This window comes from Athene noctua, chromosome 32 (genome assembly GCF_965140245.1).
Source record: "Athene noctua chromosome 32, bAthNoc1.hap1.1, whole genome shotgun sequence".
NCBI classification, from domain to species: Eukaryota; Metazoa; Chordata; class Aves; order Strigiformes; family Strigidae; genus Athene; species Athene noctua.
Window position 1 is genome coordinate 460893 of NC_134068.1, and position 70405 is coordinate 531297.

Consider the following 70405-nt stretch of genomic DNA (forward strand, 5'->3'; position numbering starts at 1 on the left):
AAGAGGAGTCAGAGGCATAATCAAGTTCTTAGGCCTTCAGCTACGCCACCTCAGGGGGCTGTTTGCACGCTCCTAGCCCACGTCAAACACTACATGGAAACAGTTCAAACTAACTTTTCTGTTCATTAAAGCGTAGCAGAGCTGCAGAGCTGACACTCTAAAACAGCCTTGCAGCTCCTGGGTCCGATTTCTGCCCAATAACAGTTTAATCTGTAACAAAATCTATCACAAACAACTGCACGTTAGACCCTTTTTGAGGGCCGTAAGCCAGTACTAAAGACTGGTGTGAAACTGGCTGAGACCCGCCACAGACAGTCAGCCCCCAAAACCAGACTGGACCCAGATCAGGATGTTAATTTTAAAATGAGGCTTTAGAGAGGATCGAGATTACCTTGTGGCTAAAGTGACTAATGCCTGAATTTCTTCTAACAGCCCTTTGGTGGTAGAGTAGAACAAAGGCTGAACAGCTGATTTTTCTTTCATTCCCCACCACCTCTCCTCTACGTCTTTTTCTTCCCCATCTCAGCAGATGCCCCAGAGTTTGCTCACTATAAAATAAAGATTAGCAGATAAAAAGAAGCCATTTGTGGTGTCAGCTCTTAACAGCTGACAAACTAATTTCTCTATATTCCTTTTACTTTGATTTAATGATGTAACAAAAACCATCAAAACCACACACGCTCAGTAGCTTCTGAAGATCATTCCCTGATGAAAATAAATGCTGTACAAACCAAACAGACGCCAAAATATTATTTAAGGATAGAATCAAGAGACCTCATTAAAATCAGCAGCAGTTTTGCCACTGGCTTACAGGGCCAACATTTCCCACAGAGCCTATAGCTGCCACGTTCAAAAAAGAAATAGCTTCAAAACGGTAACAAATGATGATGCTTGAGTCTCCTACCCGCAGCACAATCGCTGCACTAACTATGTGATAGGTGGTAAACCGTCTGTTCATCAAATTCAGCGAACTGCAATATGAACTATTGCACATTGTGTAATACTAACAGCAAATGCTTAATTGAACTAACAAAAAAAAAAAAGGTGAAAGGAAGGGGGGGGGAACAAGAGAGGAAGCATCTGTACGTCAGAAGATGTGGAGAATTGCAGGCGCATAATTGAATAAAACAGGAGGATGTTCACGACCATGAATCTCATTATGCAAAGAGATTACTGGGCCTAGACTGATAAGAACTCCGCAAACTCAGTGGATCATCACATTCCAAGCCAAAGGTGAAACGTACACTGTGAGGAGGACCTACGGCCTTCCTCCCAGAAGACCACCCCCCACGATTTGAAGACCCCTGACCCTAGTTTTAACAACTTCTGCCCATGCGTAAAGGACTGATAAGCTAATTACCATACGAAGCGGGAGTAGGCGGGTTCAAGTAATGAATATGTATAGGTGTATAATGACTATGTAATACTTTGTAGTATAAGATTGACACAGAGTGCCCTGGGGGGGGCGGGCCGTTGTTGGAGTACGAGACTCCCCGGCCGCCCAGCGCTGTTTTGCTTGTTGCCGCTTGCTAAATAACAAATTGGAAACTCTGACTCAGCCAAATTTAAGAAGTCAGTTTATAACAAATTGGTGCCGTGACTCGGATCGTGGTTTCCCGGCAGGAGTCTCATACGGGGGAGGCGCCCCGCTGAATTTCAGCGGCCCCCGCCTGCGGACTGGTCTGTCGGAGCCCCGCCCGACGAACCCTAAAATTCGGCAGCAAGTAAAAGAACACCGGTTAACCCCATAATCTTTGTGCACGAAGTCCCGGATGAAGACGCACAGGGTTGCGTGAGTACAGGCCGGTTTCCCGTTCGGTTGGGGTTGGGTTGCCTGGAGCGTGGTGTGTGAGACGCCCAGCAGGGCGAAGCGAGTGCGGACCCCTCAGTAGTGCGGTTCCCATATCCCGCGAGGGACTGGGCCACGAGAAGGGGGAATAGAGTGTGTGAGTGTGTGCAGACGCTCCAGAAGATGGGACAGAAGAACAGCAAGCCTTCTGATCCCATGGGTGGTGTGGGAACTCAAGTGAGGTACCCTCAGATACCACCAGATAGCCCTTTAGGATTGACGTGAAATAACTGGGAAAATTACCCCTTCTAGGCGGGGTAAGGACAAAGTAAAAATGATTTATTATTGCATGGAGGTTTGAGAAGGTAAACAAATTAGGAGCGACCATCTCTATTGGGCTGAGTTGGGGTCCTCTGAAGAGTGGGTCTGCCAAACTTTAAACATTTATCTACACCAGAGGGGGCTAAACCCTCTAAAACGAGGGTTTAACCTTGCTGATCAAGAGGCAAAAAGAACAGCTCTCAGATGCCTTAGACCGAAAACCAAATTTAATAAAAAAAATTTAAAAAAATCATCTCACGGTCTGAAAAAGGGATGAATGAAAAAAGAAACCTGCAACCGGACAGATCTTGGCTCTGTTCCGAAGAGTGAACAGGAATTTACAAGTCTGGCAAAATCAGCAGCCTGCCCCGATGCTATTAATTGATAATCCCAATCAAATGACTCCCCTGATTCAGGGCTTGCCGGACTCTTTGAAATCACATGCAGTACAATTACAAGATCATTTGTGGAATGCATTAGCCTCACAAGGGGGGAGACGGGCAGGGGGGAGAGCCCATGACTTGGTAAGAGATAGCTCAGGACTTAATAAATTATGGCCGGAGAATGGGCCTTACCAGGGGAACAGGTAAACCTAAGCCATCCATATGCAAAATGGAAAAGCAGGAAAATCTGTCCCCTTCCACTCCACAAGTTTTAAGAGCAAAGAGAAACCTCTTGTGGACTGAGGGAACGAGACAGGGGATTCCCCGAGAGTTAATGGATGGTCTGCCTACTACAGTTTTAGAAAAGCTCATTCGAGCCTGGAAAGGCAGAAGGAAGCTGCCCCCACCCCAACCGATCAGACCTTTCGGACGAAGGGAGGGACAGAACTGAAAACTAACGAGATGGTGGTAATTGCTTCACAAACACCAACTGCCCCTGAAGAGGACTTGATTGATTTAGGGTCAGGAAACTGGACGTGCCATCCCCAGTAAGTGAGCCGGGGGATGGCGGGTGGGTCCATTTAAGGAGGCTCACAGAAAATACTAAGGGAGACTTGTTGATTACTTTTCCGCTTGGCTCCCTTAAAACTCCAGTTATTTTTCTGGTAGATACGGGTGCTCAGGTCTCAGCACTCCAAACTGATATTACCAAGCGGAACGGCATCATTGCTGGCAAAAAGCAGATTTGGGTTACAGATGTTTTCGGGGACTCTAAGCCACAGCTAACTGCTCGGGTGAAATGCTGGTTACCTGGGAATGAAACTGCAACAGAAACTATTATAATTCTAAACAAAAAATAAAAAAAAAAAAAAATTCCACAAATATCCTGAGACTTGACCTATTGACGGGACAAGCCTGGGTAGATTCAAAAGGAAGAAAATGGAAATCTTGGTCCCCAACTGCCTCTATAAGACTTTTACAGCAAGCGCCGGCACTTCCTCCTTCTAAAATTGTTCATGTGAAACCTTACGCCTTACCGTTGTGTGCCACGGAGGAGATTGCTCTGGTAACAGCAGAGCTGCGGGAACAAGAGATAATCATTCCAAGTCACTCACCCTATAATTCCCCAGTGCGGCCAGCCCATAAAGCTGAAGGGAAGTGGCAACTGACAGTTGCCTATCAGCGATTATGTGTCCATACAGGTCCTCTAACAGCTGCAGTCCCTAACATAGCTAAACTGACTGCAATACAGGAGGCAGACAGAGATGGCTTTGCCTTTATATGGGAAGGTGTGCAATTTATTTTTACATACCTCCCCCAGGGATACTGCCATCCACTGACCATCGTTCATTATGCACTGGTGTAGGAGCTTGCTCAAATCCCTCCTAGGGAAAGGGTCAAGATATATCAATATATTGACGATGTTCTGACTGGTGGCTCTGATCCTGCTGCAGTGGGACAGACCCAGTCAGGAAATCACCCTGCCCACCTCGGGAGCCTTCACCTCCCCCAACTGCACCAGAATACCCAGGAGATTCAGACTCCCCACCAAATTCCCCGAGGGAGCAAAGAGTAACCGGGAGTCAGACTAGAGCAGGACAAGGCAACAGCAACTTGTACCCCCTAAGGGAGGTTGCAATGGGAGGACCCCCTAGGCGTGGCGGAGAGGGTGGATCAATTTTTAGGACCGAATATTTATGCCTGGGATGAAATGCAAGCCATAATAGCTATATTATTCACTGCCGAAAAAAGGAGACATGATCAGGAGGGCAGGAATGAGAATCTGGGACCAACAACATCAGCAGAGCCCGGCAACAGATATGAAGCGGTCTCTAATTCGACCCAACTGGAATAATCAGAATGAAATTGATAGAGGCCATATGCAAGACCTGAAGACGATTGTAGTCCAAGGTATAAAAGAATCAGTCCCTGAGGGCAGAATATTAATAGAGCTTCTAGTGAACAACAGAAGAAATATGAAACACCTACTGAACGGCTTGAAAGATTGAGAAAAAGCTTACAGTTATACTCAGGAGTAGATCCTGCCAGCCCTGTGGGGCAGGCTTTGTTAAAACTCAGTTTGTGGCTAAGTCCTGGGTAGATACTAGGAAGAAGCTGAAAGAGATCTAGGATTGGCAAGAGAGAGGAATGGATGAATTACTGAGAGAAGCTCAGAAAGTTTATGTTAGAAGAGAAGAGGAAAACCAGAGAAAACAAATACGAGAGCAAACGAGGGTATTGGCAATGGCCGTGAGAGAGGGACAGAGAGGAGCTTTAGCAGCGATGGGAAGGCCTGTCGGAGAACAAAAGGATAGACGCTCCTGGAAAGGAGGCAGTCATCCCTCCGACTTGGAGCGTAAAAATATAAGGGAAGTGGAATGTTTTTATTGCAAAAGGAAAGGGCATGTGAAGAAGGTTTGCCGAAAGAGAATCCAAGATGAGAAAATATTCTTTGAAGATTAGTGGGGTCAGCGGCTCTATGTGCTGGGGACCCCAAAGAACAAAGAGCCCTTAATAAAACTTAAAGTGGGTCCTCAGCAACAAGAAGTAGAGTTCCTTGTGGACTCAGGAGCCAAAAGATCTACCATTCAGGCTTTACTTCCAGGTTGTAAGGTATCATCAGAAAAAGTTAATGTAATAGGGGCTAAAGGTGAACCGTTTGAAGTCCCCGTTCTTCATAATATAATTATTGAATCAATATGTAAATATGTGATTGGAACATTTTTATTAATACCAGAAGCAGATTATAATTTGCTTGGACGGGATCTGATTATAGAATTAGGAGTCAATTTGGAAGTGGAAGAAAAAGAACTCAAAGTCAGATTATGCCCCCTTACAGCTGCGGATGAAGAAGAGATTAACCCAGAAGTATGGTATACCCCAGAGACAGTGGGTAGACTGGATATTACCTCCTTTTGAAGCAACCATTAGGAACCCAGAGATCCCGACCAGAATCAAACAGTACCCTTTGCCGCAAGGAGGCAAGAAAGGCTTAAAGCCTGAAATAGAAAGACTCCTTAATAAGGGACTATTGGAACATTGTATGTCGCCTTTTAATACTCCAATATTGCCCGTTAAGAAAGCAGATGGGAGTTACAGATTAGTGCATGATTTAAGGGAAATAAACAAAAGAACTGTTACTAGGTTCCAGTAGTAGCAAACCCTCACAAGCTATTAAGCCAATTGAACCCTGAACATCGATGGTATAGTGTCATCGACCTAAACGATGCATTTTGGGCCTGCCCTCTTAAAGAGGAATGTAGAGATTATTTTGCCTTTGAATGGGAGAACCCTGACACTCACAGGAAATTAAGATGTCCTAGGTTAAGTGTTTACCTCTGGCCCTACTAAATGTCAGAACCCAGCCTAAAACAGATACCGGAATATCTCCCTTTACAATGTTATATGGAATGCCTTATGATTTGGAAATGCCCCCTGATCACCCTCAAATTAAAGACGCAAGAATAATATCCTACATAATACAACTAATGGCAAGGAGAAAAAAACTACAAGCCCGGGGAATGGTGGTACAAAGGCCTCCTTTGGACATAGCAATGCATCGAATTCAACCAGGAGATAAAGTATTGATTAAATCGTGGAAAAAATCTTCCTTAACCCCCCGTTGGGAAGGACCCTATGTTGTTCTTATCACTACAGAAACTGCTATTCGAACTGCTGAGAAGGGGTGGATGCATGCCAGTCGTGTAAAAGGACCTATACGAGATTCGTCCTGGCAAGTGACCAGCTCTCCTGGGGATCTACGAGTTACCCTTCTAAAGACCTAAATGAACCCTGTGAAAATCAAGGTACAAGACACCACAAAAGGACTCAATAAGTGAGACATTAATATTTTGTCCAATTGAAACCTGTATTTGTTTCCCTTTTGTGTGTATAGAGTATAACATATGTAAAGAAGGCTGGTGGATTCATAATACATTTAAGGTGAACCTCCGATCTAGCTGTAACCAGTGTTACTGACTGGAACGGAGACTAACTAACTGGGTCTTAAAATTGGAATAACAACGAGGAAAACAATTGGGAAAAAAAAAAAAAAAAAAAAAAAAGAGTACACTCACCCTAACCAGCCTACAAAATACCAGCTTCAAATTCCCTGTCAAGGGCCTGAAGTTAAAGCTAAAAACTGGGAGGCCTATGTATCCTGGAGTAGAGGTAAAAACGTACCCCTGAAGAATACGACTGCTGCCGAGAAGATGAAACGACTGCTGCTCTACGCAACAGAGTAGGCAGAGGAGGCAGAGACGTACACCGGTGGGGAAAAACTTCAAACCCTACTCTGAGGGAAAAAAGGCTCCCAAGAAGTAAAGGCCAGAAAGGGGTGCAAAGCACCTTGACTCTACAGGAGCAATGCCCTCCTTCTACAGAAGTTGTAAAAAATTTCAGAATCCTACCAACCTTCTACTGGATTTATTGGACTATATGCATAACAAAGAAATGGAGTTTCCACCCTTCTCAATACATTCTGAGCATACTACTGATAACACACATGCCACAAGCACGGGCTGGACTGAACCACCAGCCCCATCAACCTTTTGAATGGACCCTAACTGCTGAAAGGGGTAATCAACAACAAATACAGACAGTAATAACATCAGGGGCACCATCATTTGTAAGTTCCTTGTGTACGCTGGTGCCTGTAACACCTTGCACCCAGGATTCAGGATTTTATATTTGCCCCAGTTCCAACCCAGGAAAAAGCTACTGCAATTATCCTGACCAATTTTATTGTAAGTATTGGGGATGTGAAACTATAGCCTCAGATTGGGCACCAGGAGCAGGGCCAGACAGATATTTAAGGGTACAATGGGGACCTGACAAATGCATCATTCCTCCTAAGGACTCTCTGAGGCCAGGGTTCACAGCAACTCGTGAGGGTCCCAAGAACTGGTGTCAGTATCTCATGTTAAATGTAACCAAACCCCAAGATTCTAGTTGGCTTGTAGGAAAAAGCTGGGGAATCCGGATTTATGAGTCAGGAAGGGATAGGGGCAATTTTATTCAAATAAAAAAAAAAAAAACGGTCCCAAATATTCAATACGGGTAGGGCCCAATCTGATATTGACTGATGAACTGGTTGGAGAAACCGAAGAAAGCATAACAACAATTCCAAGAATCAATAGCAATCAAACCACCCAATATCTGATGAAACCATTGGGGATAGTCCCCTTTGGAAAATGATACAAGTCAGTTACCAATTACTAAACAAAACCAATCCAAACCTCACTGAACATTGTTGGCTGTGTTATGGAACCAAACCACCTTTCTATGAAGCTGTAGGAGTAAATAAGAGACCCAAACGGGTAAATGGCACTAACCCTGCACAGTGTATATGGGGCACAGAGAAACAAGGAATTACATTGACCCAAACAGCAGGAAGAGGTTTGTGTGTAGGCGAAGTCCCAGAGCACAAGAAACAATCGTGTGCCAAGAATAATAGAAAGGGGCCGCAGAAACCAGAAAGACCTGCAAAGTGGTTAATACCTGCTAAGAACACTAAGTGGGTTTGCTCCAATATAGGAGTGACACTCTGCCTGTCATTGCAACATTTCAATGAATCCTCAGACTATTGTATTCAGGTGGCAATTATCCCTAAAATCTTTTACCACTCTGAAGAATTTATTTTTAATTCACAAGTTACCCAGGAACACCACTTGTCTAAGCGAGAACCTTTCACAGCATTAACGATAGCCACCCGAATGGTTTTAGGAGGGACAGGAGTAGGTACAGGAGTGGCTTCATTGGTACAACAAAGCAAAGAATTTAAAACATTAAGAATGGCCGTAGATGAGGACCTTATAAGAATTGAGCAATCAATTACTGCTTTAGAAAAATCTGTCAGGTCTTTATCAGAAGGAGTACTACAAAACCGAAGGGGGTTAGACTTAATGTTTTCACAACAAGGAGGATTGTGCGCAGCACTGCGAGAGGAATGTTGTGTCTACGCAGATCATACCGGAGTAGTAAGAGATACCATGACCAAACTACGGGAAGGACTAGAAAAAAGAAAAAAGGAACGAGAAGAGCAACAAAGTTGGTACCAATCTTGGTTTAATCACTCCTCATGGCTAAGTACCCTACTATCAACTTTAGCAGGACCGTTCATATTAATAATTTCAATCTTAACTTTTGGTCCTTGTATATTCAATAAGATAGTAGCGATCATTAAGAATAAGTTAGAAACAGCTCATTTAATGATCATGGGAACGAAGTGTGAACCTCTGAGAGGAACAGCAAAAATGGAGGAAACTTTCATCCTGAGCCAGCAAGCACTCGGAAGATTTGATGAACAAAATGGTGAAAAGAAAAACGGGGGATTGTGATAGGTGGTAAACCGTCTGTTCATCAAATTCAGCGAACTGCAATATGAACTATTGCATATTGTGTAATACTAACAGCAAATGCTTAATTGAACTAACATGATAGTGAAAAAAAAAAAAGTGACAGGAAGGGGGGGGAACAAGAGAGGAAGCATCTGTAGGACAGAAGATGTGGAGAATTGCAGGCACATAATTGAATAAAACAGGAGGACGTTCACGACCATAAATCTCATTATGCAAAGAGATTACTGGGCCTAGACTGATAAGAACTCCGCAAACTCAGAGGATCATCACATTCCAAGCCAAAGGTGAAACGTACACTGTGAGGAGGACCTACGGCCTTCCTCCCAGAAGACCACCCCCCACGATTTGAAGACCCCTGACCGTAGTTTTAACAACTTCTGCCCAAGCGTAAAGGACTGATAAGCTAATTACCATACGAAGCGGGAGTAGGCGGGTTCAAGTAATGAATATGTATAGGTGTATAATGACTATGTAATACTTTGTAGTATAAGATTGACACGGAGTGCCCTGGGGGGGGCGGGCCGTTGTTGGAGTACGAGACTCCCCGGCCGCCCAGCGCTGTTTTGCTTGTTGCCGCTTGCTAAATAAAGAAATTGGAAACTCTGACTCAGCCAAATTTAAGAAGTCAGTTTATAACAACTATAGCTACAAACCCCTGGAGAAGTCCCACAAAACCACCCCACGTTATGTCGGCGCTTACGCCGAGGCAGAACCCTGCGGCCCCTTCGCACCCCACATCCCTCCCCCACATCTCCTGCTGGGCTGGAAACTGCGAAACCCAGAGCACGGGAGGTACCTGCAGCTCATTCACCTCCGACAGAGAGAGGAACATCAGGGGAGCAACCGCAGCCCCTTCAGAGGCTGCCTCTGGCAGACACACGCCTCTGCCCGCACATACCCCGTTTTTTCCCCAAATATCCGAGCAGCCACCAGCCAGTGATTCCAGCACAGCGTCTGCACTTCCACGGGCACGCTGCGGCTACCGGGGGCGTTACAGGGCAGCAATTTGTAAATGCCGTTTGCTATAGATCCTCTGGGTCCCAACCACACTTAAGTATCGAGAAATATTAAAATTTAATGTGCACTGATATTTATCAGCCATAGCTACTGGGTCGTTTGATGCCCAGCCGATACCTTGCACTCCCAGCCGAAGGCACGATCTGCTCTCAAGGGGTCTGAGAGGTCTGCAAACCTGACAGAACCTACAGCCCCTTGCAGCATCGCTTTAAATTCATGTGTAGAAAGCCACGTCATTTTCCCTACTGCCATTTTCTGCTGGCCACCAATATCGAGAGAAAAAACGTTAATATATCACTGGAAGAATCTGCTTACCAAGGGAGTTTGTTAATATTTCTGAACACTGCAAATTAAATGAGCTTGTTAGCGCTTTCATCCTTTCAATATATAGATTCTTATTTAAAATCCCTGTGTTGACAGCAGAATAAATATCATTTTTCATGCACAGATTGAAGTAGTTAAAGAAAATGAAAGGCAATCTTATTTTTGGCAGCACCGTGGTTATTCCCTTTCCATTGTACGTGTGCCACAACACGTTCAGCTGGGCATCGAGAATCCAGCCTGCGTATTTTAAAGTTATAAATCTGTTCCAACAGTCACCAAGGCTCCTATTCAAATCAGGAGCAGTTCTGTCACAGGCTTAAATGTCCAAAACCTCCCCAAGAATTCAGAGTAAAACTTTGTTCTTCTCCTCCCTACTCATCAGTCACACGGTAAAAAATGAATGCAAAACATGTCAAATGAATAAATAAAAGAGCCAGGGTAGTTCAGCACCGCACTAAATATAGTGAGGAGACACTGCAGAATTTGCAACTCTTACCCAGTACACAGACAAAATTCGAAGCCCCACATGCGGGTTTAGGCTGCTGGCAGAGGGGCAGAAGCTGCTGTTACCCCCCCGGCACAGCACATTACCCCCCCAAGCCCCCTCCTGCCTGTGCCAGGTGCCTTCGCCTTTCCGGGGTCCAGGTGCTGCTGGCACGGCTCACGATGGCAGGGGAACATCATCTGCACAGTGTCATTGCTGCAGGGGTTCTGCTTCGAGTCACCACGTCCCAGGCAGCACAGAGACCAGGGGCCTGCCGGATACTTCTGCACTTCCACCCAAATCTAAACCCCACTGCACCATACACCATCAGCTGCCAGGCAAGAGGGTTCTCTCGTAACAGGCAAAGACAACCGGCTACTTCTTGCACAGGCTCAGTGCAGAGGTTTATGTCTTCTGAGACAAAAGCTTTTACTAAAAAAGAGATCTGAATTAATGATTTTTTCAGAAGGAACACAAGGCAGAGAGATGCCATTGGGATGGGGCAACCCAGAAATCACAGAAAGTGAGTTTCTCCTGAACATCTCACCTCTTTGCCGCTCTTCATCTTTCCATGGCTTCCAAGATGTGTGAAACTAATTTAATCAACTTTAAACAACGTCCTTATCAAACAGAACATGCCAAGAGGAAGAATTTAACCCGCGCATGGTGTGAGAGTACAGACAGTTGTCCTGTTCGTGTCTAATGCCTTTTGTTTCTGAGAAGAATATTTGACACGTGAAGTATATTCAGCAACTTGGCTCTCCCGTTTGCCTTCCTGACTTGCTTCTGGTGCCTCACGCTAAGGGTTATGCATCAGTCAGCGTATTTCATATCCTCCTCCTGGCCTTGAAAAAAGGCAACCAGCCACGAAGCTGTCTAAATGCTGCAAAATTACCAGGTGAGCCTCACTGTTCAAAGACAAACTCATCAATTACTTTACAGTGAGAACAAAGCTAACAAAGAATCAAGAAGGTATTTTTAGCACTAACCAAGCCCAATATATTCCAACATGCTTAAGTACCTACACAGCCATATTTTATCGAATATGCTCAGTTTCCTGAACAGAGACTCAAAAATCAACGCCCTTGCTTTTTTCACCCTTTCATCAGGGTCTGCTGATTCTATAGTAGGACTGTAAGTTGACTAGAAAGGCATGTCCTGGGCTTCCCTCTCCTTCCCAGCACTGACTGCAGATCCCTCCTCTCCCAAATCCTCCTGTGCACGAGGGGTGAGCTGCATTTGCCACTAACCATTCACAAGGGACAGCTGGCATGTGATCTGTCTATCTCTAAATAAAACTTGTGAGGACACAGGAGTGAGGAGATGGGCCAGCTCCATGTGAGGTGAGTTCCTCCGCTCTGTTTTTTCACCCAGAGACCAACGCTGTAACAAACTCTGATTTTGTTCCTCTCTGAAGACTGGGCAGCATCCCCATACCACCCTCATGAATTAGAGAAAGAACGGAGAAGTATTTAAGTAGCAGGTAGAACCACAACTCTGCCTAAGAAAAGACACTTTCCAGTGGCTCAGCCTTGCTTGCTGAGCTGATCTGCCAGGCTGCACCGTCTGCCAGAGCAGGCAGCGGGACTTCTAACAATGAGATCCAGTCACGCAGTGAAGAGATGAATTCACATCAGTTACAATACCTATGGAACAGCTCATTAAATCAGCCAGGCTGTGCCATCCAGCACCCCTGATGGTCTTAATCTAACCTCTCACCCTGGCCCTGGGGTCATCAGTGGGCAGCTGTGACCATAAGTGATGGAAAAGACATTTTCCCAGGAGAGTGTCTGTTTCCTGAACTCAGGCATCACTGATTATTTTCCTGTGTTGCCCATTCCAATCTTGCCTTTCCAATCTTCTTATCCCCTAGAGGGGCTATGCAGCTTTTTAGTGACTTGAAATCAAGGTATGAAATCAGCAATATTCTGATTACAGGCAAGTTCTGGAGGTAACACCTGTGGGCTTATAACGACACCGCATTAGCACCGTATCGATCTACCATCTGCTGCTGTCTCTGCACAGGTAGGAGCCAATTCATCTAAGAGGTCACATTTTGTTTCCTTATTCCTGCAAAGCCTTGAAGTGTGTTACACTGGGAAGACATAAGGACTTTCAGGAATGCCAAAGCATTTGTACGCGTTTTTCAGAAATTATAACTTCTTTAAACATGAGTCTTTTCAAAGAAAATTGACCCAGCAGGTACACAAATCTCAGCTAACAGAAAGCACATGACATCCACCACATTTTAAGGTTCCCATTTGGCTAGTGGGGTCACTTCTGTTAAGAAGCACCTTGGAGCATGGTCACACCCTGACCTGCAAAGGACCCGTCACTTTACTCCCTGGGATGAGCAGTCTTTCCAGGCAGAGCACGCCACGTGTGCCTCTCCCATCTCTGTTCTTAGCACTCAGCCAAGGGTGCCCACAGGGCCCCAACCCGCAGGACAAATTAGAGGAGGGTTGGTTTTTTTTTTCTTTCCTCTGGTTTCCCTTCAGCCTCGAGGACTAGACTTGTACCACCACCTCATTTTGATGTGAGCTGCAGGCAGCTGTCAGATGGCAACACTGCTCACTAATACACGAGTGGGAATTGAGTCAGCAACTTGGCAAGTAAAGGTTTAGCTTCTGTAACTGCTCCTTTAAACCGCCCAGTCCCTAGAACCTAGGGAGCTATTTTACCTCTAAAAATAACCATGTTCTGGGAAAGAAGAACACACACATCATCCCCTCCAGCAAGGCAAACCTGTCTGATGCCAGCGCTTCAACCATTCCAAACACTGTGCTTCAAACAGCAAAAGTCACTTACCAACATACTCCGAGAGGAGCACAACAAAGAATGGAGTCACCAGGTCACTGATTCCCAGCCACCGGCTGCGTGTCGAATGGCTCAGATAAACAGGATTCTGTCAAAGATCTAGGGAAGAATGAGGGAGAGCAGGTACCTGCATTAGCCCTGCACAAAGGAAAGGCAGAAAAGCGTAACTGCTAAGCTCAGGGAGCAGAGATCATGCGCTGACAGGCTCTTCTGCAGCAATATGGGTGAGAAGCAGCATGCAAGTCCTCGGAGAGGCTCTGGTATGATCCACAGATCCCCCACACAGGCCAGCCCACATTTCACCAAACAAAGCAGCCCAGGCTCCTCAGAGCCTCTGTTTGAAGAAGTGCAGACCAGGCTTTGCAAGATCCAGGTGGCTTAAGACCCTTCCACCCCTAGGGCAGAGCAGCACACCCTGCTGAGCGTCAGGTGGAAAGCCAAGCCTGTTCCCAGCACAGTTCTCCCGGCAAAACATCACGGGTCAGGATGGTTCCCAGTACAGCAGCCTCCCCCCAACAACCGGCGTGTTATTTCCAGACTGCCCCAGCCCCAGGACACCGTGCTCTGACATAGGCACACACGCTGAGCTTGTTTCTGAGGAGGGCAGATGCTCCTCACACCTCCCGGCCACCTCGCAAACCCCTCCCTGCCCGTGTTTCTCACATCCTGCTTCACACAAAAGAGGTTTCTTAGACACACAACTCATCTCCTCTGGTTCAAACACCTTGAATTGGTCTCAAAAGAAGAGCTTCAGGTCTTTCACCAGTTTTTGGCTACATCTCGCCACAAAAGAGCCGATCTCATCACTCCTGAGCTCCAGGTCTGATTTCAGAAACATGGGACAAACTTTCAGCAGGTATTCGCATCAGGAGCTGTCAGCCAGGGAAGTTTCCCTGCAAAACCAACTCCCTCGTGGCAGTGCTGGTCTAACCCCACACACCCCCCACGGCAAACGTGGGGCAGGAGCTTCGCTGCCCCTCTTACCTCCCGGATGAGCAGCTGCTGGAAGAGGGGGATGAGTGCGCTGGTCCTTGGAATGTCCATGTGGCTCTGGAAGAGCGGGTGGGTCACACACACCAGCTGTGCTTTCCGGGGGCACAGTAACTCCTCGGGGGCTAACAGAGGGGAATCCACCCCGCAGTGTCCCCCCAGGCAGGAGCTGCACTTGCTGACAAGCGCAGTGAGGGCTGCAGATGACGGCTGCACTGAGAAAATCAGAAAAACAGCTTAATCTCCAGTCTCCTCTGCTCAGGCACGGGCAGGTACCCTGAGCTGGGAAAGAGCTGGGGTCTGAATTCTAGTTATGAGGTCGATTTAGGGAAGGCTTCTGGAGCCCTGTCCCCTGTGCGCCCGCCTGCAGCTCCGCACAGCAGCGGGGCTCTTCTCAACCCCGGGCTCTGCCCAGGGACACGAGAAATCACAGCGCTGCCAGCTCACAGCAAAGGCTCCAGGCTCTCGCCTCTGAAGCAAAACCCTTCCAATCTGCACTTACGCATTTCATACAAAATCCACCAGCAATCCAAACAGCTCCGTCCACCAGAAAAACAACCCCTGGCTGCTATGGGGACGTGAGCAGCCGGGCACGTGTTATCAAGAGCAGAAACCCAGGATCTGGAGCATCGCTTCACCGCGGGTGTCTCCCAGACACACACGACCCCAGAGATCCTGGCACCGCTGCCCGGGGTTCCTCCTGCACCAGAAAGAATTCCGACACTTCTACACGTTTCCTTCCGATTTACACCGGCAGCAGCCGGGGCATTCATTCTGGTTTCTCGAGCCGTTACACTCTTCCCTTGATTAACAGCCATCCCCGGCCAGACTCCAAACCAGATCTCCGGGAACCTCGGCAGATGGGTCTGCAGGGGAACGCCCGGTACCGCCGGGGGTCCGACAGCTGCGTTCCCTCGAGACAGCTCACCTCCAGCTTTCCAAAACCCCCGAAAACACCCACAGCCCCGGTGCCACTGAGAAGCAGCGGGAAAACGGATCCTTCGCTCAACCTCGCTCTTGCCCAAAGTGCAATTTCCACGCGGCCCTGGCGCCCAGAAGCCCCCATTTTACTCGCACGGTTTAACTCTCCTCCGCGCTCTCGATCCGCCCCTCGCGCAGTTTCTCTCTCCCACGAACACGCGCAGGCCCTCCGCAGATCCCCCCCGCGTGTTCCCGGCCGCCCGCCCCGGGTCCCCGCGCAGAGCCCGCGGGAATCCCCCGCCCGGAGGAACCGGCGTCCCGGCCCCGAGCGGCCGCCCCCGGCCCCGCCGGCCCCTCCGGCAGCGCCGCCCCGCCGGCCCCGCGCCTCGCTCCGCGCCCCCCCGCGCACGGCCCGGCCGCCCCCCCGAGCGCAGCCCGACCGCGGGAGCGGAGCCGCGGGGCGATCCGCGCCGTCCCCGTCTGCCGCCGGCTCGGGCGGGGCGGCCGCCGCTCCCCCGCCGCGGGGCCGCGCGGGACCGCGCCTGCGCGGGGGGGCCGCGCCCCGTGCCCGCGGGTGCGCCTGCGCGGGAGCGTCCCGCGCGCCCGCGGCCGTCTCCGCGCGGGGCTCCGCGCCCGCCCGGCCCCGGTGCCCGGCGCCTCCGCCCCTGCGCGACGGGGCCGCTGCGCCCGCGGCGGGGGGGGCGGCCGCGTCTCCCGGGGCCGGTCGCGCGGGGCCGCGGCCGCGTCTCGGCTCCGGGCGGGGCCGGCGCTCCGCGGGCGGGGCCGCGTCCGCGCACGGTCCCCGCGCCGCCGCCGCCGGGCGCTCTCCGGGGCTGGAGCGGCGCCGCCCGGCCCTGCCCGCGCTGCCCGCGCTGCCCGCCCCCCCGCAGCGCCGGCCGGGCCGCGGGCGGGGCTCGGTGCGAACGGGCCATGCACAAGGCGACCGCTCGCCCCGCACCGGCCAACAGCCCGCTCCCGGCCGGTGACCCCGACAGAGCGGAGATCCCGCCGCCGCCAGACACGGCCCCGGGGCTGTGCTCCCTCCCGGCCGGAGAAAATTAACTCTCTCCCAGCCAAAACCGGGAAACTCTTGCCGAGGTGAAAGCTACTCGGGCCGCGGGGGAGAGACTGGGCACGGGCGAGCGAACGCCGCGGGTGACCGCCAGGGAGAGACGGGGCAGGCTGGAGGGTTTCTGTCGGATCGCAGCGGAAGGTCCGGGCTCCGTGCCGGGGTGTGAGAACCTCTGGGACCAGCCGGGGGGCAGGAAGGTGCTGAGGGGACACGATGGGGGCCAGGGGGTCCCCGCCCCGCCCAGCGGAACCCTGCCCCACCCGGCCTGGGTGACGCGTCACAATGTGACCCCTTTGTGACATCGCTCCGTGTCACCCCCGGCACCGTATCTGAGCAGCGCAGCCCCGCAGTGCCTGACAAGACGGGGAAGGGACAGGGCGGGAGCGCAGCGAGGAGACTCCTGAGCACAGCCCGCGTCTTTTCCCGTCGCTCCCTAAAGCTGAACCCCCACCGTCCCTCAGCCGTTTCTGAGGATGGCAGAGAGACCCCCCAGCAGCCCCAGGGTGGTTTGGGAGGAGGTGGGGGCTCCCCAGGAGAGCAGCTCTCTGCCGGAGCCCTGCGAGGTGTCCCTGGTCCAGGCCCTGCGGATCGGTGAGCGAGGGGGCCGATGCCAGGACCCCGTTTCCCCCGTTTCAAGCTCTTTTCACCCCTTGGGAGGCTGGTTGGCCGAGATGGCCGTTGTCTCACCGACTCCTCCGTGTTTCCGTGTAGACGAGACGCTGCCAGAGGAGATTCCAGAGGAAGCGGGATGGGATTCTGAGGGCGCCTGGTTGCTTTCTTTACTTGACTGCAGCGACATGGGAACGGTAACGAGCTCCCCCCTCGCCGGGACCCTTGTCCGTGTCATCGGCTTGTGCGAGCAAAGGGACCCAGAGGTGGTCGAGCTGCTCAGCCAAGCTCAGCGTGACACGCCTTCCCCCGTCCTTCCTCCCGTAGGTGTTTGGCGAATACTTCCGGCCTTCGCAGAAGACGGACGTTCTCCTCGTGGGCATCGAGGCCTTGACGGCAGACGATGCGCACGACAGGCAGATGGGCGGTGACATCGTGGACATGGCCATGACAGACCCCGTGTCCTGGCTGACGGATGTAAGTGCCCCGTGGCTGGACTGTCCTTCTGTGTCAAGACGTGTCAAATCTTCCCTCCTGCCCTAACCCGGCTCTCTCGGGCACCCAAAGCCAGGTCAAGGCAGCAGGGAGGGGTGGGAAGGGCAGCACCATCCTCACCCGTGTCCCCTCCAGGTGCCAGAAATCCTGAGACACATCCACAGAAATGTGGAGCACATCCACACGGAGCCAGCCCGGCGCAGCCTGCACTCGCTGCTGCTGCTGCTGACGGAGTGGAGCCCCAGGGAGGTGGTCAGGAGCCTGTTGGGCATCTCTCCAATGAGTGACAGGTACCGGCCCCGACAGCCTTGAGGGCTCGTTCCCCACGGGGAGAGTGGCCCAGAGGCCGTCTGGCTGCCAGACCCACAGAAAACTGCGGGCTATCCCCGAGGGGCAGGGCTCTCCATCCCACCACGCTTCCCCCTGCAGCCAGAGCCGGCCCAAGCGGAGCCCGTGCCCCGTGGGAACAGAACCTCACCCCCTCTGCCTCCCCGGGCACCCCGAAATGAGAGGGTGGGCAGGGCCGGGGTCTGGAGGCGCCGAGGCAGCTCTGCTGAGCGAGTTGGCTCTGGCTCCGCAGGGCGGCCGTGGCCATGTGGGAGGTGCTGGTCTCCATGCCCTGGGCTCTGCGGAGAGTCATGTCGGAGCTGCTCGGCGTGCTGCAGGACTGGCGGCTGAGCAGGGTGTTCAGCTCTGCCACGGAGGACGCCTGCATCTACCCCTTGGCTGTGAGTGACCCACGCCCAGCCCCACCGCTCTGCCTTCCTCCTCCTCCTCCTCCTCCTTCCCCTGCTCAGCACCAGCCAGACCCCCGTGCCACAGGCTCAGGGCCACCCCGTGCTGGTTTGGCCCCACCAAGCCCGTCCCGGCACAGGCAGCGCTCTGCCCTCCCCCCTGCCGGCATCCCCCTGCCCAGCTCCGCAGCCTGGAGACCCCGGGAAGGGGCAGAAACCAGCGTCGAGGCGGTTGCTGGTCCTGGGTCAGAGACGTGGGGACTCGGAGGTGGCTTCAAGGGGAGAGGAGACCCTTGCCATGGAGCGTGCTGGTGCGGGGAGGGAGCCCTGCAGCTCTGCTGGTCTCTCACCGCTGTCTCCATTGTAGCTCCTGGCCTGCGCTAACATTGACACGGAGGAGTTTGCTGCCCTCTACAAGGCCCAGAGGTACCTGAGGCGTCCCAGCCCGGTGTTCCTTTCGATGGTGCTCACGGGCCTCAACACGCTGTCGAAAACACCTGAAATGGTGAGTGGGGGGTTGGCAAGGGGAGCCACATCGGCAGGTGGGGGCTGGGGCGGTGGGGGGGTCTTTCACCGCTTCACAAAAAGGCAACGGTGTGTTTCGTACAGGCCAGAAAACTCGCGGTGCTGCTCCCCGACATCCTGGAGACCCTGACAGATGCCAATGCCAATGTCAAGACGAAGGCCCTGGTGTTGTTCATCAGCGTGATGGGTCACATGGAGAGGGAAGAGGCCAACCTCATCTCCCTGAGCCTGGCGGAGAAGCTCCTGCCCCTCTTCGATGATGTAAGGCTGCCGTGGGCGCCTGAGCCGAGGCGATGGCTGCAAGGTGGCTGCCCTTGAGTGTGGCCATGCGGGAAGCGTTTGGGCAGGGGTCCCCCCCTTGCTCCTCTTGTGTAGCCTTTGGGGGCTCTTCCCCTCCCCGCTCCTCTTCCGCGGCCTTTCAGGGCTCCGGGGCCGTTGAGCCGCAGCTGCAGGTCTGGCCGACGGCTCCTGCGTTCAGGATCCGGCCCCAGAGCAGCTCCTCTCCCCCGGCCACGCTAACGCCCCTGCTCCCTGTGGGCGAGGAGCGGCTGGTGCTGAGCTCCCTCTGTCCTCCTCCCTGCCAGGAGTGCAGCCGCGTGCGGGAGCTCTCCATCCGCCTCTTCCAAGACATGATGAAGACCGTGGTGGGGAGAAACAAGAAAAAAATGTTGAAGACAGTGCAGAGTGTGCTGCTCCCACTGTTACTGCACACCAACGAGGAGATCGAGAGCGTGGCCAAGGTGCAGTGACAGCGATTGGTGTCACGGGGAAGGGTGTGCTGACACCACGGGGGTGGCCTGGGCCTGAGGGACAATGGGAAGGTGTCACCGCAGGGTCCCGCTGCACTGGTCCCCGTGCTGCAGAGCTGGAGGGGGAGGTGGGGACCCCCTGCCCCACAGGAAGGGTCCCTGCAGCCCCAGCACGAGCAGGGCCAGAGAACCTGGCACAGGCAGTTCCCTGCTCAGCCGGGGCCGGCTCCCAGAGCGCGGGATGGCCCCAGCAATGAAGGGGAGCCGGTCCCGGGATCACCCCGTGCCCCCAGCTCAAAGCCAGGCCCAGAGCAGGAGGATGCCAGGTCTCCTTCCCTGGGCTCTGGGGCCATCTCCCAGCCTCTGCTTCTCCGCAGGCTTCCCGGGACACCCTCCACGCTTCTGCCAAGTTCCTGGGCCTGAGGAGGCTCAGCTCTGTGGCCAAGACAGGGCAGACACCCCTGATCGGAGAGTGCTTGGTGAGGACAACCCCCAAACCCCCGGGGCGGGCTGGACGGGGGCTGCAGCCGTGCCCGGGGGGGCTGTGCCGCTCTGCATCGCCGCCCTGCCCCGGCCCCGCTGCTCCAGCTGCAGCCTCCTTCCCTGCCCTCCAGCACGCAGCCCCCAGGGGCTCTTCTCCAGGAGAGCCCGGCCCAGCTGGGCCCTGGCAGCGGGACGGAGGGGTCTCGGCACCCCCAGCCCCCTCTGCCCGCGGCTCTCTCTGGCCCCCAGCCCCACGGGGCTCCTGGCTGGGAGACGGGAGTCACTGGGAGGGAGCTGGGGTGCTGGCGGGAGGGACTGGTCCGGACTGCTGTGGAGGGTCCGCACCAGCCCCGTGCCCTTGTGCTCCCTCAGATAACGCACAGGAGGAGCAGGGTGGAGGAGTATCTGCTCCAGAGCCTGCCCTACCTGAAGGACCCTCAGGCCACCGTGCGGGAGGAGGCCGTCAGGTTCATCGGTGAGTCGCCAGGGACCCATTTCTGGCCGCCCAGACCCAGTCGCCACTGGTGGGGCTCGCTGGGGGTCTTGATGGGTCCCAGAGCCCTCGGGAGCTGTCCTTGCCGGGGGACAGCCCTGCCCAGGGGGAGCAGAGCTCTGACATTAGCTCTGTGCCCCAGGTCTTGCTGCGCGGCGCCAGAGCATCCTCAGCCAGGAGAGGCTGTGGCACATCTGCGATGGTGAGTAGGGGACAGAACCCGGGCAGGTGCTGCCGTGCCCAGCCCCGCCCCAGGAAAACGCTCCGGGGGCAGAGGAGTAGTTTCAGAATGTTTTTTCAAGAGCAGTTTCACAAAGTTGTGTGTGTCTTTGACACACAGGTTAGCATATCTCTTTAGTAAGGTCTTGAAATGGGAGGAATTTTGTTTTCTCCCCAGACAGGAAGGGAATTTGTGGGGGAAGGACAGCCGTCTCTGTCCTGCCCCTTGCCAGGAGGCTGATGATGTCCAGACTCCACACTGATGCTCAGATCAATACACGGGCTCGTTGAGGCCACACACAACTCTAGACCAGCTCGTATGGCAAACAGAAAAATGACTCTGTGGTCTGGCCCAGTCCTGAGCTCCTTTGTGTGTCGGGGGCACACGGGTCATTCCTGAGCAGCAGCTTCAGCCGCTCTGGTTCTCTCACCGGCTCCTCCTGGCCAGGGAAGAAGATGGATGGGGCTGGCATGGGCTGGGGGGGGTCCTGGGGGACTCTGCAGGCACTGGGGGCTCACGTCTGCTCTGCTCCCTTCTCTCGCAGCGCTCCTGCCCTTGGGGAAAGACACTGAACTCTCCATCAGGTCCCTGGCAGCCAAGACCATCTCGGTCCTGACCATAGAGCAGAGTCCGACATCGAGATGGAGCCTGCGGTCGCTGTGCTGCTGGCTCTGATGAGCCTTCAGGAGACCAAACGCTCTGGAAACAGGCTGTCCTTGAATAATTATTTTTTTTTAAATAAAGCTGGAGCCACAAGCCGCTGGGACTCCGTAGCGTCCTTCCCACGGGGACCCCCCTGAGTGTGCTGAGCAGGGTCCCCCCGGGCCTCTGCCGCTGCCCCCAGGACCGCACACCCGCACCCAGCCCGGAGAGGAGGAGGAGGAGGGAAGCTTGGGCCCATCCTGCCCCTCCTGAGACACCTCAGGGCACAAAAAAGCTCCCGTGCGCCGAGCTGGCACGTCGCCATTTGTCCCAGCACCAAATCCTCTCTTGTACTGGGGAGCTGGGCTGGATTTCACTGGGCACTGGTTAGTTGTTAGAACATTCTATGGCCAAACTGGGGCATTCTGGGGTCCAAAGAGAATTTTGGGGCAAAGTTTGGGGGCTTTTGGGGGTGCTGGTGCAGCGCTGCCCGCCCCTGCCCGCGCTGCCTGCGCTGCCCGCACCCCCAGCAGCGATGGCCGGGCCGCAGGCGGGGGGCGCTGGGCGGGGGTTCGGTTTCTCCCGGCACTGTCTGGGCTCGTCCTGCCCAGCGCGGCCGCGCTGAGGCTCCTCCAACCCCGGGGTGCTGAGCGGGGCAGTGCCAGGGGCCCAGCGCCGCCCCCCGCTGTCTGCTCGGCCCCGGGGTGCAGAGGGGGTTCAGGTTTCTCCCGCCGTGGCTGGCAGCTCCCGGCAGCAGAGGAGTCCCTGAGCCACGGCCTGGCTGCGGCGGGCGCGGGAGCAGGGCACGGGGCTGGGGGTGGGTGTCATTCTGGGGTCTCTCGTTGCCAGGCGCCCCCAGACGGCGTCGAACCGGGGAAGCTCCGCTCGATGCGTTCACCGGCCCGTGACGCCCTTGCTGGAGCTCCCTTCAGAACACACAAGTTGTTCTGTGTCTGGGCGCTGCCGTCCCCGCCCCTGCAGCCCCACCAAACCCACCACGACATTTGGGTGCCCTGCCAGTCTGCCGAGAGCCCGGGCAGAAAGAGCCGTTCTGCCCCGCGGGGATGTCCCAGGGGACGTCAGCACGAAGCGCAGGACAGCTGTATCCTGCCACCCCTCTGGAAACGACACCCCCCTTGGAGAGAGCTGAGAGGTCACACCCAAGCCGGCGCTGAGGGCCCTTTCTCCGTGCCCCGTCTGCTGGCAGAGCACGGAACCAGAAACGAGACTGCGGCCAGGCAGATCAGCCCTGCGGAACAGGAACAGAGGGGCCAGGAATGAGAACGACAGCAGCTAAGGCGTCAAAATCACGCCAGAAACCTGGGACGTGGCCCCTGAACTGCGGTTCTGTACCATCAGTGACAGGGGAAGGCTGAGCCACAGCCGTGCGCCCTCCCGTCTCACCAGCTGGCAGCAGCGCATCTCCAGAAGGGCCGGGACACTTCCACGCAGCCAAGAGTGGGTGCCAGTCCCACACCGACACCGGCACTCTGGGGATTTAACCCTTTGCAGAGGCAAGAGGGCAGCCGTCAGCTGCCACGGCAGAACAACTCTTTGGCAGCTCCCCGAGGAAAAGGCAGCAGATCAAACACTGCAGCCCCCAGCTCCAGACCAGCCTCTGTGCTCAGACAGGAGCTGCCCTTGGATCCGAGGGGCGACTTCGCCCAGAGCCACGCGAGCCTGATCCACCCAGAGATACTTGTACTGCTGCAGTACCTCGTGCGTGCAGCACACAGGCCTCTCGCTGCCCGAGCAGAGCAGGGAGAGAGGAGAGAGTCGTCTGAATGATGCCTCAGCCAAAGTCACAGGCAGCAGTGGACTGTCGCTGCCTGCGTACAAACCCACGCCACGCTGACTCAGCCGTGCTCACCACCAGAACAGCATAAAGTATTTGATGGCTGTGCTCACTCCTTATTCATCAGCTGGACTACGATACGTGGTTTGCCTGGTTTGCAATACTCTGTGATCAGAGCGTTGCCATATTTTATCAGTCGGCGAAAACTAATTTCTCGCAAAACTGCTGGAGGACTCCACCTCCCCTCCCCGGTCTAAATCCCCTCCCAGTGGCTGCAGGAAACGCAGATCCCTGTTTGTCGGTGACCTCCAGTGGTGTCCTGACCCGATATCGGGGAGGGTTCTTAAACAATCTGACTTGCGGAAAAACTAACTCCACAACTGTTAAGTTGTAAAGTAGGTACGTTTATTCAGCGCCGGGCGCATGGGGGATCGCTCCTCCACAAGCATGCGCACCCCTTGCAGCTCTCGTCCTGCTTATATATTACAAAATAATGCATATTCATAGAATGCTTATACATAAACATAATATTTCCCCGCCTCCCCTCGCTTCTCATGGTAATTAGGTCTCCTCCTCTTGCGTCTGCGCGTTCAGCTCCTTTGGTGGTCGCAAGTTCCTGGGCGAGGGTCATACAGATGAAGTAGCTCCTCTTCCTCGCTGAATGAACTTTTTACCTTATTCTTCTGCGCAGCCTCAGTTGTTCCCTGGCTCCTAGCTAAACCGCAAGGCCAATTAGTGTTAGGATTTGAGGTGATCTATTGCTGATTTGTACTACTTCAAGGACAATAGGAAGCTTCTGTTTGAGCCAGAAGATAATATCTTCGCAACAGTGTCAGCCCCTGCTATGTCTTCACGTATAGCCCCCTCATCTTGGCGCAAGCTCTGCGCCATCTAATTAAAATTGTTTAAATTCCCTATCTCATAACCTGACAGATCAACCCCGCAGACACCACAGACCCCTACAGACAGCAAAACCCACCGAGTTCAAGGGAAAAGGACAAGCACAGCCCCACATCAGAACGTCTGAAGAGCCCAAAAGGTGACAACAAAGCTTTTTTTTGAGGAAAAATCAGAACCATGACAAAGTTGGGGGTTTTAGACGAAAGCTTTCCCCTTCCCCAGCGATCCCGCCCCCCCTGCAGGGAAATCGGGCCCAGCCCCTGCGCTCAGCCCTGGTGGGCCGGAGCCACCACCACGAGGGCTGGGGCTGCTGGGGCTGGGGCTGCTGCCGCCTTTGCAGGAGAAACATTCCGTCAGCCCTCCAGAACAACGCCAGTGTTTCCAGAGGAGGAATTCCCACTGGCCGGGCGAACCAAATCTCTGCAGGAACATCCCTCAGGGGAGGCCCTGGAGAGCTGGAGGCCTCCTGCCCGGGCCGCCTCCCTGGAGCCCACGGAGCCCTGGCAGAGTGTCGCAGGCAGTAGGCCCTGTGGGGCCAGGGGACCCCGGGGGGCTCCAGCACGTTGTGTCCCCCCAGCACCTGCCCACACTCCTGCCTGTGCCGTGAGGGGGCACTGGGGACCGGGGGGTTATTGGGGGGGTGTTACTGGGGTTCTGTGGGAGGTGTGGGGGATATTGGGGTCCTGGGGGGTATTTGGGTCCTAGGGGGAGTGCAATGGAGTCGTGGGTGGGTGAGGTTGGAGAGGGGTTTGGGGGGGCCGAGGCTGTTTTGGAGATACCTGGAGGTGGCAAAAGCAGTTTCGGTGGGTTGCAGGGGGGATTTGGGGTTCCCGGGGTACCTGTGCCCCCCCCCCCCCCCCCCCGGCGGGAGCTGCTGCCCCAGGGGTACCCCGAGAGCATCAGCCCCGACCCCCTCCAGTACCAGTGCTGGGACGCCGTGGGGTGGGGGACGGCGCCTCCACTGTCACCAGGGCCACCCTCACCTGGGCGCTGCAGGGTGAGTTCCCCCTGATCCCCAACCCCCCTTTTCACCCCGAAATGGCCCTTGGTCCCCAGATCCGTGTTTGGCCCCCAAACCCCGTGTTTTATCCCCAAATTTCCCCATTTGACATCCAAAATCATTTTTGACCCCCAAATCTCCCACTTTGAACCCAAGTGTTCCCGCTTTGACCCCCAAATCAGCCTCAGCACCCTCAAAACTCTCATGTTTCATTCTCAGAATCTATCTTGAAAGTCAAACCCCCCCAGTTTTGCTCCAAAATCTGTTCTAGCAACCGCAAAAGCCTTCCAGTTTCACCCCCAAATCTTCCTTGGACCCAGAATCCCCCTGTTTTCACCCAGAATGTTCTAGTTTGACTGCCACATCTCCCACACTCACCCCAAAATCTCTTTTGGAACCACAGAATCCCCCCGTTTGTCCCCAGAATTTACTCCAGCACCCCCAAAACCACCCAGTTCCATCCCCAAATCCCCCCATAGTTTGACCCCAAAACATCCCTGTAGGCAAAATCCCTTTTTCCCCCCTGTACCCCAAATTCCCTCATTTCACCCCAAATCCCCCCATACCTGCAATTGCCCCTTTCCACCCCAAACTCCACCATGGCTCAAATCCCTCAGTTTCATCCCAAACTCCATGTTCCCAAAATCTCTCAATTTCACCCCCAAATTCCTGTCATACCTCAAATCCTCCAGTTTTATACCCCCCCCCCCCCAAAATCCACCCGGTTCACCCCAAACCTCTCTTGTCTGTGGGCACTCAGGGAGCTGTGGGGGCAGGATCTGTAGCACGCTTGGGGTGTCTCTTGAGATTTTGGGGGTCCGGGTGGTTTTGGGAATATAGAGGAAGTTTGGGGTGGTTTAGTAGGTTTGGGGTGATATGGGGGATAAGGGGGGATATGGGGAAGTTTTGGGGATGATTTAGGGGATATGGGGGAGTTGGGGGTTATTTGGGGGGATACGTGTGGTTTTGGGGTAATATGGATGATATGGGGTGATACGGGTGTGTTTTGGGATGATTGGGGGGATTGTGGAGTTTTGGGGTGATATGTATGGGGGTATATAGATGTTTTGGGGGATATGGGGTGATTTGGGTTGATTTGAGAGGGCATGGGGATATGGGGTGATTTGGAGGGATATAGGGGCTTTGGGGTAATATGGGGGTATAACGGGTGTTTTGAAATGATCTGGGGAGGATTTGGGGTGATTTGGGGGATATATTTGGTGATGTGAGGAGGGTTTGGGTGTATAGTGTGTTTGGGGGTGATATGGGGGTGTTTGATGGGATATGGAGGGTTTTTAGGTTGATTTAGGTGTTTGTGGAGGATTTGGGGTGATTTGGGGCGATATGGGGAAGTTTTGGAGTGGTTTGGGGGGGATATGGTGGGTTGGGGGATATGGGGGTGTGATTTGGTGGGATATCGGGGTGTTTGGGGGAGATATGTTGGGGTGATTTAGGGGCATAAGGGGTGGTTGGGGTGATTTGGGGGGATATGTGGGCTTGGGGGATATTGGGGGTGATTTGGGGTGATATGGGTGGTTTTGGGGGTGATTTGGTGGCATATGAGTGGTTTGGGGGCATATGAAGACGTTTTAGTGGTGATTTAAGGTATATGGTCGGTTTTGGGGTGGTTTGGGGGTATTATGTGGGATATGGGGGTATATGGGGAAGTTTTGGATTGATTTGGGGGACCTGGATCGATTTTGGGATGATTTGGGTGGATATGGTGGGGTTGATGGAATATGGGGAAGTGATTAGGAGGAGTATGGGGCAGTTGAGTTGATTTGGGGGAAGATGAGGGAGTGGGGGATATTGGGGGTGATTTTGGGCAATATGGGTGTTTTTGGGGGTGATTTGTACGGCTATGGCTTGTGTTTGGGGGAGATGTTAGTGTGATCTTGGGGCACAAGGGGTGTTGGGGTGATTTGTGGAATATGGGTTGTTTTGGGGGTGATTTGGTGGGATATGGGGTTTGGGTGGGTATGGGGCATGATTTGGGGAGATATGGGGGGATTTGGGCTGATATGGAGGATATAAGCGTTTTTTGAAGGGATATGGGTGTTTTGCGGTAATACAGGGAGGTTTTGAGGGGATTTGGGGTATTTGGGGAGATACATGCAGTTTGGGGAGGATTTAGGGTTCATCACTACTGGTTAGTTTTGGGCACCTGTGTCGAGGACTCACCCAAAAGGGTTCTGTCCCTGTGCTCCAGCTCCACGACAAAGGGAAGCTCCTGCGGGATGGGGCATCCAGCTCTCCGTCCTGATCAACACCCCAGGTGAGAGCTGGAAACACAGACTGGCCCCTCTCACCCACAGAAGTTGGTGGCCTCATTCCCCCAGGAGAGGGGCCCGCTGGTAGTTTTGCTCAAACCAGCAAGTTTAAGTGTAGAAGCACAAACAGATTCTTCAGACTAAGAAAATAAATAAACCAGGGCGTGTGAAACAGAACAGAGCGCTAGCTGGCGTGAGTGACACCACGCTCTGGCAGGCAGTGGAGTGCCCTGCCGGCAAGCTCTCCGAACTTTTGGTTCTCTTTTTTATTTTGTGTGAGTGAGTGTGTGTGTGGAATAATTTCAAGGAGAGCGAGGGCCAGGACGTGGGGATCTCAGCTCCTTGTTCCTTGCTGTGATCATTAGACACGTTCTTCTAGAGGTGAAGTGCTGTGCTGGGATCAGTTCTGCACGGGGGATACTTGAAGAACGATGAAGAAGTATTTGGTCTGAGGTGTATCAAGCTGAGTGTTTTCTGCTCTCTTGGGTTTAGTTTGAAATCACACCAAAACCTGTGGCTGTGTCTTGAGTTGCCTCCGGTGAGTGCTGCTCCGCGACTCCTGAGCCCCTGGCTGGGCTGCGGCGCCGTCGGAGGGTCCTGCCTCCCGCTTGGCCTCTGATCTCCTGCAGAAGTGGAACGATCAGCACCTGCCGGGTCTAAAGCTGCCGCAGTGCAGCTCGCTTTGATGTCAGCCTTAACCCTTATTTTAGCCTGATGTGCATTTTATGGGTGTGTGGATGTTATGGCACAGAGGAAAAGCAGCTGGCCAGGAGTGAAGCCAGCGAGGAGTCAGGACGGGGCTCCCTGTCCCCCCACTCTCCTCTCCGCGGCCCCGGGCGGCACCTTCCACCCTCCAGACTGGCAGCAGATACGGCAGGGACAGAGTAGCTGCGGCTTCATCACTGGCGTTAGCCAGCCCGTGCCTCAGCTTCCTCCTGCGTGAGCTGGCACCAGGGCAGCTGGTGCCTGCATCTGGGGAGCTTTACACCAGGACGAATAACACTGAAAAGTTGCACGGCAGTCACCAGGCTGGTTTTGCTCCGAGCAGCCGTCAACGGGGTGTAGGTACAGGGCCCGGTGTCCTCTGGGCTGTGGTTCAGCCAAGGCTGAGGGCAGCCACGGAGCGAGGGGCCGGCGTGCCCAGAAGCCCACTGCCTGCGGCGCGGCTCACAGCCGGTCCCAGGTTACGGGCTGTCGTTAGGGGTGATGTCATAACGGGGCAGAAACAAACCACCCGACGACGGGGTGTCAGAGCGTCAGTGCTGCAGCCGCGCCGCCACCGGTCGCTGCCGCCATGCTGCGCTCTGTCCCGGGGCTGCCGGCGGCCTCTGAGCCTGCCCAGCTGCCCCCCATCACCTACCAGCTGCCCCAGGGCAGCGTCTGGCAGGGGGGGCCAGGGCCCATGGGGACCCCGGGGCAGCTGGTGCAGCTGAAGCCGGTGGACCTGCTCGAGCAGGAGCCAGATGCCTTCGCGGAGGCCTCTCCTGAGCAGGCAGAGGACACCACCGCCAGCCATTTCCTCGCCTGGCTCAACACCGCGGAGAGCAAGGACGCCACCCGCCATGTCCCCGACAGCCCTGGTGTGACTGCTTTCCTCCAAGAGCTCCCCGACCTCTCTGCCTACATGGGAGAGGGCAGCAGCCCCAAGGAGCAGGCGGCGGTGGCAAGGCTGGGGGACGGCGAGGACACCGTCCCTGATGTCCCAGACCGGACAGCCGTCATCAGCGAGCTCCCCGACCTCTCTGAGTACGTGGAAGCAGGTGCTGGTGGCGGTGGGGAACAGTAAGGACACTGTCCCTGATGTCCTTGATCTCCCCAACAGCCTCACCAACACCGCCTGCCTTGATGAGCTCCCCGACCTCTCCGTGTATGCGCTGGAGGGTGACGGCCCTCAGGACCAAGCAGCAGTGGCACGTCTAGGGGACAGTGGGGACACCATCTCGACCTCCAGTGTCCCCAGCTTGCCTGCTGACGTCCTCGAGGAGCTCCCTGACCTCTGCAGGTACGTGGCGGGGGGCGGCTGCCCCAAGGAGCGAGCCGTGGCGGGGGGGCTGGGGGATGGCGAGGACACCGTCCCCAGGGTCCCCGATGTCTCCAGCCTGACCGCCTCCCTTGAGGGGAGCTCCCCCACCTCTCGGAGGACAGGGCAGAGGCTGGCTGCCATAACGAGCAGGCAGCGGCGGTGATGCTGGTGGAAGGTGAAATGATCTTCCCCGATGTCCTCGACAGCCTCGCCAGCACCGCCCCCTCCAGCGAAGCCCCCGACTTCTTCGGGCACGGGGCGCAGGGCGACTGGCCCAAGGACCGCTTGGCAGCCGCGATGCTGGGGCACGCCGACCCCTTCTGGGGGGTGCCGGCCTCCCCCTCGCAGGACCCCACGGCGCAGCAGGGCGGGATGGCGGCAGAACTGCCCACCTGGCTGCCACCGAGGCCCTCGGAGACTGTCGAGGAGAGCTCTGCGGAGAGTCCTCCGAGGAAGGCAGAGGAGAGCTCAGAGGAGAGCCCAAGGAAGGATCCCCTGCAGCGACTCCTGGACAGCGTCCTGCTGCGGGTCCCGCTGCTGAGTCCCCTGTCCAGCCCCCCGCGTCCCTCCTGCTGTCACCCGCCCCGCACGGCACAGCTGGCGGAGGAGGTGCCGCGGAGGCAGCCCCGGGTGGGTTTGACCCACGTGCCGCTGCCCTTGGGCGCCATCACCTACCGGGGGCTGCCTGCATTGTGCCGGCGGGGCGGCAAGCAGGCCAAGCGCCGCGCGCCGGCCAGGGGCCCCAGGGCACAAGAGACCTCCCTGCGGGACAACATCCCACCCAAGAGGAGGAAGTTGGTGGAGCAACGGGTGGGAACACACTCAAAAACCCCGCGGGAGGCGAAGCCAGACGGGGACGGCGTGGCGGCAGGCAGCAGCAGGCAGCAGGCGGGCAGCAGCAAGCGGAGAGCACCCGATGGCAACAACGTGCCCGCCAAGCGAGCCAGAACCCTGAGGGACGCCACGGGGCAGAGTGCCGCCCGCCCCCCGGCCCCTTCCGACAGGCGGGCAGAGAAGACGTGGAGCCGGATCCCCGCCACAGGCAGCCTGCGCCCGCCCGCTCCAGCCCCAGCCCCAGCTCTCTCCCGGCGCTCTCCGGCTTAGTTCATTAAAGGTTCGATGTTTGTTTCACAGCGCCTCTGCCTGGGCTCATCCCTGCAGCGGGAGGCGGGGGGCCAATGCAGCCCCTGACCCATGTGTCGATCTGACCCTCCACAGCTTCACCCACTGTAGGAGGAACCCCCCACGATTCTGGGTGGAGATGTTTAATCAGAACTTTAGTTCCCAGACTCGTGTTCAACGAACTAGCAAGAGCTCTCAAAAATCTATCTGCTCCCATGGAAGCAGGAAAATTCTTCTTTAGCTTTGACCTGCTGTCAAAGCTGTCTGGGGCTCGACACGCTCACGCTGCATCAAGGAGGGGTCTGTGCAGGGATCCAACCCCCCTGTTGCGCCAGTGTTACAAATCTCAACAAACCGAACACGATGTCCCGTGCCATTTCCAAACATTTAAAAACGTGACATCAACTCGCCATAGCTCCTGGAGGATTTTCACTTTCTGGCCTATTTAGGTGGATACCATCCTTAAATTTGGCCCTGATTTGAGCCCAGAGGGCAACTCTGCACCACGCAGCCGCTCACTCACCCCTTCCCCCCCGTGCTGGGAAGGAGAAATGAAGCAAAAAGCTCAGGAATGGAGATAGTGACAGTGACGGGTGGCTCACCCATTACAGTCAGGGGCAAAAGACAGACTTCTTAGGGGAAGGAAACAAGACTATCACTTGAATTCAAACACTAACAACAAAAACAACACTTAACAGAGGCAGTGGGACAGGGAAAAGTGTTACGTTACCACACCTTAAAAATCCCTCGCCCCACACCTCCCTTCTTTCTGGGGTCCGTACCCTGGATAACGTCCTCGGCTCCATGGGGTTGCCCTTCTGCTCACCCTGTCCTGGGTGGGAGAAGCCAGCTCTGCTACAATACCAAGCACCCAGACCGTCCTGGGGGATGCATTTCACATGGGGGACCCTCTGAAACCCTCGGACATATGAAGTTTTACTCCCCAGGAAAGGGCTCTGGCACCAAATTCTGTAATGATGCGACACCAAAGGTAAGGAGCTTTCCCCAGGTCTCACTAAGCAGGCACTCCCGGTTTCCAATTTCCTTCCACTGAACTATACAAAAACTCTACAACAACAAATTGCATGTGCCTGGGACCATCCCCTGGAATGGAGGCCAACTGGCACGATTACCCTTCTCCATTTTGTTATACAAAATTTGGTTGCAGAATGCCCAAAAATGCCCGCTGGGAAATCCCCTGGCCCATCCCCGCTCGTGAGCGCTGCCAAGGAACGGCTTGAGCTTTTCCGCTGACATGGGCCAAACCTGTACCCGTAAACATCCGACAGTTTAGCGCTACAGATGGCCGAGCACCGCTTCAGCGCAACACTCACTGCTGCTCTTTAATTCAGTAGCACAGGTACTGCCAAAAATTCCCCCTCAGACAGCATCTCGTGCTAACACACACAGGGTAAATTGCTTCAACACTCTCTTAGAACAGCAGGAAAGAGACGCAGAGGAAAGCCATGTGAAGAGACCAAGCTCATCCGCTACGTCAAGGACAGAAGAGTGGCTCATTGCCTTAAGAATGCAGCCTAAAGAGCAGCTGGCTTAACCCCAGTGCTCAGCTGGAACGCATATTTTCCGTTACTGTGATGGACAGTCAGAAGGTGGGGGGGGGTTGGCTGTTCTTCTGAAACTTCTGACTTTTAAAGAAAAAAGGGAACAGAAGCTGTTGAGCGTCTACAGACAAGGCACTGTCGGAAGCGTGGGATCTAGTAACAAGAAGCGACTGAAGAAATGGAGACAGAAAATGGGAAGGGTCAGCCAGTTCCTAAACACAATTCACAAGTGAAACGATCCTGCCAGCACAGCACTTTTTGCCATCAAAATACTTGATCAGCAACAGTTTACTCCTTCGAGCAAGAGGACATCAGAGCAATTAAAAAGTGAAGAGGGAACAGGTGTCTTGAAAGACAGTGCCTGCAGAGGCAGTGAATTTGAAGGACAAAGAGGCTGGAAGAGATCGCCAGGCCCATCACGAACTTACTCAACTCCGCAGTAAGCCATTTTCTGAAAGGGTAACAAAAGCAGCTTCGGCAAGATCAGAGTCAGACCACAAAATCTGCTTCCTTCAGAGAGCAGGCCCTGCTGTCTCTGAGCAGCTCAGATCCCCCAACAGCCGCTGGGCCGGGCCTGCAGGAGCTGAACAGCTCGAGTCTGAGCAGGGACGAGGCAAAGCCTGGGGAAGAAGGCCAGCTGTGAAACAGTTTGAGAGAGAAAATGTGGGGCAATAGAGCTCCCAAAGGAGATTAAAAGAATCGGGGCTTCACGAACCCAGTCCATGAGCTCGAGGGCTTGTATCTGCACAGATGTTCCTGTACTCGGAACGGCAGAACACTCAAATCCACTGCCCAGGGAGAACAGAGAAGCTTTGGAGATGAGCACAGAGCCCAGCGCTGCCACCTCCTGAACAGCCAGCAGAGCACACCTCCTCCCGGGGGGCAGCTCTCACTGCCACACTGCTGCCCGGGGAGCACAGGGGAGCAGAGTCAGGACAGCTGCAAAAGGTTCAGGGGACTTCTCAAAGGGGAAAAAAAGGAAAGGGAAAATAACCAACATCTTTTTACCAGGCTGTCTGTGGCAAGAGCCATCAAAACAGGAGAGTGGGTGATGGACAGCTGGGGAGAACAGTCAGGATTCCACAAAACAGTTCAGGCAGCAGGAAATCAGAGAGAAAATTAACATTCGTCAAAAACATCTCTTAGTATTTTGCTTTGCCCGAGAGGCACCTCTGTGTCACAGGGTAAATAGCCCAGTGCACTGCCCAGATGCAGAATTATGCCGGTCACCAAGGGCTTGTCTACACAACAACCTCTGCAGCCCGGGGCACTGCAGCCCTGCATTCGAGTACGTGCACACCCAGGGTGTGCAGGCTGGCAGCTGGAACCTTTGCATACTTGTCTCTCCATGGCTGCTGGAACATTCTGGCTCCCCAACCCTACGCCCTGGTTCTGCAGTAACTCCCCATACGGGCAAACTACAGTTTCAGGCACATCCCACTGCCTGCCCAGGATGGAATCCCCAAAGTGCCACTGTTCCCTATTCCGTTTTCCCGCAGGAAACAATGGGATAGCGAGGAATGTGTGCAGGCCCTTCGGCAATGCACGCAGCCGAGCCACACAGGAGCAGCTGCTGTGACGTGGGAGATGCTGAGACACAAGCGAGACCTCTGGGGCTGTCAGCTGCCAATTCAACACCTGGCAACGACAGAAGTACTAGAGGAGATTCTAACTGCTTTCAATATACCAAGAAATAACTGCTACTTACCTGAACTTTGGACTGGAATATCTCTTTATAACACAGAGTTAAACTTCAGGATGTCCTGGTGACCCTGTGTGACCCCTCTTCAAACAGATCACCATTCTGAAACCTCTCAGCTGCTTCTCCTGGGACACTGAACCCCTGACAAATCTCTCACTGCCACTGGTCCTGCTGCCTCTCCTGATCCATCACATTTTCATCACCACTTTCAGATGCCTGCTGCTCACCAGGGCCAGTGAAGGATGAGGGAAAACAGGACCATGACAACAGTAACCAGAGCAGGCTATTAAATACCTGACTGCAGAGCTCCGAAACAGAAGGCCCAGACACCAAGGCGCTGCTGTGCACAAGCTTTCACAGTGCAGACGCAGGATAGACAGGGGAAGGATCTGCTCCCCAGCTCCGGCAAAAACAATCTCCTCAGCAGCAGCACTACTGACACCTGCAAGCTCCCTTCCCTAAGTTCTAAGGACAGAGGAGCATCCCCTGGATCCAGATGCAACCCCCTCTGAGATGTGCTGCCATGGTGAGCTGTTGCATTCTTCGTGATGATCAGCAATAACTTATAAGACAAGATTTCAGTTAACTGTCCTAAAACCTAAATCCCCAACAGGAATTGCCTCCAAAGGTCCATCAGAGATGAGCCGCCTCCACCTGCTGCATCGCCTCCCCTGACACCACACACAGAGCTCAAGCCCTCCCCGGCCTGTCCCAGCCAGCGCCCAGGAAGGTGCTGTCAGACCTCTCCGCTCCCTGACACCCCCGGCCAGCTCCCCGGCACAGGGCACACGCCGGCTGCAGGCCGCCAGCCAGCCTCGGCACAGGGAGTCACTTCAGGAAAACTCACGTCTTCCCCAAAGACCAGGTTCTGCTCCGAGCCCGAGCTACTGCCACGAGCCCACAGCACCCGGCCTCTGCGCAGCACCCGAGGGTGCGAACCCGACCCGGAGCAGACACCAGCCCCGTCCCACCTGCTCCACACGGCATCCCTGCAGCCACAGGCACCTCCTGAAAGGGGGAACCTGCCAGAGCAGTTCTTAAATGTGTTTCCACAAAGACCAGGCAATTACAGCAAACAGATTTCACAGGGAGAAAACCAGGGAAAAGGAGCAGGAGGAAGTCAGTCTGCCTGGCCACATGAAATGGGGATGAGAACAAGCGGAGATGCAGGGCAAAGCAGAGCTGAACAGGAGCTTGAAGGTGATGGGAAGAAACAAACAGGCAAGATGAACTACACAGGTGTTCTGGACAGGAGCCTGGTTTTGTTTAAATCTTGATTCTTCCTCAGCAGTTATCCTGATGATTAATTCTATTTTCACATGGGCATTTTGTCAGCATTTAACAAGATGCACAGGAGACCCCAGGAGAAGCAGCAACACTCACCTAGGAACGAGGTGACGATCTGCAGGCTGACAGCACCTCAGGCAGGACAAGCTTGCAGAGAAACACGATGGCAACCAGGTACATCCCGTTTGCAGCAATCCACAGCCACGTGCAGTGAGAAGTGACGATTTTATGCAGAGCTGCTGCAGGGGGGAGAGGTGGAGGTGAAGGAGCAGCTGACGGGGGAGAATGAAGCAGGGCCCCCCACGGCAGAGCGGCTGTTTGCAGCCTCAGCGCAAGGGCTGCTGCCGGATTTCCCAGGCAGAAGCACTCCCGGTTTCCCAGCACACAGACACTTGGCCTTTAATTACTTTTCAGTTACTTCTTGTACCTTCACTGTGTGAGATTTCTGCTCTGCCGGCAGATGTCAAGAGATTCTTTTCTGAAAGCAGAGCAGGTCGTTCTTACTTGAAAAAGGCAGAATTTGTTTTTTTGGGAAAGGTGCAAATTAGAAGCTCAGCACAGAAGCTGAACTTGCACCAGAAAGCCAGAGAAGCAGCAGGGATCTGCAGGGGGGCTGGGCTCCAGCACCCCCCTGCTCACCCCCCCACATCTCTCCCAGCACCTCCCAGCTGGGAAACACTGTCCCACAGCCAGAAGGCAAGAGCCCCCTGGGTCAGCTCTCGCCCTGGGACTTAATGCCGGTTTCTGAGCAGCACCTCTTGGCCCTGGTGACCGGCACCCTCTGAAGCACCGCTCCGAGGTGTTTCATCAGACTGAACCCACCCAAATCAAATCAGACAGAGAGAGCAGAAGATATTCAATGCATCACTTCTTTCCCACTTGAAGTAAAAATAACGGGCTAAAATTCACTTTCCCTGGGGTAACCTGACAGATCAACCCCGCAGACACCACAGACCCCTACAGACAGCAAAACCCACCGAGTTCAAGGGAAAAGGACAAGCACAGCCCCACATCAGAACGTCTGAAGAGCCCAAAAGGTGACAACAAAGCTTTTTTTTGAGGAAAAATCAGAACCATGACAAAGTTGGGGGTTTTAGACGAAAGCTTTCCCCTTCCCCAGCGATCCCGCCCCCCCTGCAGGGAAATCGGGCCCAGCCCCTGCGCTCAGCCCTGCTGGGCCGGAGCCACCACCACGAGGGCTGGGGCTGCTGGGGCTGGGGCTGCTGCCGCCTTTGCAGGAGAAACATTCCGTCAGCCCTCCAGAACAACGCCAGTGTTTCCAGAGGAGGAATTCCCACTGGCCGGGCGAACCAAATCTCTGCAGGAACATCCCTCAGGGGAGGCCCTGGAGAGCTGGAGGCCTCCTGCCCGGGCCGCCTCCCTGGAGCCCACGGAGCCCTGGCAGAGTGTCGCAGGCAGTAGGCCCTGTGGGGCCAGGGGACCCCGGGGGGCTCCAGCACGTTGTGTCCCCCCAGCACCTGCCCACACTCCTGCCTGTGCCGTGAGGGGGCACTGGGGACCGGGGGGTTATTGGGGGGGTGTTACTGGGGTTCTGTGGGAGGTGTGGGGGATATTGGGGTCCTGGGGGGTATTTGGGTCCTAGGGGGAGTGCAATGGAGTCGTGGGTGGGTGAGGTTGGAGAGGGGTTTGGGGGGGGCCGAGGCTGTTTTGGAGATACCTGGAGGTGGCAAAAGCAGTTTGGGTGGGTTGCAGGGGGGATTTGGGGTTCCTGGGGTTCCCGGGGTACCTGTGCCCCCCCCCCCCCCCCCCCCGGCGGGAGCTGCTGCCCCGGGGGTACCCCGAGAGCATCAGCCCCGACCCCCTCCAGTACCAGTGCTGGGACGCCGTGGGGTGGGGGACGGCGCCTCCACTGTCACCAGGGCCACCCTCACCTGGGCGCTGCAGGGTGAGTTCCCCCTGATCCCCAACCCCCCTTTTCACCCCGAAATGGCCCTTGGTCCCCAGATCCGTGTTTGGCCCCCAAACCCCGTGTTTTATCCCCAAATTTCCCCATTTGACATCCAAAATCATTTTTGACCCCCAAATCTCCCACTTTGAACCCAAGTGTTCCCGCTTTGACCCCCAAATCAGCCTCAGCACCCTCAAAACTCTCATGTTTCATTCTCAGAATCTATCTTGAAAGTCAAACCCCCCCAGTTTTGCTCCAAAATCTGTTCTAGCAACCGCAAAAGCCTTCCAGTTTCACCCCCAAATCTTCCTTGGACCCAGAATCCCCCTGTTTTCACCCAGAATGTTCTAGTTTGACTGCCACATCTCCCACACTCACCCCAAAATCTCTTTTGGAACCACAGAATCCCCCCGTTTGTCCCCAGAATTTACTCCAGCACCCCCAAAACCACCCAGTTCCATCCCCAAATCCCCCCATAGTTTGACCCCAAAACATCCCTGTAGGCAAAATCCCTTTTTCCCCCCTGTACCCCAAATTCCCTCATTTCACCCCAAATCCCCCCATACCTGCAATTGCCCCTTTCCACCCCAAACTCCACCATGGCCCAAATCCCTCAGTTTCATCCCAAACTCCATGTTCCCAAAATCTCTCAATTTCACCCCCAAATTCCTGTCATACCTCAAATCCTCCAGTTTTATACCCCCCCCCCCCCCAAAATCCACCCGGTTCACCCCAAACCTCTCTTGTCTGTGGGCACTCAGGGAGCTGTGGGGGCAGGATCTGTAGCACACTTGGGGTGTCTCTTGAGATTTTGGGGGTCTGGGTGGTTTTGGGAATATAGAGGAAGTTTGGGGTGGTTTAGTAGGTTTGGGGTGATATGGGGGATAAGAGGGGATATGGGGAAGTTTTGGGGATGATTTAGGGGATATGGGGGAGTTGGGAGTTATTTGGGGGGATACGTGTGGTTTTGGGGTAATATGGATGATATGGGGTGATACGGGTGTGTTTTGGGATGATTGGGGGGATTGTGGAGTTTTGGGGTGATATGTATGGGGGTATATAGATGTTTTGGGGGATATGGGGTGTTTTGGGTTGATTTGAGAGGGCATGGGGATATGGGGTGATTTGGAGGGATATAGGGGCTTTGGGGTAATATGGGGGTATAACGGGTGTTTTGAAATGATCTGGGGAGGATTTGGGGTGATTTGGGGGGATATGGGGAAGTTTTGGAGTGGTTTGGGGGGATATGGTGGGTTGGGGGATATGGGGGTGTTATTTGGTGGGATATCAGGGTGTTTGGGGGAGATATGTTGGGGTGATTTAGGGGCATAAGGGGGGGTTGGTGTGATTTGGGGGGATATGTGGGCTTGGGGGATATTGGGGGTGATTTGGGGTGATATGGGTGGTTTTGGGGGTGATTTGGTGGCATATGAGTGGTTTGGGGGCATATGAAGACGTTTTAGTGGTGATTTAAAGTATATGGTCGGTTTTGGGGTGGTTTGGGGGTATTATGTGGGATATGGGGGTATATGGGGAAGTTTTGGATTGATTTGGGGGATCTGGATCGATTTTGGGATGATTTGGGTGGATATGGTGGGGTTGATGGAATATGGGGAAGTGATTAGGAGGAGTATGGGGCAGTTGAGTTGATTTGGGGGAAGATGAGGGAGTGGGGGATATTGGGGGTGATTTTGGGCAATATGGGTGTTTTTGGGGGTGATTTGTATGGCTATGGCTTGTGTTTGGGGGAGATGTTAGTGTGATCTTGGGGCACAAGGGGTGTTGGGGTGATTTGTGGAATATGGGTTGTTTTGGGGGTGATTTGGTGGGATATGGGGTTTGGGTGGGTATGGGGCATGATTTGGGGAGATATGGGGGGATTTGGGCTGATATGGAGGATATAAGCGTTTTTTGAAGGGATATGGGTGTTTTGCGGTAATACAGGGAGGTTTGGAGGGGATTTGGGGTATTTGGGGAGATACATGCAGTTTGGGGAGGATTTAGGGTTCATCACTACTGGTTAGTTTTGGGCACCTGTGTCGAGGACTCACCCAAAAGGGTTCTGTCCCTGTGCTCCAGCTCCACGACAAAGGGAAGCTCCTGCGGGATGGGGCATCCAGCTCTCCGTCCTGATCAACACCCCAGGTGAGAGCTGGAAACACAGACTGGCCCCTCTCACCCACAGAAGTTGGTGGCCTCATTCCCCCAGGAGAGGGGCCCGCTGGTAGTTTTGCTCAAACCAGCAAGTTTAAGTGTAGAAGCACAAACAGATTCTTCAGACTAAGAAAATAAATAAACCAGGGCGTGTGAAACAGAACAGAGCGCTAGCTGGCGTGAGTGACACCACGCTCTGGCAGGCAGTGGAGTGCCCTGCCGGCAAGCTCTCCGAACTTTTGGTTCTCTTTTTTATTTTGTGTGAGTGAGTGTGTGTGTGGAATAATTTCAAGGAGAGCGAGGGCCAGGACGTGGGGATCTCAGCTCCTTGTTCCTTGCTGTGATCATTAGACACGTTCTTCTAGAGGTGAAGTGCTGTGCTGGGATCAGTTCTGCACGGGGGATACTTGAAGAACGATGAAGAAGTATTTGGTCTGAGGTGTATCAAGCTGAGTGTTTTCTGCTCTCTTGGGTTTAGTTTGAAATCACACCAAAACCTGTGGCTGTGTCTTGAGTTGCCTCCGGTGAGTGCTGCTCCGCGACTCCTGAGCCCCTGGCTGGGCTGCGGCGCCGTCGGAGGGTCCTGCCTCCCGCTTGGCCTCTGATCTCCTGCAGAAGTGGAACGATCAGCACCTGCCGGGTCTAAAGCTGCCGCAGTGCAGCTCGCTTTGATGTCAGCCTTAACCCTTATTTTAGCCTGATGTGCATTTTATGGGTGTGTGGATGTTATGGCACAGAGGAAAAGCAGCTGGCCAGGAGTGAAGCCAGCGAGGAGTCAGGACGGGGCTCCCTGTCCCCCCACTCTCCTCTCCGCGGCCCCGGGCGGCACCTTCCACCCTCCAGACTGGCAGCAGATACGGCAGGGACAGAGTAGCTGCGGCTTCATCACTGGCGTTAGCCAGCCCGTGCCTCAGCTTCCTCCTGCGTGAGCTGGCACCAGGGCAGCTGGTGCCTGCATCTGGGGAGCTTTACACCAGGACGAATAACACTGAAAAGTTGCACGGCAGTCACCAGGCTGGTTTTGCTCCGAGCAGCCGTCAACGGGGTGTAGGTACAGGGCCCGGTGTCCTCTGGGCTGTGGTTCAGCCAAGGCTGAGGGCAGCCACGGAGCGAGGGGCCGGCGTGCCCAGAAGCCCACTGCCTGCGGCGCGGCTCACAGCCGGTCCCAGGTTACGGGCTGTCGTTAGGGGTGATGTCATAACGGGGCAGAAACAAACCACCCGACGACGGGGTGTCAGAGCGTCAGTGCTGCAGCCGCGCCGCCACCGGTCGCTGCCGCCATGCTGCGCTCTGTCCCGGGGCTGCCGGCGGCCTCTGAGCCTGCCCAGCTGCCCCCCATCACCTACCAGCTGCCCCAGGGCAGCGTCTGGCAGGGGGGGCCAGGGCCCATGGGGACCCCGGGGCAGCTGGTGCAGCTGAAGCCGGTGGACCTGCTCGAGCAGGAGCCAGATGCCTTCGCGGAGGCCTCTCCTGAGCAGGCAGAGGACACCACCGCCAGCCATTTCCTCGCCTGGCTCAACACCGCGGAGAGCAAGGACGCCACCCGCCATGTCCCCGACAGCCCTGGTGTGACTGCTTTCCTCCAAGAGCTCCCCGACCTCTCTGCCTACATGGGAGAGGGCAGCAGCCCCAAGGAGCAGGCGGCGGTGGCAAGGCTGGGGGACGGCGAGGACACCGTCCCTGATGTCCCAGACCGGACAGCCGTCATCAGCGAGCTCCCCGACCTCTCTGAGTACGTGGAAGCAGGTGCTGGTGGCGGTGGGGAACAGTAAGGACACTGTCCCTGATGTCCTTGATCTCCCCAACAGCCTCACCAACACCGCCTGCCTTGATGAGCTCCCCGACCTCTCCGTGTATGCGCTGGAGGGTGACGGCCCTCAGGACCAAGCAGCAGTGGCACGTCTAGGGGACAGTGGGGACACCATCTCGACCTCCAGTGTCCCCAGCTTGCCTGCTGACGTCCTCGAGGAGCTCCCTGACCTCTGCAGGTACGTGGCGGGGGGCGGCTGCCCCAAGGAGCGAGCCGTGGCGGGGGGGCTGGGGGATGGCGAGGACACCGTCCCCAGAGTCCCCGATGTCTCCAGCCTGACCGCCTCCCTTGAGGGGAGCTCCCCCACCTCTCGGAGGACAGGGCAGAGGCTGGCTGCCATAACGAGCAGGCAGCGGCGGTGATGCTGGTGGAAGGTGAAATGATCTTCCCCGATGTCCTCGACAGCCTCGCCAGCACCGCCCCCTCCAGCGAAGCCCCCGACTTCTTCGGGCACGGGGCGCAGGGCGACTGGCCCAAGGACCGCTTGGCAGCCGCGATGCTGGGGCACGCCGACCCCTTCTGGGGGGTGCCGGCCTCCCCCTCGCAGGACCCCACGGCGCAGCAGGGCGGGATGGCGGCAGAACTGCCCACCTGGCTGCCACCGAGGCCCTCGGAGACTGTCGAGGAGAGCTCTGCGGAGAGTCCTCCGAGGAAGGCAGAGGAGAGCTCAGAGGAGAGCCCAAGGAAGGATCCCCTGCAGCGACTCCTGGACAGCGTCCTGCTGCGGGTCCCGCTGCTGAGTCCCCTGTCCAGCCCCCCGCGTCCCTCCCGCTGTCACCCGCCCCGCACGGCACAGCTGGCGGAGGAGGTGCCGCGGAGGCAGCCCCGGGTGGGTTTGACCCACGTGCCGCTGCCCTTGGGCGCCATCACCTACCGGGGGCTGCCTGCATTGTGCCGGCGGGGCGGCAAGCAGGCCAAGCGCCGCGCGCCGGCCAGGGGCCCCAGGGCACAAGAGACCTCCCTGCGGGACAACATCCCACCCAAGAGGAGGAAGATGGTGGAGCAACGGGTGGGAACACACTCAAAAACCCCGCGGGAGGCGAAGCCAGACGGGGACGGCGTGGCGGCAGGCAGCAGCAGGCAGCAGGCGGGCAGCAGCAAGCGGAGAGCACCCGATGGCAACAACGTGCCCGCCAAGCGAGCCAGAACCCTGAGGGACGCCACGGGGCAGAGTGCCGCCCGCCCCCCGGCCCCTTCCGACAGGCGGGCAGAGAAGACGTGGAGCCGGATCCCCGCCACAGGCAGCCTGCGCCCGCCCGCTCCAGCCCCAGCCCCAGCTCTCTCCCGGCGCTCTCCGGCTTAGTTCATTAAAGGTTCGATGTTTGTTTCACAGCGCCTCTGCCTGGGCTCATCCCTGCAGCGGGAGGCGGGGGGCCAGTGCAGCCCCTGACCCATGTGTCGATCTGACCCTCCACAGCTTCACCCACTGTAGGAGGAAACCCCCACGATTCTGGGTGGAGATGTTTAATCAGAACTTTAGTTCCCAGACTCGTGTTCAACGAACTAGCAAGAGCTCTCAAAAATCTATCTGCTCCCATGGAAGCAGGAAAATTCTTCTTCAGCTTTGACCTGCTGTCAAAGCTGTCTGGGGCTCGACACGCTCACGCTGCATCAAGGAGGGGTCTGTGCAGGGATCCAACCCCCCTGTTGCGCCAGTGTTACAAATCTCAACAAACCGAACACGATGTCCCGTGCCATTTCCAAACATTTAAAAACGTGACATCAACTCGCCATAGCTCCTGGTGGATTTTCACTTTCTGGCCTGTTTAGGTGGATACCATCCTTAAATTTGGCCCTGATTTGAGCCCAGAGGGCAACTCTGCACCACGCAGCCGCTCACTCACCCCTTCCCCCCCGTGCTGGGAAGGAGAAATGAAGCAAAAAGCTCAGGAATGGAGATAGTGACAGTGACGGGTGGCTCACCCATTACAGTCAGGGGCAAAAGACAGACTTCTTAGGGGAAGGAAACAAGACTATCACTTGAATTCAAACACTAACAACAAAAACAACACTTAACAGAGGCAGTGGGACAGGGAAAAGTGTTACGTTACCACACCTTAAAAACCCCTCGCCCCACACCTCCCTTCTTTCTGGGGTCAGTTCCCTGGATAACGTCCTCGGCTCCATGGGGTTGCCCTTCTGCTCACCCTGTCCTGGGTGGGAGAAGCCAGCTCTGCTACAATACCAAGCACCCAGACCGTCCTGGGGGATGCATTTCACATGGGGGACCCTCTGAAACCCTCGGACATATGAAGTTTTACTCCCCAGGAAAGGGCTCTGGCACCAAATTCTGTAATGATGCGACACCAAAGGTAAGGAGCTTTCCCCAGGTCTCACTAAGCAGGCACTCCCGGTTTCCAATTTCCTTCCACTGAACTATACAAAAACTCTACAACAACAAATTGCATGTGCCTGGGACCATCCCCTGGAATGGAGGCCAACTGGCACGATTACCCTTCTCCATTTTGTTATACAAAATTTGGTTGCAGAATGCCCAAAAATGCCCGCTGGGAAATCCCCTGGCCCATCCCCGCTCGTGAGCGCTGCCAAGGAACGGCTTGAGCTTTTCCGCTGACATGGGCCAAACCTGTACCCGTAAACATCCGACAGTTTAGCGCTACAGATGGCCGAGCACCGCTTCAGCGCAACACTCACTGCTGCTCTTTAATTCAGTAGCACAGGTACTGCCAAAAATTCCCCCTCAGACAGCATCTCGTGCTAACACACACAGGGTAAATTGCTTCAACACTCTCTTAGAACAGCAGGAAAGAGACGCAGAGGAAAGCCATGTGAAGAGACCAAGCTCATCCGCTACGTCAAGGACAGAAGAGTGGCTCATTGCCTTAAGAATGCAGCCTAAAGAGCAGCTGGCTTAACCCCAGTGCTCAGCTGGAACGCATATTTTCCGTTACTGTGATGGACAGTCAGAAGGTGGGGGGGGGTTGGCTGTTCTTCTGAAACTTCTGACTTTTAAAGAAAAAAGGGAACAGAAGCTGTTGAGCGTCTACAGACAAGGCACTGTCGGAAGCGTGGGATCTAGTAACAAGAAGCGACTGAAGAAATGGAGACAGAAAATGGGAAGGGTCAGCCAGTTCCTAAACACAATTCACAAGTGAAACGATCCTGCCAGCACAGCACTTTTTGCCATCAAAATACTTGATCAGCAACAGTTTACTCCTTCGAGCAAGAGGACATCAGAGCAATTAAAAAGTGAAGAGGGAACAGGTGTCTTGAAAGACAGTGCCTGCAGAGGCAGTGAATTTGAAGGACAAAGAGGCTGGAAGAGATCGCCAGGCCCATCATGAACTTACTCAACTCCGCAGTAAGCCATTTTCTGAAAGGGTAACAAAAGCAGCTTCGGCAAGATCAGAGTCAGACCACAAAATCTGCTTCCTTCAGAGAGCAGGCCCTGCTGTCTCTGAGCAGCTCAGATCCCCCAACAGCCGCTGGGCCGGGCCTGCAGGAGCTGAACAGCTCGAGTCTGAGCAGGGACGAGGCAAAGCCTGGGGAAGAAGGCCAGCTGTGAAACAGTTTGAGAGAGAAAATGTGGGGCAATAGAGCTCCCAAAGGAGATTAAAAGAATCGGGGCTTCACGAACCCAGTCCATGAGCTCGAGGGCTTGTATCTGCACAGATGTTCCTGTACTCGGAACGGCAGAACACTCAAATCCACTGCCCAGGGAGAACAGAGAAGCTTTGGAGATGAGCACAGAGCCCAGCGCTGCCACCTCCTGAACAGCCAGCAGAGCACACCTCCTCCCGGGGGGCAGCTCTCACTGCCACACTGCTGCCCGGGGAGCACAGGGGAGCAGAGTCAGGACAGCTGCAAAAGGTTCAGGGGACTTCTCAAAGGGGAAAAAAAGGAAAGGGAAAATAACCAACATCTTTTTACCAGGCTGTCTGTGGCAAGAGCCATCAAAACAGGAGAGTGGGTGATGGACAGCTGGGGAGAACAGTCAGGATTCCACAAAACAGTTCAGGCAGCAGGAAATCAGAGAGAAAGTTAACATTCGTCAAAAACATCTCTTAGTATTTTGCTTTGCCCGAGAGGCACCTCTGTGTCACAGGGTAAATAGCCCAGTGCACTGCCCAGATGCAGAATTATGCCGGTCACCAAGGGCTTGTCTACACAACAACCTCTGCAGCCCGGGGCACTGCAGCCCTGCATTCGAGTACGTGCACACCCAGGGTGTGCAGGCTGGCAGCTGGAACCTTTGCATACTTGTCTCTCCATGGCTGCTGGAACATTCTGGCTCCCCAACCCTACGCCCTGGTTCTGCAGTAACTCCCCATACGGGCAAACTACAGTTTCAGGCACATCCCATTGCCTGCCCAGGATGGAATCCCCAAAGTGCCACTGTTCCCTATTCCGTTTTCCCGCAGGAAACAATGGGATAGCGAGGAATGTGTGCAGGCCCTTCGGCAATGCACGCAGCCGAGCCACACAGGAGCAGCTGCTGTGACGTGGGAGATGCTGAGAGAAGCCAGACCTCTGGGGCTGTCAGCTGCCAATTCAACACCTGGCAACGACAGAAGTACTAGAGGAGATTCTAACTGCTTTCAATATACCAAGAAATAACTGCTACTTACCTGAACTTTGGACTGGAATATCTCTTTATAACACAGAGTTAAACTTCAGGATGTCCTGGTGACCCTGTGTGACCCCTCTTCAAACAGATCACCATTCTGAAACCTCTCAGCTGCTTCTCCTGGGACACTGAACCCCTGACAAATCTCTCACTGCCACTGGTCCTGCTGCCTCTCCTGATCCATCACATTTTCATCACCACTTTCAGATGCCTGCTGCTCACCAGGGCCAGTGAAGGATGAGGGAAAACAGGACCATGACAACAGTAACCAGAGCAGGCTATTAAATACCTGACTGCAGAGCTCCGAAACAGAAGGCCCAGACACCAAGGCACTGCTGTGCACAAGCTTTCACAGTGCAGACGCAGGATAGACAGGGGAAGGATCTGCTCCCCAGCTCCGGCAAAAACAATCTCCTCAGCAGCAGCACTACTGACACCTGCAAGCTCCCTTCCCTAAGTTCTAAGGACAGAGGAGCATCCCCTGGATCCAGATGCAACCCCCTCTGAGATGTGCTGCCATGGTGAGCTGTTGCATTCTTCGTGATGATCAGCAATAACTTATAAGACAAGATTTCAGTTAACTGTCCTAAAACCTAAATCCCCAACAGGAATTGCCTCCAAAGGTCCATCAGAGATGAGCCGCCTCCACCTGCTGCATCGCCTCCCCTGACACCACACACAGAGCTCAAGCCCTCCCCGGCCTGTCCCAGCCAGCGCCCAGGAAGGTGCTGTCAGACCTCTCCGCTCCCTGACACCCCCGGCCAGCTCCCCGGCACAGGGCACACGCCGGCTGCAGGCCGCCAGCCAGCCTCGGCACAGGGAGTCACTTCAGGAAAACTCACGTCTTCCCCAAAGACCAGGTTCTGCTCCGAGCCCGAGCTACTGCCACGAGCCCACAGCACCCGGCCTCTGCGCAGCACCCGAGGGTGCGAACCCGACCCGGAGCAGACACCAGCCCCGTCCCACCTGCTCCACACGGCATCCCTGCAGCCACAGGCACCTCCTGAAAGGGGGAACCTGCCAGAGCAGTTCTTAAATGTGTTTCTACAAAGACCAGGCAATTACAGCAAACAGATTTCACAGGGAGAAAACCAGGGAAAAGGAGCAGGAGGAAGTCAGTCTGCCTGGCCACATGAAATGGGGATGAGAACAAGCGGAGATGCAGGGCAAAGCAGAGCTGAACAGGAGCTTGAAGGTGATGGGAAGAAACAAACAGGCAAGATGAACTACACAGGTGTTCTGGACAGGAGCCTGGTTTTGTTTAAATCTTGATTCTTCCTCAGCAGTTATCCTGATGATTAATTCTATTTTCACATGGGCATTTTGTCAGCATTTAACAAGATGCACAGGAGACCCCAGGAGAAGCAGCAACACTCACCTAGGAACGAGGTGACGATCTGCAGGCTGACAGCACCTCAGGCAGGACAAGCTTGCAGAGAAACACGATGGCAACCAGGTACATCCCGTTTGCAGCAATCCACAGCCACGTGCAGTGAGAAGTGACGATTTTATGCAGAGCTGCTGCAGGGGGGAGAGGTGGAGGTGAAGGAGCAGCTGACGGGGGAGAATGAAGCAGGGCCCCCCACGGCAGAGCGGCTGTTTGCAGCCTCAGCGCAAGGGCTGCTGCCGGATTTCCCAGGCAGAAGCACTCCCGGTTTCCCAGCACACAGACACTTGGCCTTTAATTACTTTTCAGTTACTTCTTGTACCTTCACTGTGTGAGATTTCTGCTCTGCCGGCAGATGTCAAGAGATTCTTTTCTGAAAGCAGAGCAGGTCGTTCTTACTTGAAAAAGGCAGAATTTGTTTTTTTGGGAAAGGTGCAAATTAGAAGCTCAGCACAGAAGCTGAACTTGCACCAGAAAGCCAGAGAAGCAGCAGGGATCTGTAGGGGGGCTGGGCTCCAGCACCCCCCTGCTCACCCCCCCACATCTCTCCCAGCACCTCCCAGCTGGGAAACACTGTCCCACAGCCAGAAGGCAAGAGCCCCCTGGGTCAGCTCTCGCCCTGGGACTTAATGCCGGTTTCTGAGCAGCACCTCTTGGCCCTGGTGACCGGCACCCTCTGAAGCACCGCTCCGAGGTGTTTCATCAGACTGAACCCACCCAAATCAAATCAGACAGAGAGAGCAGAAGATATTCAATGCATCACTTCTTTCCCACTTGAAGTAAAAATAACGGGCTAAAATTCACTTTCCCTGGGGTAACCTGACAGATCAACCCCGCAGACACCACAGACCCCTACAGACAGCAAAACCCACCGAGTTCAAGGGAAAAGGACAAGCACAGCCCCACATCAGAACGTCTGAAGAGCCCAAAAGGTGACAACAAAGCTTTTTTTTGAGGAAAAATCAGAACCATGACAAAGTTGGGGGTTTTAGACGAAAGCTTTCCCCTTCCCCAGCGATCCCGCCCCCCCTGCAGGGAAATCGGGCCCAGCCCCTGCGCTCAGCCCTGCTGGGCCGGAGCCACCACCACGAGGGCTGGGGCTGCTGGGGCTGGGGCTGCTGCCGCCTTTGCAGGAGAAACATTCCGTCAGCCCTCCAGAACAACGCCAGTGTTTCCAGAGGAGGAATTCCCACTGGCCGGGCGAACCAAATCTCTGCAGGAACATCCCTCAGGGGAGGCCCTGGAGAGCTGGAGGCCTCCTGCCCGGGCCGCCTCCCTGGAGCCCACGGAGCCCTGGCAGAGTGTCGCAGGCAGTGGGATCTGTGGGGCCAGGGGACCCCGGGGGGCTCCAGCACGTTGTGTCCCCCCAGCACCTGCCCACACTCCTGCCTGTGCCGTGAGGGGGCACTGGGGACCGGGGGGTTATTGGGGGGGTGTTACTGGGGTTCTGTGGGAGGTGTGGGGGATATTGGGGTCCTGGGGGGTATTTGGGTCCTAGGGGGAGTGCAATGGAGTCGTGGGTGGGTGAGGTTGGAGAGGGGTTTGGGGGGGGCCGAGGCTGTTTTGGAGATACCTGGAGGTGGCAAAAGCAGTTTCGGTGGGTTGCAGGGGGGATTTGGGGTTCCCGGGGTACCTGTGCCCCCCCCCCCCCCCCCCCCCCCCCCCCGGCGGGAGCTGCTGCCCCAGGGGTACCTCGAGAGCATCAGCCCCGACCCCCTCCAGTACCAGTGCTGGGACGCCGTGGGGTGGGGGACGGCGCCTCCACTGTCACCAGGGCCACCCTCACCTGGGCGCTGCAGGGTGAGTTCCCCCTGATCCCCAACCCCCCTTTTCACCCCGAAATGGCCCTTGGTCCCCAGATCCGTGTTTGGCCCCCAAACCCCGTGTTTTATCCCCAAATTTCCCCATTTGACATCCAAAATCATTTTTGACCCCCAAATCTCCCACTTTGAACCCAAGTGTTCCCGCTTTGACCCCCAAATCAGCCTCAGCACCCAGTCGCCCTGCGCCCCGTGCCCGAAGAAGTCGGGGGCTTCGCTGGAGGGGGCGGTGCTGGCGAGGCTGTCGAGGACATCGGGGAAGATCATTTCACCTTCCACCAGCATCACCGCCGCTGCCTGCTCGTTATGGCAGCCAGCCTCTGCCCTGTCCTCCGAGAGGTGGGGGAGCTCCCCTCAAGGGAGGCGGTCAGGCTGGAGACATCGGGGACCCTGGGGACGGTGTCCTCGCCATCCCCCAGCCCCCCCGCCATGGCTCGCTCCAGGACACCACTGGAGGTCACCGACAAACAGGGATCTGCGTTTCCTGCAGCCGCTGGGAGGGGATTTAGACCGGGGAGGGGAGGTGGAGTCCTCCAGCAGTTTTGCGAGAAATTAGTTTTCGCCGACTGATAATATATGGCAACGCTCTGATCACAGAGTATTGCAAACCAGGCAAACCACGTATCGTAGTCCAGCTGATGCATAAGGAGTGAGCACAGCCATCAAATACTTTATGCTGTTCTGGTGGTGAGCACGGCTGAGTCAGCGTGGCGTGGGTTTGTACGCAGGCAGCGACAGTCCACTGCTGCCTGTGACTTTGGCTGAGGCATCATTCAGACGACTCTCTCCTCTCTCCCTGCTCTGCTCGGGCAGCGAGAGGCCTGTGTGCTGCACGCACGAGGTACTGCAGCAGTACAAGTATCTCTGGGTGGATCAGGCTCGCGTGGCTCTGGGCGAAGTCGCCCCTCGGATCCAAGGGCAGCTCCTGTCTGAGCACAGAGGCTGGTCTGGAGCTGGGGGCTGCAGTGTTTGATCTGCTGCCTTTTCCTCGGGGAGCTGCCAAAGAGTTGTTCTGCCGTGGCAGCTGACGGCTGCCCTCTTGCCTCTGCAAAGGGTTAAATCCCCAGAGTGCCGGTGTCGGTGTGGGACTGGCACCCACTCTTGGCTGCGTGGAAGTGTCCCGGCCCTTCTGGAGATGCGCTGCTGCCAGCTGGTGAGACGGGAGGGCGCACGGCTGTGGCTCAGCCTTCCCCTGTCACTGATGGTACAGAACCGCAGTTCAGGGGCCACGTCCCAGGTTTCTGGCGTGATTTTGACGCCTTAACTGCTGTCGTTCTCATTCCTGGCCGCTCTGTTCCTGTTCCGCAGGGCTGATCTGCCTGGCCGCAGTCTGGTTTCTGGTTCCGTGCTCTGCCAGCAGACGGGGCACGGAGAAAGGGCCCTCAGCGCCGGCTTGGGTGTGACCTCTCAGCTCTCTCCAAGGGGGGTGTCGTTTCCAGAGGGGTGGCAGGATACAGCTGTCCTGCGCTTCGTGCTGACGTCGCCTGGGACATCCTTAACAGCTGGGGCTGGGGACACGCTGGCCTGACAGCCTGAACGGGAAGCACTCCCTGCCCTGGTTTTGCCTTGGTTGATCTCTTTCAGACATATTTTGCAAACACATTCATCCTTCTTGAAGGCAGTAGATGTGCTGTAGCAGGATAATTGCAGGGGAATAAATATTAGATAAGCTAGGGAGTTATTGAATACACCTGAGGCATTGCTTAATCTTGTGTTGGAGCAGATTTCAATATTACTTCTGTAATATTCTTTTAAGTGAGAATCAGATCTTAGCCGGGAGTGCAGGGATAAGCAAAGAAGGTGCAAGTGCAGGAAGAGGAGCATTGGCTCTTTTATCAGGGAGGAGCTCGCCGGCACAGTTTTGTTCACAGCTGCTGTTGTGCAGTGCCAGCACTGCCTAGATACTGTTAGATCTGGCAGCCTGTGTTACTCAAAGCCACTTAGGCCGTCCAGCTCGTGCTGCCAGCTCATGGCTCACATACAGTGTGTCTTACCCTTCCTCCGAGGGGTTGCCCTGAAAGTACTTTTTTCAGTCTCACGGTGACTGTCTGAAGCCCAGTTATGTCACTTGTAGAGGGAGGCCACCAGCGACGCAGTCTCAGGTTTTGAGATGCTTTTGACACTCAAATGTTCTAAAACTCTCCAATTTCTAGTTTTGCGATGAGACTGAGTAGGTGTTCTGAATCGCAGTTAGGGAGTACTATGGGCTATCAACCTGGCAAATTCTAAACACTGACACGTACTGATAATGGAGGGAAAACACGTTCCTTGTGTGCACCTTTAACACCGTGACTGACTGTTCACAGTCAGCAGATCTGTTACGTTTATGTCCAATTGCAGAGTGATTCTGTGTATACATGAAGCGTGTTTCTGCAATCAGCAGTGTTCAATGAAATCGAAGTTCAAGAACCTGCTGTGCTGGTTCCTGCTGCTGCAGTCACCCCGTGTCCTGCGGAGGAGGAGGCTCCCCAGCCCCTCTGGTTTCACGCTGCAGAGCGAGCCAGGGCAGGTCCAGTTCTGCGAGGGGAGAGGATCTTCATGTGCCCGGTGTGTTTGTGATGGGAACCCGTCTGTGCCAGATTCCGAGTTAATGCTGGTCAGTTTTTCTTCCCTAAGCTCCTCGCAGTGAGTAAACAGCTCAGAAAAAGAGTTAGTGTGCAGTCTGCTCTTGGACCGGAGTGCTGCAGTGCGGGGCTTTTGAGGAGAAGCTGAAGAACAGTGGCAATATATCCAACAGTTTTATTTTGCACTGTCTGAGTTTGTGTTCTGTGCTGCCACGTTGGATTGAACAGACAAGTGGAGGACAGTGTCTGTTGTCTTAAATTTGTAGAGTTTTCACTTGCCACGCAGTTGACATTTCAGTAGGAATCAGCAGATGTCCTGTCTGCACACCTTGGGAGCAGAATGAGCACCAGCCCGGGTCTTTGCATTGACTCAGTATTAACTGTTTTCACCTTGACAGCGTTGTTCTGGAGTGCTTTGCTCCTCTTAAAATATTTTGTTGCATTACCCTTGAGATCAGCCAAATCCTTGTTACAAAATCTAGAAAGAGATTTGGTTTTGCTCTCTAAGTGTAGAAAAAGTAGAAGGTAGTGAGGTCTAAGGAAGAAAGATTCTCTTTTCTTGCATTTGTCCTTAGTCATAAAGAAAAAAAAAAAGTATAGAAATGTATGGTGGGAGGGGGAAGAACCAGCATTTTGCAAAGTGTTTCCGAGTGCTTTTGCTTGCTGTTTTAATTTCCACAGAGCTGTGTGAGTTTGCATGTCAGTCAATTGAAAGTGATGCTTTGCTTTGGTTATGACCTGAGACTAAAATTAATGTTGCGTAGGGCTCGGTATATGTAAATCGATATATAAATGCTGCTGTAAGTATAATTAATAGCAAAAGACAAAGTCAGGTTGACTAACAGAGTTTTTAATTAGATTAATATAAACCATTTGTGATTTAATACAATGCTGTCTACAAAACTAGATACTATATGCATGCCTGTGAAATCAGTTCAGTAACATACTGGGTCCAAATTAGCTGTTCTTACCATTTCCTCGAGTGAAAAGAAATTTGAGTTTTCTGCTACAATTTCACCAGTCCAGTATCACTAACGTACATGGGGAAGATGCATTAATTTTATTGCTGGGCATTCAGCCCTGACCTATCCTGATTCTTGTTGACTTAGAACTGAACTTTGCAAATACAGCATCTGGCAAAGAAAATCTTTCGCCTAATTTGAAATCATATTCAGCTCAGTAAGAGCAAGATATTGGAAATGCCATTGTATTACAGCTCCTTTAGATCTTCCTTTTACATTCCAGACTCTCCAAGTTAGAAACAGGTTGGTGGGTCACTGCCCGTTAGCAAAGAGCAGATGGTATTTATTTCTGTGAGCAGTAAAGCATCTGTCTGTGGGAGGGAGAAACCCAATTAGCCCGATGTTGATTGTGCTTTTAATGTTGTGGACTTAGTACCTATTTCCATACCTGCGTGTGTGCTCAATATAAACTTACTGAATTGTGCCCTTTGAAAAGGGGTCAGTGGTGCGCTTCTACAGTCTGAATCGTGAGCATTCGTAGGAATACTGGTGTAGATAATGTCCTTCAAATGACCCGGTCTTAGCTACACAATTCCAAGAACCCCTTATTACTTCACTTGCATTTTATTTGGTTCTACATAGTCAAAAGCCCGGCTGCTTGAGGCTTGGCTAGGACACCGAGGATGGCTGTTAAAAGGCAGGTGGCTTTTTGTCCTGCGGAGGCCGCCTGCCCTTGATCCCACAGACTGTGACATAAACACAAGGCAAACTCCTTGCTAGCTCAGCATCTCTGCAGTTGTTAAAAATACTGATCTTCTTGAGCAGCTTTCCATTAAGGAGCAGTCAGCCCTCAAAAGAACGGGCGACTCTTTAGAGACGCGGGTTGGGATCTGGCGTGACCTCCGACCGGTGGCTGGTTTGCCAATAGCTCCGACCTCCCTGACGTGGGCAAAAACTGGGTGCAGGGGCGGGTGCACGCGGGGTGGGTGCGTGCGGGGGGGCGGGCGGGTGCATTCTGCACGCGGCAGCGTGTGTGTGTGTGTGTGCGTGCGTGCACACTCGGGGTGTGTGTGAACACTGCGCCTTGCGCTCTGCGTTCCAGCGTGTCTCTTGCAGCGCGGGTGCGCGCACGCCCCGGGTGGGCATCGCACCTTCTCTTTGTCCCCCGCGGGTGTCTCCAGGCACCGTGCGCACGTGCCCCAGAGCTCTCTGCGTGTCACATCGATTTTTCCTGGCCTCTTCCTGGCCCCCACGTGCCGGTCTTCTCTGTGCCGGGGCGGCTCTGAGCACCCTCCTCTCCGGTAATCAGAGACCCCATCCATTTATCTCATCTCTGGAACCTGGGGAAGCGGCTCAGTGACTTCCGAGGGGAAAAAAGAGGAGGGAAAAAAAAATTTTAAAGGGTTGTTAGTCAAGAGTCCCCAGCTGGAGTTGCCACTTGTACTAGAAGAGTGCCAATGGTGCAGATGCGGAAGGCAGAGGAGCTCCGTGGCTGCCAGCCGGGCGGTGCTGGTGGCAGGGCCGGGCCGGGCAAGACCTGCCCGCACCCCATCCCTGCGCCCCCGCCCCGTTTGCATCCTGTGAGCCGTGGCCACCGCGGAACGTGCCGGGGCTCCCTGGGCGATGTTGCCGTGGCCACCGCGGAACGTGCCGGGGCTCCCTGGGCGATGTTGCCGTGGCCACCGCGGAACGTGCCGGGGCTCCCTGGGCGATGTTGCCGTGGCCACCGCGGAACGTGCCGGCGCTCCCTGGGCGAGGGGCCCGCGGCCGGGCAGTGGCGCAGCGGACGAGCCATGGGCTGCATCAGCAGCGGTCCGGCCGTCCCGGCGTTTGTCGCCCCCAAACCCCCCCGCGCGCCTCCGGCCCCTTCCCCTTCCCGCCGCGCCGGGACCCGCCGCCCCTGTTGGCGGTGGCGCCGCTGGATGTCCCGGCGCGTTGGCGCCGCCCCCCGGCCCGGCCCGGCCCCGGCCCGGCCCCCGCTCCCCCCGGGGCCGGCGGGGAGCCGCTGGGCCGAGGCCGCCGCCTCCGTCCCCGCCCGCCCCGTCCCCGCCTCCTTCTCCCCGGGCTCCCCCGCCCGCCCGCAGCCGCTCGGCAGCCCGGGCGCCGGCCCCGAGCCCCCGGTGCCCGGCCCGGGTCGGGAGCGGCCGAGCCCGGCCCCGGCACGGGGCGAGGGGGCCGCGGTGCCGGAGATCGCCTCGGCGGCCCGTCTCCGTTCCGGGAGCGGCGGGGAGCGACGCGCGGCCGCAGCGGCGCCAGGTCGGAGCGGGCCGGGCCGGTCGGGCCGGGCCGGTCGGGCGGGGGCCGTCGGGCGGCCGGGGCGGAGCGGTGACGGCCCGGTCTGGCCCGCAGGGAAGGAGAAGGGGCGGCTGGAGGAGCTGTACCGGCAGGGGCCGCTACTGGGGAGCGGCGGCTTCGGCTCCGTGTACTCGGGCACCCGCCTCTCCGACGGCAGCCCGGTAAGCGGCGGGACGGCGGCGGGGCGGGGGGAGGAGGAGCGGGAGGAGGAGGCTCATCCCGCCGCTCCCCGTGGCTTGCAGGTGGCCATCAAACACGTGTCCCGGGAACGCGTCGCAGCGTGGGGTGAGCTGGTGAGCGACCGGGGCTGCCGGGAGAAACCGGGGCGTCGCGGGGCGGGGGATAAGGGGAGGCCCGAGAGGGTGGGAACGGGAACACCGCGGGGGGAGCGGGCGGGGAGTCGCGGGGGGACGCGGAGCATCCCGGGGAGGGGCTGCCCGGTACCGGGGGGTCCGGGCGGGGGGCGCTGGAGCACCCCCTTGGCAGGGGGATGCCCGGGCACCGGTGGGGTCGGGTGGGGGCACTGGGGCATCCCGGGCGGGGGCTGCCGGCCCCCCGCCCCGTCCCGTCCCTCTGACGGCCCCGCGGCCCCCCGCAGCCCAGCGGCGCTCGAGTCCCGATGGAGATCGTGCTGCTGAACGCCGTGGGCTCCTCCGGCTTCCGCGGCGTCATCCACCTCCTCGACTGGTTCGAGCTGCCGGACAGCTTCGTGCTGGTGATGGAGCGTCCGGAGCTCGCGCAGGATCTCTCCCGTTTCACCATCCAGAGGGGATCCTTGTCGGAGGAGGTGGCGCGGGGGCTGTTCCGGCAGGTGCTGGAGGCCGTGCGGCACTGCGACGCCTGCGGTGTGCTGCACCGGGACATCAAGGGGGAAAACATTATCATCGACCTCGCCACCGGTGAGCTGAAGCTCATCGACTTCGGCTGTGGCACTTTCCTCCAGGACGCGGCCTACACCAGATTTGCCGGTGAGCCCACACCCGGGGGGCTGCTCCCGGCACTGCACGGCCCGGCCTGGCCGGGCACCGGTTCCCCCTTTGGAGGGGGGGGGAATTAATTACTCATCCGGCTGCCAAGTTGGGTTTTGGCGCGGGGCGGACGCTGTGAAAGGGGAGCCGGCTCCCACCGCTGCCACCCACCCTGCCCGGGGCTGGGGAGGGGGGAGCCAGCCTGACAAAAACAAACACCCGTGGGGGTAGCAGAGAGGGGAGGCATGGGGCTCTTGCGATTCCGTATGCTGGCCGCCGGTTTGGTTTGCAGGCGTGGGAGGGCTTGGGCTGCTCTGCTCCCCTTGTTTGCCTTGGCTTTTAAAATTTTTTTTATTTTGGGCTAAGGCAGGGGGGAAAGGCATGGTTTATTCCCACCTGTAGGGGTTTTTTGCCACCGGTGCAGCCCCCGTGTCCCCAGGGACGCTCGGGTGAGGGTCCGGGAGCCGGCAGCATCCGCCTGACGAGCTCCGCCTGTCTCCCGCAGGAACACGCCTGTACAGCCCGCCGGAGTGGATCTGCTACCACCGCTACCACGGCCGTTCAGCAACAGTCTGGTCCCTGGGCGTCCTGCTCTATAACTTGGTCTGCGGGGACGTCCCCTTCGAGCAGGATGACGACATCATCATGGGCCAGCTCTTTTTCCTCCAGCCGATCTCCCTCGGTGGGTACCCGGCGTCGTGGCGGGCAGCGGGTTTGGGAGATGGCACCAGGCGCACGAGCATCCCCGCTCTTAGGGCTGCGAAGGAGGGTGGTGTGTCGGGGTCAGCTGGGGGAGGTGGCACGTGTCCTGCCAGCCTGCTCTCCAAAACAGCTCCTGGACCGGGAGGTTTGGGGTAGCTCTGAGCACAGCCAGCGTGGCCCGGGCACTGCGGACGGTGGGGGAAGGTGGACAGGAGCCTTCTCTGACCGGCGGTGTCTCGTTTCTCTCCCCAGAGTGCCAGCATCTCATCAGGTGGTGTTTGTCCTTGCAGCCTTCAGATAGACCGTCCTTGGAGGACATTTTCAACCACTCCTGGCTGCAAGGCGCTCACCACCGCTAGGAGATGGCAGCCACCCCACCTGCACGCTTTGGCCCGGGACCCTGGCCGGTAACAGCTCCGGGCCTCTCCTGGCCATAAGGAGCCAAGAAGACCAGGCTTCCTCGCCACCGTAGCCTGAGCAGGGATCGTGGGGACCACGCACATCCTGTCCCGAAGCTGGGCTGAGACCTGATCTTCCAAGTGCTGGTGGCCACCATCCAGCCCAGCTCTCCTGGGCTCCATCTGAATGACCCTGTCTCATTTGCTGGTCTTGCCAGTAATTTTTTTTGTTTGTTTTGGTTTTGGTTCTGTCATCGGTGGAGAGAGGAGACCTTATTGCAAACCGACTGTTTTTGGTGGCTCCCAAACATCTTCCTGAGCACCTGATTCGGGATGGCGAGAGGATCAGAGACCTTACTGCAAAGAGAAGCTTCAACGGGGGAAAGACTTGGGGGGAGCGCAGGTACTGTGGCCGAATGGCTGCCTCCTCCCCTGTCACCGTGCCAAGTGCCTTCAGCTGAGATCTGGACTGTGCGGGAGGAAATACTTGAATTTTCCTACACTGCTGCTTTTCCCAGACTCGCCTGGGTATAGACTTCCTTGTCCCCTTTCAAAAATAAAACAGGTCAGAGGACAGCTGGGAGCCAAGCAGGCGATCCCTCACCTCCCGTGCCTCCACCTCACCTGGATTTTCTGGGTTTCTTTGCTTCCCAGTGCCTTCACGAATGCACAACCAATGCAAATGAACAGAGCTGTAAATGTCTTCAGAGTTAGACAGGAGTGAAGTTTGATCTACAGTGCTTAATAGTGATGATGTTTGTCACGGTCCACTCGTTGGACCCGTGATGGTTCGTTTGCTACGATCTCGAAAGTGCAAAATTAAGGTGACCGCCTGTGATAGTTTTAAGCCCTGCCGGGACCGGAGACCACGTTGCCATTGTCCCTCCCCCACCCTCGGGCACAAGTAGGGCACAAACTCGGGGTTAAAATAAGAAGAAATTTAATACAACAGTGTAATAAAACAATCTGAACAACAACAGTAGCAATGATAACAACAATAAACAGTAATGAGCGTAAACAGGACAGAAGATATACAGAGAAATACCGCAGTGGGTACCGACAGCCCGCTCGCGCTGCTCCCCGCCACCAAAGCCACAGAGGCAAAAGCTTCCCGTGCTGCCGCGCCGGACCTGACTCAGCATGGTGTGAGTAACCCGGCTGGAGATCCCTTCCCCCTCTCTGCCGGGGAAACTTAACCCTGTCCTAGCTGAACCAGGACACCAACACCAAAGGGGATAGCAGTAATCAAACAGTGAAACTTTATTGTGTTGCCCGTGAAGTGGCATGCAATAGTTAGAGACGGGTAAAAGGTAGGAAAAAGGTAAAGTTTTAGAGAGAGGGGAGAGAGAGGTTATAGCTACCCCCACTGATCTCACGACGTCCTAACGGTCCCGGGTCCAGCTGGTGCTGCGTCGTCGATCGCCGTGGTCCTTGGTGGGGAAGCTTCCCATTTTCGTTGTCCAGAAGCCATCCTTTTATGCTCAGTAACACACCTTGCTCCACCTCCGCCTCGGGGGTCTCCGCCCTTCTCGAGCGAGGCCATCGCACATGCGCAGGGAGGGGTGTCCGAGGCGTGGTCAGTCTTGGAGGCGGGCAGCCTTCCACCAGGAGGGGTGTTCTGGTATTATAGTGAAGCAAAGTTCGTCTCAGGTTCACGATTTCTTCATCGATGTTATGGCAACAGTCGCGACCCGTCTTTTTGGACAGCGGCTCTGCGGTTATCTCTAACAGCTCTGGCTGGGCCCAGGCACCGAACAATAGCCCAGCACTCTTTGTACTGCACGGCTCAGGCACTGCAGAACAGCCCGGCACTGCGCGTGTCACCCGGGTCAGCGCTCGGGGGAACAGCCCGGCACTGCGCGTGTCACCCGGGTCAGCGCTCGGGGGAACAGCCCGGCACTGCCCGTGTCACCCGGGTCAGCGCTTGGGGGAACAGCCCGGCACTCGCTGTGCCACACCATTCAGGAGCCGTGGCACCACACCCCACTCCAGGGGTCGCAAGGCCAAGCAGGCCGTTGTCAGGTACCTCACTGTCCATGTCCCTGATGACAATGTTGAGACAGTGCTGATCTTCTGACCGACTCTTACAGACGTTTTACCTTTTTTTCTTTTTCCCAGTTTTTGTTTTTATTTATTTTCACGGATTTGTAAATTAAAGAGAGAGTTCTAGCTGCCAGAATAATAACTTTTTTATTTGTTTCTAATTCTCGTGGGTTTCCAACCCACCCTTGTTCCCACAGCTGCTGATCCCCCGGTTTTCTCTTCGGGCCTTCCCTCCGTGTCTGCCCCGTGTCCATCCCCACGCGCAGTGTTTCTGTCTGGGGGGTGCGGAGCGGCTGCCTGCTCCCCAGCTGTCTCTGTACATAGTTCTGGTTGCTGTTGTTCCCTTGCCAGGTGTTTTGTTTTTCCCCGCGGGTGTCTTGTTTGGGGCTGGGCAGGGGGGAGCTGCTCCGAGCTGTCAGCACTGTCAAGTCTTTATATGTTTTAGCCTGCGGGTTTTTTCTTAATAGTTCATGTTGTACAGGAGAATTCGGAAATCTTCTACATTTTTAATGTGGTTTTAAATAAAAATAAACTACTTGATGTGATGGAGACATCCCCTTACTGCGGGGCGGGATGAAGGATGCTGCGTGCCGGGTACCGGTGGCCGTGCCGTGGCGGGGCTGCTGCGGGGACCGCCCGTTTGTCTCCAGCTGAGACTAACTCCGAAGGCCTCGCCCAAAGGCTCGCTGGGCCGCGTCAGCCAGGACCAGGCAGCCGCCAGCACCACGGGGAAGGCTGGACTCTGCGGGCTGTTTCCAGGGCCGACTGCTCCTGGCAGTCTGGAGGGATCGCGGGGGCTGCGCAGCCCTTTGCGTTTCCATTCAGCCGCAGGCCGGTGCGGAGCGTGTGTGGGCACGGCGAGGAAACAACCCTCGAAGCGACCTTGCGACGGGCCGGGTGTTGTCAGCCAAATTAAATTTCAGTCGGGCAGATCCCGTTGCTCGGGCTCTGTTGGCGCGGAGCGGGTGTTGGGTGCCGGGGGTGAAGGAAGCCGCCGGCGGGCTGTGCCACCTCCAGCTCGGCTGCGGCGAACGCGGAGCGAGAGGAAGTTGGTCTCGGGATTACAAGGAGTCGGTCGCTGTCAGTCAGCGGCGGTAACGCCTCGCTCGAGCTTTTACCCTGCAAACTGTCAAACCCCACTGCCCAGCGCTGCGGTGCTTCGGCTTTGGGGGCGTTGGTTTGGGTTTTTGTTTTCACTGGGGATTTTTTTTATGTGCTGAATTCTGAAGCCCCGTCCCTGCCCGACCTCATGGCGCACCTGCTGCGCTGCGCACGCAGGGCTGTGTCTGCCCCAAGGAAGGGGCACGTTTCCCCTCGTGCAGGTTACTGCAGTTAGGGGGTTAACTCCCCCGCTAGGGAGACCCGAGGACTAGCGACCGCTCGTGGTTTTTCAGGTGGGTACTGCTAATATTAGCAGGAGTAGTCCAAGATGAACCAAGAGAGATTTCAGGGCCTTGGGGAACTGGTTAAGGGGTCGGGAGCACAAAGAGTGTCTCTCCTCCGTCCCTGCAGTTGCGGGGATGGGTGAGGAAGATCACGGGAGGAGTCAACAGATGAGCTGGTGGCTCCGAGACTGGTGTTACTGGCGGGGTTTGGGTTGTTCAGTCACGGGTCAGGGTACAGGACGCCGGAGCTTTTGGCATCAGGTGGGGTGCGCCCGTCCCGGAGGGGAAAAGGATCTTGGGGCTCAGCGAGAGCTTTCAGCTGGGTCTGAAGGGGGAAGGGGGCAAAGCTGGGACTCCCAGACGAGAGCCCCAGGGCCGGGGACCAGAGGCTGTGGGGTGGTGTGCCGGCGAGGACCCTCACCCTGCCCTCTCGGCGGGGAAGGGACGGAGACGGGCAGCACGAGGGATGCGGGGGCAGGGACGGCTCAGTGACCGGGGATGGGCTGCAGCGGGGATTTACAGACGCGATACCGCAGCAGCTCTGTCGCGAGAGAAATTCTGCGTGAGCGGTGAGGACCGAGAAGGAGTTTCACCGGGCGACAGAGCGGAACGCCCCGAGTTCTGTGTTGGTGTTCGCACTCCAGGTCCCCCCACAAAGGCCGTTTCAGCGGCTTCAGCTGAGCGAAGCGTCTTTGCTTTCCTCTCCGGGTCAGAGCGCGGCGCCGAACTGCCCGTCGGCGGAAATCCCGGATCGGCGTCGCCTCCGGGCTCTGCGCGCCGAGAGCCGGACCCTCATCGCCATCCGGTGATGAGGGCAGCGCGGGCGGCGCCGCTCCAGCCCCGGAGAGCGCCCGGCGGCGGCGGCGCGGGGACCGTGCGCGGACGCGGCCCCGCCCGCGGAGCGCCGGCCCCGCCCGGAGCCGAGACGCGGCCGCGGCCCCGCGCGACCGGCCCCGGGAGACGCGGCCGCCCCCCCCGCCGCGGGCGCAGCGGCCCCGTCGCGCAGGGGCGGAGGCGCCGGGCACCGGGGCCGGGCGGGCGCGGAGCCCCGCGCGGAGACGGCCGCGGGCGCGCGGGACGCTCCCGCGCAGGCGCACCCGCGGGCACGGGGCGCGGCCCCCCCGCGCAGGCGCGGTCCCGCGCGGCCCCGCGGCGGGGGAGCGGCGGCCGCCCCGCCCGAGCCGGCGGCAGACGGGGACGGCGCGGATCGCCCCGCGGCTCCGCTCCCGCGGTCGGGCTGCGCTCGGGGGGGCGGCCGGGCCGTGCGCGGGGGGGCGCGGAGCGAGGCGCGGGGCCGGCGGGGCGGCGCTGCCGGAGGGGCCGGCGGGGCCGGGGGCGGCCGCTCGGGGCCGGGACGCCGGTTCCTCCGGGCGGGGGATTCCCGCGGGCTCTGCGCGGGGACCCGGGGCGGGCGGCCGGGAACACGCGGGGGGGATCTGCGGAGGGCCTGCGCGTGTTCGTGGGAGAGAGAAACTGCGCGAGGGGCGGATCGAGAGCGCGGAGGAGAGTTAAACCGTGCGAGTAAAATGGGGGCTTCTGGGCGCCAGGGCCGCGTGGAAATTGCACTTTGGGCAAGAGCGAGGTTGAGCGAAGGATCCGTTTTCCCGCTGCTTCTCAGTGGCACCGGGGCTGTGGGTGTTTTCGGGGGTTTTGGAAAGCTGGAGGTGAGCTGTCTCGAGGGAACGCCGCTGTCGGACCCCCGGCGGTACCGGGCGTTCCCCTCCAGACCCATCTGCCGAGGTTCCCGGAGATCTGGTTTGGAGTCTGGCCGGGGATGGCTGTTAATCAAGGGGAGAGTGTAACGGCTCGAGAAACCAGAATGAATGCCCCGGCTGCTGCCGCTGTAAATCGGAAGGAAACGTGTAGAAGTGTCGGAATTCTTTCTGGTGCAGGAGGAACCCCGGGCAGCGGTGCCAGGATCTCTGGGGTCGTGTGTGTCTGGGAGACACCCGCGGTGAAGCGATGCTCCAGACCCTGGGTTTCTGCTCTTGATAACACGTGCCCGGCTGCTCACGTCCCCATAGCAGCCAGGGGTTGTTTCTCTGGTGGACGGAGCTGTTTGGATTGCTGGTGGATTTTGTATGAAATGCGTAAGTGCAGATTGGAAGGGTTTTGCTTCAGAGGCGAGAGCCTGGAGCCTTTGCTGTGAGCTGGCAGCGCTGTGATTTCTCGTGTCCCTGGGCAGAGCCCGGGGTTGAGAAGAGCCCCGCTGCTGTGCGGAGCTGCAGGCGGGCGCACAGGGGACAGGGCTCCAGAAGCCTTCCCTAAATCGACCTCGTAACTAGAATTCAGACCCCAGCTCTTTCCCAGCTCAGGGTACCTGCCCGTGCCTGAGCAGAGGAGACTGGAGATTAAGCTGTTTTTCTGATTTTCTCAGTGCAGCCGTCATCTGCAGCCCTCACTGCGCTTGTCAGCAAGTGCAGCTCCTGCCTGGGGGGACACTGCGGGGTGGATTCCCCTCTGTTAGCCCCCGAGGAGTTACTGTGCCCCCGGAAAGCACAGCTGGTGTGTGTGACCCACCCGCTCTTCCAGAGCCACATGGACATTCCAAGGACCAGCGCACTCATCCCCCTCTTCCAGCAGCTGCTCATCCGGGAGGTAAGAGGGGCAGCGAAGCTCCTGCCCCACGTTTGCCGTGGGGGGTGTGTGGGGTTAGACCAGCACTGCCACGAGGGAGTTGGTTTTGCAGGGAAACTTCCCTGGCTGACAGCTCCTGATGCGAATACCTGCTGAAAGTTTGTCCCATGTTTCTGAAATCAGACCTGGAGCTCAGGAGTGATGAGATCGGCTCTTTTGTGGCGAGATGTAGCCAAAAACTGGTGAAAGACCTGAAGCTCTTCTTTTGAGACCAATTCAAGGTGTTTGAACCAGAGGAGATGAGTTGTGTGTCTAAGAAACCTCTTTTGTGTGAAGCAGGATGTGAGAAACACGGGCAGGGAGGGGTTTGCGAGGTGGCCGGGAGGTGTGAGGAGCATCTGTCCTCCTCAGAAACAAGCTCAGCGTGTGTGCCTATGTCAGAGCACGGTGTCCTGGGGCTGGGGCAGTCTGGAAATAACACGCCGGTTGTTGGGGGGAGGCTGCTGTACTGGGAACCATCCTGACCCGTGATGTTTTGCCGGGAGAACTGTGCTGGGAACAGGCTTGGCTTTCCACCTGACGCTCAGCAGGGTGTGCTGCTCTGCCCTAGGGGTGGAAGGGTCTTAAGCCACCTGGATCTTGCAAAGCCTGGTCTGCACTTCTTCAAACAGAGGCTCTGAGGAGCCTGGGCTGCTTTGTTTGGTGAAATGTGGGCTGGCCTGTGTGGGGGATCTGTGGATCATACCAGAGCCTCTCCGAGGACTTGCATGCTGCTTCTCACCCGTATTGCTGCAGAAGAGCCTGTCAGCGCATGATCTCTGCTCCCTGAGCTTAGCAGTTACGCTTTTCTGCCTTTCCTTTGTGCAGGGCTAATGCAGGTACCTGCTTTCCCTCATTCTTCCCTAGATCTTTGACAGAATCCTGTTTATCTGAGCCATTCGACACGCAGCCGGTGGCTGGGAATCAGTGACCTGGTGACTCCATTCTTTGTTGTGCTCCTCTCGGAGTATGTTGGTAAGTGACTTTTGCTGTTTGAAGCACAGTGTTTGGAATGGTTGAAGCGCTGGCATCAGACAGGTTTGCCTTGCTGGAGGGGATGATGTGTGTGTTCTTCTTTCCCAGAACATGGTTATTTTTAGAGGTAAAATAGCTCCCTAGGTTCTAGGGACTGGGCGGTTTAAAGGAGCAGTTACAGAAGCTAAACCTTTACTTCCCAAGTTGCTGACTCAATTCCCACTCGTGTATTAGTGAGCAGTGTTGCCATCTGACAGCTGCCTGCAGCTCACATCAAAATGAGGTGGTGGTACAAGTCTAGTCCTCGAGGCTGAAGGGAAACCAGAGGAAAGAAAAAAAAAAAAAAAAAGCTCCTCTAATTTGTCCTGCGGGTTGGGGCCCTGTGGGCACCCTTGGCTGAGTGCTAAGAACAGAGATGGGAGAGGCACACGTGGCGTGCTCTGCCTGGAAAGACTGCTCATCCCAGGGAGTAAAGTGACGGGTCCTTTGCAGGTCAGGGTGTGACCATGCTCCAAGGTGCTTCTTAACAGAAGTGACCCCACTAGCCAAATGGGAACCTTAAAATGTGGTGGATGTCATGTGCTTTCTGTTAGCTGAGATTTGTGTACCTGCTGGGTCAATTTTCTTTGAAAAGACTCATGTTTAAAGAAGTTATAATTTCTGAAAAACGCGTACAAATGCTTTGGCATTCCTGAAAGTCCTTATGTCTTCCCAGTGTAACACACTTCAAGGCTTTGCAGGAATAAGGAAACAAAATGTGACCTCTTAGATGAATTGGCTCCTACCTGTGCAGAGACAGCAGCAGATGGTAGATCGATACGGTGCTAATGCGGTGTCGTTATAAGCCCACAGGTGTTACCTCCAGAACTTGCCTGTAATCAGAATATTGCTGATTTCATACCTTGATTTCAAGTCACTAAAAAGCTGCATAGCCCCTCTAGGGGATAAGAAGATTGGAAAGGCAAGATTGGAATGGGCAACACAGGCAAATAATCAGTGATGCCTGAGTTCCAGGAAACAGACACTCCCCTGGGAAAATGTCTTTTCCATCACTTATGGTCACAGCTGCCCACTGATGACCCCAGGGCCAGGGTGAGAGGTTAGATTAAGACCATCAGGGGTGCTGGATGGCACAGCCTGGCTGATTTAATGAGCTGTTCCATAGGTATTGTAACTGATGTGAATTCATCTCTTCACTGCGTGACTGGATCTCATTGTTAGAAGTCCCGCTGCCTGCTCTGGCAGACGGTGCAGCCTGGCAGATCAGCTCAGCAAGCAAGGCTGAGCCACTGGAAAGTGTCTTTTCTTAGGCAGAGTTGTGGTTCTACCTGCTACTTAAATACTCCTCCGTTCTTTTTCTAATTCATGAGGGTGGTATGGGGATGCTGCCCAGTCTTCAGAGAGGAACAAAATCAGAGTTTGTTACAGCGTTGGTCTCTGGGTGAAAAAACAGAGCGGAGGAACTCACCTCACATGGAGCTGGCCCATCTCCTCACTCCTGTGTCCTCACAAGTTTTATTTGGAGATAGACAGATCACATGCCAGCTGTCCCTTGTGAATGGTTAGTGGCAAATGCAGCTCACCCCTCGTGCACAGGAGGATTTGGGAGAGGAGGGATCTGCAGTCAGTGCTGGGAAGGAGAGGGAAGCCCAGGACATGCCTTTCTAGTCAACTTACAGTCCTACTATAGAATCAGCAGACCCTGATGAAAGGGTGAAAAAAGCAAGGGGGTTGATTTTTGAGTCTCTGTTCAGGAAACTGAGCATATTCGATAAAATATGGCTGTGTAGGTACTTAAGCATGTTGGAATATATTGGGCTTGGTTAGTGCTAAAAATACCTTCTTGATTCTTTGTTAGCTTTGTTCTCACTGTAAAGTAATTGATGAGTTTGTCTTTGAACAGTGAGGCTCACCTGGTAATTTTGCAGCATTTAGACAGCTTCGTGGCTGGTTGCCTTTTTTCAAGGCCAGGAGGAGGATATGAAATACGCTGACTGATGCATAACCCTTAGGGGGAGGCACCAGAAGCAAGTCAGGAAGGCAAACGGGAGAGCCAAGTTGCTGAATATACTTCACGTGTCAAATATTCTTCTCAGAAACAAAAGGCATTAGACACGAACAGGACAACTGTCTGTACTCTCACACCATGCGCGGGTTAAATTCTTCCTCTTGGCATGTTCTGTTTGATAAGGACGTTGTTTAAAGTTGATTAAATTAGTTTCACACATCTTGGAAGCCATGGAAAGATGAAGAGCGGCAAAGAGGTGAGATGTTCAGGAGAAACTCACTTTCTGTGATTTCTGGGTTGCCCCATCCCAATGGCATCTCTCTGCCTTGTGTTCCTTCTGAAAAAATCATTAATTCAGATCTCTTTTTTAGTAAAAGCTTTTGTCTCAGAAGACATAAACCTCTGCACTGAGCCTGTGCAAGAGGTAGCCAGTTGTCTTTGCCTGTTACGAGAGAACCCTCTTGCCTGGCAGCTGATGGTGTATGGTGCAGTGGGGTTTAGATTTGGGTGGAAGTGCAGAAGTATCCGGCAGGCCCCTGGTCTCTGTGCTGCCTGGGACGTGGTGACTCGAAGCAGAACCCCTGCAGCAATGACACTGTGCAGATGATGTTCCCCTGCCATCGTGAGCCGTGCCAGCAGCACCTGGACCCCGGAAAGGCGAAGGCACCTGGCACAGGCAGGAGGGGGCTTGGGGGGGTAATGTGCTGTGCCGGGGGGGTAACAGCAGCTTCTGCCCCTCTGCCAGCAGCCTAAACCCGCATGTGGGGCTTCGAATTTTGTCTGTGTACTGGGTAAGAGTTGCAAATTCTGCAGTGTCTCCTCACTATATTTAGTGCGGTGCTGAACTACCCTGGCTCTTTTATTTATTCATTTGACATGTTTTGCATTCATTTTTTACCGTGTGACTGATGAGTAGGGAGGAGAAGAACAAAGTTTTACTCTGAATTCTTGGGGAGGTTTTGCCCATTTAAGCCTGTGACAGAACTGCTCCTGATTTGAATAGGAGCCTTGGTGACTGTTGGAACAGATTTATAACTTTAAAATACGCAGGCTGGATTCTCGATGCCCAGCTGAACGTGTTGTGGCACACGTACAATGGAAAGGGAATAACCACGGTGCTGCCAAAAATAAGATTGCCTTTCATTTTCTTTAACTACTTCAATCTGTGCAAGAAAAATGATATTTATTCTGCTGTCAACACAGGAATTTTAAATAAGAATCTATATATTGAAAGGATGAAAGCGCTAACAAGCTCATTTAATTTGCAGTGTTCAGAAATATTAACAAACTCCCTTGGTAAGCAGATTCTTCCAGTGATATATTAACGTTTTTTCTCTCGATATTGGTGGCCAGCAGAAAATGGCAGTAGGGAAAATGGTGTGGCTTTCTACACATGAATTTAAAGCGATGCTGCAAGGGGCTGTAGGTTCTGTCAGGTTTGCAGACCTCTCAGACCCCTTGAGAGCAGATCGTGCCTTCGGCTGGGAGTGCAAGGTATCGGCTGGGCATCAAATGACCCAGTAGCTATGGCTGATAAATATCAGCGCACATTAAATTTTAATATTTCTCGATACTTAAGTGTGGTTGGGACCCAGAGGATCTATAGCAAACGGCATTTACAAATTGCTGCCCTGTAACGCCCCCGGTAGCCGCAGCGTGCCCGTGGAAGTGCAGACGCTGTGCTGGAATCACTGGCTGGTGGCTGCTCGGATATTTGGGGAAAAAACGGGGTATGTGCGGGCAGAGGCGTGTGTCTGCCAGAGGCAGCCTCTGAAGGGGCTGCGGTTGCTCCCCTGATGTTCCTCTCTCTGTCGGAGGTGAATGAGCTGCAGGTACCTCCCGTGCTCTGGGTTTCGCAGTTTCCAGCCCAGCAGGAGATGTGGGGGAGGGATGTGGGGTGCGAAGGGGCCGCAGGGTTCTGCCTCGGTGTAAGCGCCGACATAACGTGGGGTGGTTTTGTGGGACTTCTCCAGGGGTTTGTAGCTATAGTTGTTATAAACTGACTTCTTAAATTTGGCTGAGTCAGAGTTTTATTTAGCAAGCGGCAACAAGCAAAACAGCGCTGGGCGGCCGGGGAGTCTCGTACTCCAACAACGGCCCGCCCCCCCCAGGGCACTCCGTGTCAATCTTATACTACAAAGTATTACATAGTCATTATACACCTATACATATTCATTACTTGAACCCGCCTACTCCCGCTTCGTATGGTAATTAGCTTATCAGTCCTTTACGCATGGGCAGAAGTTGTTAAAACTAGGGTCAGGGGTCTTCAAATCGTGGGGGGTGGTCTTCTGGGAGGAAGGCCGTAGGTCCTCCTCACAGTGTACGTTTCACCTTTGGCTTGGAATGTGATGATCCTCTGAGTTTGCGGAGTTCTTATCAGTCTAGGCCCAGTAATCTCTTTGCATAATGAGATTCATGATCGTGAACATCCTCCTGTTTTATTCAATTATGTGCCTGCAATTCTCCACATCTTCTGACGTACAGATGCTTCCTCTCTTGTTCCCCCCCCTTCCTGTCACCTTTTTTTTTTTTTTTTTGTTAGTTCAATTAAGCATTTGCTGTTAGTATTACACAATGTGCAATAGTTCATATTGCAGTTCGCTGAATTTGATGAACAGACGGTTTACCACCTATCACAATCCCCCGTTTTTCTTTTCACCATTTTGTTCATCAAATCTTCCGAGTGCTTGCTGGCTCAGGATGAAAGTTTCCTCCATTTTTGGTGTTCCTCTCAGAGGTTCACACTTCGTTCCCATGATCATTAAATGAGCTGTTTCTAACTTATTCTTAATGATCGCTACTATCTTATTGAATATACAAGGACCAAAAGTTAAGATTGAAATTATTAATATGAACGGTCCTGCTAAAGTTGATAGTAGGGTACTTAGCCATGAGGAGTGATTAAACCAAGATTGGTACCAACTTTGTTGCTCTTCTTGTTCCTTTTTTCTTTTTTCTAGTCCTTCCCGTAGTTTGGTCATGGTATCTCTTACTACTCCGGTATGATCTGCGTAGACACAACATTCCTCTCGCAGTGCTGCGCACAATCCTCCTTGTTGTGAAAACATTAAGTCTAACCCCCTTCGGTTTTGTAGTACTACTTCTGATAAAGACCTGACAGCTTTTTCTAAAGCAGTAATTGATTGCTCAATTCTTATAAGGTCCTCATCTACGGCCATTCTTAATGTTTTAAATTCTTTGCTTTGTTGTACCAATGAAGCCACTCCTGTACCTACTCCCGTCCCTCCTAAAACCATTAGGGTGGCTATCGTTAATGCTGTGAAAGGTTCTCGCTTAGACAAGTGGTGTTCCTGGGTAACTTGTGAATTAAAAATAAATTCTTCAGAGTGGTAAAAGATTTTAGGGATAATTGCCACCTGAATACAATAGTCTGAGGATTCATTGAAATGTTGCAATGACAGGCAGAGTGTCACTCCTATATTGGAGCAAACCCACTTAGTGTTCTTAGCAGGTATTAACCACTTTGCAGGTCTTTCTGGTTTCTGCGGCCCCTTTCTATTATTCTTGGCACACGATTGTTTCTTGTGCTCTGGGACTTCGCCTACACACAAACCTCTTCCTGCTGTTTGGGTCAATGTAATTCCTTGTTTCTCTGTGCCCCATATACACTGTGCAGGGTTAGTGCCATTTACCCGTTTGGGTCTCTTATTTACTCCTACAGCTTCATAGAAAGGTGGTTTGGTTCCATAACACAGCCAACAATGTTCAGTGAGGTTTGGATTGGTTTTGTTTAGTAATTGGTAACTGACTTGTATCATTTTCCAAAGGGGATTATCCCCAATGGTTTCATCAGATATTTGGGTGGTTTGATTGCTATTGATTCTTGGAATTGTTGTTATGCTTTCTTCGGTTTCTCCAACCAGTTCATCAGTCAATATCAGATTGGGCCCTACCCGTATTGAATATTTGGGACCGTTTTTTTTTTTTTTATTTGAATAAAATTGCCCCTATCCCTTCCTGACTCATAAATCCGGATTCCCCAGCTTTTTCCTACAAGCCAACTAGAATCTTGGGGTTTGGTTACATTTAACATGAGATACTGACACCAGTTCTTGGGACCCTCACGAGTTGCTGTGAACCCTGGCCTCAGAGAGTCCTTAGGAGGAATGATGCATTTGTCAGGTCCCCATTGTACCCTTAAATATCTGTCTGGCCCTGCTCCTGGTGCCCAATCTGAGGCTATAGTTTCACATCCCCAATACTTACAATAAAATTGGTCAGGATAATTGCAGTAGCTTTTTCCTGGGTTGGAACTGGGGCAAATATAAAATCCTGAATCCTGGGTGCAAGGTGTTACAGGCACCAGCGTACACAAGGAACTTACAAATGATGGTGCCCCTGATGTTATTACTGTCTGTATTTGTTGTTGATTACCCCTTTCAGCAGTTAGGGTCCATTCAAAAGGTTGATGGGGCTGGTGGTTCAGTCCAGCCCGTGCTTGTGGCATGTGTGTTATCAGTAGTATGCTCAGAATGTATTGAGAAGGGTGGAAACTCCATTTCTTTGTTATGCATATAGTCCAATAAATCCAGTAGAAGGTTGGTAGGATTCTGAAATTTTTTACAACTTCTGTAGAAGGAGGGCATTGCTCCTGTAGAGTCAAGGTGCTTTGCACCCCTTTCTGGCCTTTACTTCTTGGGAGCCTTTTTTCCCTCAGAGTAGGGTTTGAAGTTTTTCCCCACCGGTGTACGTCTCTGCCTCCTCTGCCT

At 55.2% G+C, this 70405-nt stretch overlaps 1 protein-coding gene across 1 annotated transcript; it reads left to right on the forward strand.

Annotated features, from left to right (window-relative positions):
• The first annotated feature begins 17148 nt into the window (after positions 1-17148).
• LOC141972307 (maestro heat-like repeat-containing protein family member 7) lies at positions 17149-21460 on the forward strand. Its single transcript, XM_074930193.1, has 10 exons — positions 17149-17283; positions 17414-17563; positions 17717-17833; positions 18683-18820; positions 18925-19101; positions 19425-19580; positions 19967-20068; positions 20445-20547; positions 20708-20767; positions 21330-21460. Exons 1-10 carry the CDS (start codon positions 17149-17151, stop codon positions 21458-21460), a joined length of 1269 nt encoding a protein of 422 aa, XP_074786294.1.
• The last annotated feature ends 48945 nt before the right edge of the window (positions 21461-70405 follow it).

What these genes read in the sequence shown, in the direction of transcription:
- LOC141972307 (XM_074930193.1), top strand. Translation starts at nt 17,149, where the DNA reads ATGGCCGTTGTCTCACCGACTCCTCCGTGTTTCCGTGTAGACGAGACG. An exon ending in ACTGCAGCGACATGGGAACG is followed by an intron (nt 17,284 to 17,413) that starts GTAACGAGCTCC and finishes TTCCTCCCGTAG; the next exon opens with GTGTTTGGCGAATACTTCCG. An exon ending in CCCTGATCGGAGAGTGCTTG is followed by an intron (nt 20,069 to 20,444) that starts GTGAGGACAACC and finishes GTGCTCCCTCAG; the next exon opens with ATAACGCACAGGAGGAGCAG.